Source organism: Balaenoptera physalus (assembly GCF_965194825.1).
Source record: "Balaenoptera physalus genome assembly, chromosome: 13".
NCBI lineage: Eukaryota > Metazoa > Chordata > Mammalia > Artiodactyla > Balaenopteridae > Balaenoptera > Balaenoptera physalus.
Genome location: NC_138892.1, coordinates 101,404,855 through 101,476,943, shown reverse-complemented (window position 1 = coordinate 101,476,943; position 72,089 = coordinate 101,404,855). Strand labels below are relative to the sequence as shown.

Here is a 72,089-nt window from a genome sequence, read left to right as displayed (position 1 = left end):
GCATATTAACCCCTATCAGATATATCATTTCCAAATATCTGCCTTTTTGTTTTGTTGATAGTTTCCTTCACTGTACAAAAGCTTTTTTGTTTGATGTAGTCTCATTGTTTATTTTTGTTTCCCTTGCTTGAAGAGACATATAAAAAATATAGTGTTAGCCAATATCAAAGATCATACTGCCTATGTTTTCTTCTAGGAGTTTTTATGGTTTGAGGTCTTACATTTAAGTCATTAGTCCATTTTGAGTTTATTTTTGTACATGGTGTGAGAAAGTAGTCCAGTTTGATTGGAAAAAATGCCAAATATGTGGAATACCTTTTTCCATTTGTTCACTTTCAGTCTGTGTGTGTTCTTAAAGCTGAAAAGAGTCTCTTGGGGTTTGTTTTTTATCCAACTAGCTACTCTATGCTTATTGCTTCTTGTAGGTAATCTCTGTAATTTTAATTATCATCCCATTTGTGGGTCACCTACCTGGTATGTGGGTCTTGACTATACCATGTCTCTGCCCCACCTACTGGTCACACTGTGGTTCCTTTTTTATATCTTTAGTTATAGAAGATCTTTTCTACTAGTCTGAAGGTCATTCTCATTGATAATTCCTTTATAAATAGTTGTAATCTTGGTGTGTTGTGGGAAGAGGTGAACTCGAGGTGTTTCTACTCTGCTATCTTGGCCACTCTTGGTCAAGACTAATAATTGTTTAAGAAATTAATCACACACTACAATTCAAATTTAGTAAGAACTCCTTTATGTTTAACTTTCACAAGTAATTTAAACCACTTCCTAGAGAAGTACTACTTAGGAGAGTAGAGAAACAAATTCGAATTTTGATAACCCAAAGGCAATTTTACTGAAAAACAATGATAAATAAGATGAAACACATATAAATTTGTAAAATTTAAAAAAAAGATTGGAAGCACAAAAACTGATATGTACATTTAAAAAGAATTCTGTCTCTTGGTAAAGAAAATAAATTCTGTCTGAGATGGGAATTCATAGGATACAACTTGCTTCCTCCTGTGACAGTGTTGGTGTTTGTGGCCATTTCTCTTGGCTATCATAAGACTGTTCCTTAAACCTTGCATATTCTTTTCCCCAGAGCTATAAATAACCCTTACTCTATCCAATCTGGAAATTTCAGCCTATGACTCTTTCTTTTTCTTCATGCAGGATTTCATTGTCCAGCAGCTGAATAAATCATTGTCTTATTTTCTGGGACTCTCAGATCCACAAGGGAATGGCAGTTGGCAATGGACTGATCAGACACCTTACAAGGAAGATGTCAGGTGAGTGCAGACTCAGATTAATGAACCATAGGGCCTTTTATTTTTTTTTAATAAATTTATTTTTTTAATTTATTTTATTTTTGGCTGCGTTGGGTCTTTGTTGCTGTGTGCAGGCTTTCTCTAGTTGCAGCGAGTGGGAGCTACTCTTCATTGTGGTGCACAAGCTTCCCATTGTGGTGGCTTCTCTTGTTGCGGAACACGGGCTCTAGGCACCTGAGCTTCAGTAGTTGTAGCTCACGGGCTCTAGAGCCCAGGCTCAGAAGTTGTGGCACATGGGCTTAGTTGCTCTGCGGCATGTGGGACCTTCCCAGACCAGGGCTCGAACCCATGTTCCCTGCATTGGCAGGCGGATTCTTAACCACTCATAGGGTCTTGTTTACATCAAAAAATAGGGAAATTTTGTTAACAGCAATTATCAATGCTAACAATAACAGCTATAAGAATGATAAGAGAGTTTAACAATCATTAAGCTCTTACTAAGTACATGCATTATCTCACTTAAACTTCATAAAAACTTCTTTTTCAGAATTCATTTTATTAATGAAAAATCAAATAACTTGCCCAAGGTAAGATGAGAAACTGGGTCTCAACTCCATGTCTCTATAACTCCAAAGATGGTGCTCTTAACCATTACATTTGCTGCCCCTAAACACTTCAATTAAGTATTTCTCCAATTAATAAGATTTAAAATATCTGAATCAGTACTATGTTCAATTCTAATAGGATAATTGTATAATAATACTATTTATTTGTGGCTTAAAAAAAAACCCAGAATTTAATTATACATTATTTCATTTGATTCTTATACAACCTTGTGAACTATTTGGGGACCTTATTGTGATTCTTATTTTTGTAGATGAAGAATTTAATATCTGGGGAGATTAAATTACTTCCTTAGGTCAAAATGAGTCAGCAGCAATACCAGGTCTTTTAATTTCAAAAATAATGTCCTACCCCTCCCCACCCAACCCTACCACAGATTGTATTCCAGACTCAAGCATTCTGACATTCATTTTATGTAGCTCCATAAAAACAGAGAGATTTAGGAAGATGATAAGAGCACACAAGTGAAAGAGGTCAGGATAAGTGCTCTGTATAGAAGAGGAAGCGAAGATCAGATTTTAGGGGAAAAGTTCAAACTTACTCTATTTCACAAAAAATTTTTCTAGGAGAATTTTAGATTAGCAAATGTGAAAGTATGTGTCTGCACATGAGTTTTTTGAGGAGGGCAGTATGAAAAGAGGAAAGCAATCATTAGGGTGTTCTTTCAATGATTGAGCATTGAATGTTGAACCCCATTCTTTTCAACCCTAACCCTACATATATTCTAATCAATCACTATGCATTCACTGAGGTGATTTTAACCTTTGTTTCTCCTTAGATTTTGGCACCAAAATGAGCTCAACTCTTCTGCAGAGGAATGTACTTCAATCGTTTTTGGGGAAAAGAGAAGATGGGGCTGGAATGTTTTCTGTGATTCTAAATGGAATTCAATATGTGAAATGAAGAAGATTTACTTATGAGTGGAACTTTATTCACTGACACCTTTAAAATTTAGACCCATCGTAAAATGATAATTTCCTCTTATAATTTATGTATAATCCTTATCATAGAGGTTCATGGGGATATTCAGATGCCTTTCTCTCCTCAATTATCCCTCTTCTAGTATCATCTTTTCCACTAATCTTAGGATGAGTTTTACTTCATGTTTTTTCTTTAATTTGTTATTCATTCATTTTTTCCTTTTTAATACTTCTGTTCCATGTTCCTTGTGCCAGATATTGTTCTATTTTGCCTATTAAAAGACTTACAAGGAGGTAACTTTTGAAAATTATCATTTTCCTTCCTCAAAATTCCATAGAGAAAACTCTTTGGTCAAGATGGTGACTGGGTCTGCAGTCATCTGAAGACCTGGCAAGAGCTGAAGGATCTGCTTTCTAGATGACTCACTCACATGGCTATCAGCTTGGTAGGAGACCTCAGTTTGTCACCACAGGGAACTCTCCACTGGGTTCCTTGAATGTCCTCACAATATGGTGGCTGGCTTCCCCCAGGGTGAATAATCCAAGAGAGCAAGTAAAAGCAGCAATGTCTTTTATGATCAAGCCTCAAAAGTCAAACACTATAACTTCTGCTGCATTTTATTTGTCACATAGACCAAACCTGATATGATAAAAAGGGGACTACCCAAAGTTATGAATACCAGAAGGTGGGACTCATTGAGGGCCATTTTGGAGGCTGGACATCATGGCAGGATTTCTTTGAAAAGATTCAAAATACATGACCAAGAAGGAAAATAATTAAAAATTTTTTTCACTAAAATTATGAACTTGTGTTTATCAAAACACTTTATAGAGTTTTTAAAGTTTAAATTTTTGAAAACTGAACTGGGAGAAGATATTTCAATCACTTATAACCAGCACAGTATTAATACCAAAAACATGTAAACAACTGTCGTGAAACAATTAGAAAGACAAAAATTGGGCAAAATAATTGAAAAGCACTTCATGGAAGAGGAAATACATAATCTAATAAACATATTTTTATAGAGATGCTCAGCTTCACTCATTATTTGAGACCTGCAAGTCAAGATCACATTAATATACCATTTCATACCCTTTTTAATGGCAAAAACTAATAAACAGGTAATACCAAGAATTGGCGATGTAGACAAATGAGATCTCTTATACGTTGCTGATTTGAGTTTATACTGGTACAACCACATTAGGAAGTACATAAATCTACATTTTTCGTATATAAACATCATCCAATAAATGCTGTATTAAGAGAGATCTAGGGTCTATGAAATGTGGTTATTAAAATGAAGAGTTGTTTTGTGGGGATAACTTTAACCAGTATGTTTTAATAACCAGTATGGTTATTAAAATGAAGAATTGTTCTGTGGGGATAACTTTAACCAGTATGGATAACTATACAGTATGCTTGTATTATTTAGGCACATATATGGTAAAAGTGAAAACAAATCAAGGATTTGATCATCAAAGTTCAATATAATGGTGACATTTGTATGGTAAGCAGGAGGCAGGACTGGGAGGAGCACATAGACATGTTCTAGATAAAGTTTTAGCTTTTATATTGGGCAGTGATGTTCATATAATAAACATCAAACAAAAGAAAACAAGAATGTCAAGAGGTTAGTGTATTATGAATCTCAAATTATAATTAAAAAGTTTTGTACACCCAAAGTTCAAATATGGAAAATAATTGATTGGAGACTAAGTTAATGACAGTTGGGGATTCTTGACTGATACCTTTGAGTTCAAGATCATACTGCAGTAGCAGTGATCCCAGGATCTACAGGATCCAGAGGGTGTTGCCTCCATGCCACCATCATCACAATTTTCTTTTCACCCATAAGGGGCTGGTGGCTGGACACAGGAATACCCAGTCTAGCTACAACAATTGCATCTGGAAATTCACGATTTATGACCTTGATTATCAGCAGAAAGTTAGCTCCTGTTTCATTTTTAGGTCCAAGTCTCACACTATTGAATTTAATTGGTGGTTACAAATTTGCATCAAGAGAATAGTGAGAAGATAGTTTGGAAAATGTAGTACATAGCGTTCCAGTCTCTGAAGCACCGGTAGGCACAATGAAGGAGGTGGGAATGGATGCTGAGTGCTGATTGACTAGACCTGGCACGGTTGTGATATGGCATTCTTTAAATACATCATAGGATTTGCTCTAAGCGTCTCTATCCATAAGTGAGATGACCCACAGTTTGTGTGTGTGTGCTCTACAAGATTGAAATCAGTTTATGTTAACTTTGTAGAATGAGTCAGAATGCTTTTCTTCTTTTTCTGTTTTCTGAACCATTTCATTAAGTTTACCTGTATGTCGTAGTCTGTTTGGAATACTATAACAAAATACTGGACACTTGGTAGCTTATAAAGAACAGAAATTTATTTCTCACAGTTCTGGAGCTGGGAATACCAAATCAAGGCACCAGCATGATCACATTTCGGTGAGGACCCTCTTCCTAGTTCATAGCTAGCACCTTCTTGCTGTGTTTTCACATGGTGGAAGGAAAGTCTAGGGGTTCTCTGGAGCTTCTTTTATAAGGCACTAGTCCCATTCTTGAGGGCTCTACCCTCATGATCTAAGCACCTCCCAAAGGTCCCACCACCTAATACTATCATGTTTGGGCATTAGGATTTCAACATATGAATTTTGTGGGGACACAAGTATTCAGACCACAGCATGTAGGTATATATACGCTGCTTAGAAATTTGGTTAAATTTACCTGTAAAGTTCTCAGGACTTGCTGCCTGTTTAAGACTATTTCTTTGACCACATTTCCCTTTTTCTCTATGATTTTGAGGCTTGGGATTTCTAACTCTTCTTAGTCATTTCCAATAATTTTATTTTCTAGAAAACCATCTATTTCATATTAATTTTTTAATCAATTAATTAATTAATTAATTAATTAATTTTTGGCTGCGTTCAGTCTTCGTTGCTGTACGTGGGCTTTCTCTAGTTGCGGCGAGCGAGGGCTACTCTTCATTGTGATGTACGGGCTTCTCATTTTGGTGGCTTCTCTTGTTGTGGAGCATGGGCTCTAGGCTCACGGGCTTCAGTACTTGTGGCAAGCAGCTTCAGTAGTTGTGGCTCGCGGGCATAGTTGATCCGTGGCATGTGGGCTCTTCCTGGACCAGGGCTCGAACCCATGTCCCCTGCATTGGCAGGCGGATTCTCAACCATTGTGCCACCAGGGAAGTCCCTCATATTAATTTTTAATTTGTCAGTTTGATTAATTTGCTAAAGCAGCTCACAGCTCAACTAGTAATCTAGTTACTGTAATAAACCAGTAACTAGATTACTGGTTTATTACAAAGGATATTAAAGGAGATGAAGTAACAGCCAGATGAAGAGATGCGTAGAATGAAGTGTGGAAGTTTCCTGAGCGCAGGGACTTCTGTCCTCATGAAGTTTGGGGTGCCTTACCACTCTGGCACATGGAAGTGTTCTTGTTCACCAACGTGGAAGTTCTCTGAACCCTGTCCTTTTGGGGTTTTATGGAGGCTTTATTATGTAGAATGATTGATTAAATTATCAGCCATTGGTGATTAATTCAACCTCCAATCCTTCTCCCTTTCCTGGAGGATGTGGGGTGGGGCTGAAAGTTCCAGCACTTTAATCACATGGTTAGTCTCCCTGCTAATCAGCCTCCATCCTTAGGTTATATAGGGACTTTTCACAACTTATCTCATTAACATAAACTCAGGTGTGGTTGAAAAGGTTTTTTTTTTTTTCTTTTAATAAAAAGACACCCATTTTACCTTTATTGCTCTCAAGCTATATTAGGAACCAAGGTCAAAAACCATATATTACAAAAGTTGTTCCTATTGCTCTAATCACTTAGGAAACTATAAGGGTTTTGGGTGCTGTAAGTCAGGAATGAAGTTTGAAGACCAAATATATATCTTATTACATACTTCTTATTATAACTTATTATATCACAACCCACAAAGAAGTTTTGCATTATATAACACTTTAAAACATATTATCTAATTATTTAGTACTTTATTAAATTTTTTAATGGGTACATTCATAGCAAATGTTGCAGAATTAGGAATTATGTCATTTTTCTTGGTGAAAATACTGTAATGTAAGAAAAAACAACCCATCTAAACTGAGCCTGGACTGACTTGGGCTCAGGGTCTCTGGAAGAAGGAAGCTACAGCCTACAAAGGGCTAAATAGCTAGGGAAAGGACTGGGAAATTAGTGTGGTACATTTCATCTGGATTTTTTAAAAATTTGAATAATTTTTGTTATGATACATATGCAGATTCTGGGAATTTTTTTCTCCCTTTGGATAGAAATTAGCCCTTAACAATACTCCTTCCTTTGAGATTAATTTTACATCTAAAGTTTCCTAGACTTTCAGAGTAAAATGACTAAGGTCTAACCATTCTGAATAAATCCAGATTTCCTGGGTAAAAACTTCAGGGAGGGACTTCCCTCGTGGTGCAGTGGTTGGGAGTCTGCCTGCCAATGCAGGGGACACAGGTTCGAGCCCTGGTCCGGGAAGATCCCACATGTCACGGAGCAACTAAGCCCGTGCGCCACAACTACTGGCCTGCACTCTAGAGCCCACGTGCCACAACTACTGAGCCCGCGTGCCACAACTACTGGAGCCCGTGTGCCTAGAGCCCGTGCTCCACAGCAAGAGAAGTCACCACAATGAGAAACCAGCGCACTCCCATGAAGAGCAGCCCCTGCTTGCTGCAACTAGAGGAAACCTGTGCACAGCAACAAAGACCCAATGCAGCCAAAAATAAATAAAATTAAATCTTAAAGAAAAAAACAACAACTTCAGGGAAATAGACACAAGGGGTTCCACATGCCTCACTACAAGGGTGCACAGGTAGTGTTTCTAGAAGAATAACCTCAAAGTGGAAGTGAGATCTTATTTTCTTTTTAGTTTCAGATAGGAGAGTTGAAGTAAAACCAAGAATGGAAAATGAGGAATTGATGTTAATTCCAAGAGTGATGTTCCATAAAGTAAGCAAGCAAACGAGTGAAAGAATTGTGAAGTTAGATGATTTTAGTACTAAAATAGAAATTAGAACGCAATAATAGGCTATGAAAAGGTGAAATTAGAAAAATATCTCAGATTTGTAAGCAATTAAGAAGATAAGAAAAACATAGCTTTACTCAAGATGGCATCTAAGATTTACTATTTTGAGAGACATTAAGGATTTCTCATCACCTTGCTTTGTTATTTCTCTTATGTTTTAAAATATCTGTTTTCTGATGTGATGATAAAAAAGCAGATGATAAGAGTATGGGAGAGCAACCCAACCTGTCTTCTTATGTGAATTAGGAACATGTTGATTTAGACAACCTGAACTTTTCTTGAATGTTAAAAAAAAAAAACCCTCAGATTTTAGTGTAATCCAAAGAAACAGCATCATCACTAAATTTAGCTACATTTTAGTTTTTCAAGGTCAAGTGCTAGAGAGAAATGGGTTTAAGAATAGGTATTTCGGGCTTCCCTGGTGGCGCAGTGGTTGAGAGTCTGCCTGCCAATGCAGGTAACACGGGTTCGCGCCCTGGTCTGGGAGGATCCCACATGCCGCGGAGCGGGCCCGTGAGCCACAGTTACTGAGCCTGCGCGTCTGGAGCCTGTGCTCCGCAACAAGAGAGGCCGCGATGGTGAGAGGCCCGCGCACCGCGATGAAGAATGGCCCCCACTTGCCGCAACTGGAGAAAGCCCTCGCACAGAAACGAAGACCCAACACAGCCATAAATAAATAAATAAATAAATAAATAAATAAAATATTTAAAAAAAAAAAAAGAATAGGTATTTCATTAATCAAGGGGAAGTGGATTAGAAAACCCATATTTGACTAAGAGAAATACAGAGAAACCAGACTGAGTTGAATATCCACAAATCAGAAGAAAATGAATGAAAGAAGGGAAGAAATGAAGTGAGGAACTGAGAGATCTGTGCATGTTCTTTCCAAAGAACAAAGAGATAGTTTTTATTGTAAGACATTTAAGATATCTTAAAGCATTAAAAATTTCCCTTGTCTGTTATTTTATCTCTTATGTTTCTTTGTAGTTACTAGTAGTAGGAAACTTCAGAAACTCTCAAAAGGTCCATGAGTTTTCTTTAGGAATAATAAAATACAGAGAAGTAGGCAGTCAGTGAGTCAACACATTTTTATTGAGTACTATTTTCCTGGTGTTAGGGAAAAAGTGGGGCCTCTAACAGTCCCTGTTCTAAACTGTAGCTCTTACATTTTAATGGAATGGACATTGAAAAAATGTGTAAATCTATACATAAATAAAATAAATATAAGCAAGCTCTGAGATAGCAAAGTTTTTTCTTGAAGTTGAGGGCAGACAAGTGTGAGCATATTTAGGAGGGTTGGAATGAGTTAGCATTAAATGGTTAGAATCATAATGGCAAATTTTAGTCTCAAGACACATGAGAGAGAATAAATGTGGGAGAACAGGAGTAAACTGATCTTTGAGGGGGTTGTTGTGTTCTGGTAGTTTGTAAGAACATGAAGCTCTCTAGCCTGACAAAGACATAATGTACTGTAAAAGAACGACTCCCCTTCCTCTTTCCCAGTGACTCATCAAAACTCTGCATAATGGAAAATTTTTATATGACTTGCTTGTGAAATGCAATCCTACTGAAATATATCACTTTGCCATGAATAATCAAACTACCTGTTCTAATGTTCAAATTTCTATTCAATTTAATCTCCATTCTGGGCTCCAAATGAGTAGATCCTGCTGTTTCACTTGGAGATCTTTTTTTAAAAATTTATTTTATTTTTGTAAATCAATTGTTTATTTTTCATATTATAATTTGAATAACTTGTTTCTTAAAATTATTTATTTGGCTGCACCAGGTCTTAGTTGTGGCATGCGAACTCTTAGCTGCAGCATCTGGGATCTAGTTCCCTGACCAGGGATCGAACCCGGGCACCTGGCATTGGGAGCATGGAGCTTTAGCCACTGGACCACCAGGGAAGTCCCTAATTTATTTTAAATTTAATTTTTATTTTATCAGTATATTGGAGTATAGTTGATTTACAATGTTGTGTTAGTTTCAGGTGTACAGCAATGTGATTCATTTATACATATACATATATCCACTCTTTTTTAGATTCTTTTCCCATATGTTTAGGTTATTACAGAATATTGAGTAAAGTTTCCTCACTTGGAGATCTTAAATAAGCATTTGAAACTTATGTTGAATACCCTAGATTTTACTAAAAAATTGTGTTTTCTAGTGTCCCCTTTTCAGTAAATGGCTTCAACATATAAACAGGTGCTCAAATTATAAATCAAAGAATCATTCTCAACAACTTTCCTCACCTTATTTACTGTTTTTTGCTGGTCTCTGCCAATTGATAGTAATGTTATTGGTTAGAAATGCCTGGCAGCATTCACCTGGGCCCATGGAAAGCCCCTACATACTTCTCCCCTTCCAGAACCAATGTTGTGGCTGGACTGGCCCTTGGGATCCTTATAATTGTAAGACACCCTCAGCAATAACCATCAAAAAAATTTGAAAACAAAAATGGCAATCAACGTTTATTACTCATAACTACTGGAGGGTACATGGCATGCCTGTGGCCACACAGCTAGATCACAGGTAGCAAAAGAGAGAAAGGGCAAGCCCTGGGTTCTGCTTTTATTGGGTTAAGGGTTGGGGCCTAGGGTTATTGGTGAATATAAACATAAGAGTGGGAATTGAAGCACAGGAAAGGGAAAAAAAGTGTCCAAATGGTCAGTTATCTAAGTCAACTAGAGATCTCTAAAACACAGGAAACTTTAGGGGTAGGGAGCAGCGTCGAAGGAGGTCATTGAGAGGATGTGACTGTCGGTTGATCCACCAACTAGACCTGGGCAATTGGAGGCTCCTCACCCCCTCCCCTGTCCTTGGAATGTACGTTCTGCCCACCGTTCCTGCACTGGAACCATTTCAAGGATGCAGCCAAAAAATATGATTACATAGAAAAAAAATGCCAAAAAATTAGATTACATAGAAAAAAATGGATAAATTTTTGGAAACACATAACCTACCAAGACTGAATCATGAAGAAACAGAAAATCAGGACATGACAAAAGTGAGTAAGGAAATTGAATCAGTAATCAAAAAATTCCAATGTAGAAAAGCCCAGGACCAGATGGTTTTACTGGTGAATTTTTATAAACCTTGAAAGAACTAATACCAATCCTTCTCAAACTCTTCCAAAAAATACAAGAGGAGGGAACACTCCCAAACTTATTTTATGAGGCCAGAAAAATACGCTACAAGAAAAGAACATTACAGACCAATATAAATTCTCCACAAAATACCAGCAAAGCAAATACAACAACACATTAAAAGAATCATACACCATGATTGAGTGGGATTTATCCCTGGAATGCAAGGATGATTTAACCTATGCAAATCAATAAATGTGATATACCACATTAATAGAATGAAAGACGAAAATCATGATCATCTCAATAGATGTCAAAAATCATCTGACAAATTTCAACATCCTGTCATGATAAAACCTCTCAATAAATTGGGTATATAAGAAACATACCTCAATATAATAAAGGTCATGTATGACAAGCCCACATCTAGCATCATACTCAACAGGGAAAAGTTGAAGCTTTTCCTCTAAGATCAGGAACAGGACAGGATGCCCACTCTCACCACTTGTATTCAACACAGTACTGGATGACCTAGCCAGAGCAATTAGGCAAAAAGGAAAGAAAAAAGAAAAAGAAAAAGCATCCAACTGGAAAGGAAGAAGTAAAATGGTCTCTGTTTGCAGGCATCATAATCTTACACACAGAAATTTCTAAAGATTCCACCAAAACACTGCTATAACTAATAAATGAATTCAGTAAAGTTACAGGATACAAAATCAACATACAAAAACCTATTGTTTCTATATATCAGTTGTGTTTCTAACAGCAAACTATCTGAAAAGGAAATGATAAAACAATCTCTTTACAATAGCATAATAAATAAAAATACTATAAATAATACTAACAATAAAATACTTAGGAATAAATTTACATTGTGCACCTTAAATTTATACAATATTATATGTCAATTATATCTCTTTAAAGCAGGAAAAACTGTTAGAAGTAATAAACATATTCAGCAAAGTTGTAGGGTACAAAATCAACATACAAAAATTCGTTGCACTTCTATACACTAACAATAAATGATCTAAAAAGGAAATTAAGAAATCACCCCCATTTATAATACCATCAGAAGAATAAAACACTTAGTAATAAACTTAACCAAGGAAACAAAAAACTCGTGATCTGAAAACTACAAATTTTTGAAAGAACCAAAGAAAACACAAATAAATGGAAAGACATCCCATGTTCATGGATGGGAAAACTTAATATTGTTAAATGGTCCATACTACCTGAAGCAACCTAAATTTTCAACGCCTTCTCTGTCAGAATCCCAATTTTTTTTGCAGAAATAAAATAAAAATAAAATAGAAAAAAAACCTAAAATCCATACGTAATCTCAAGGGACTCAGAATAGCCAAAGCAATTTTGAAAAAAAAAAAAAAAAGAACAAAGCTGGAGGCTTCACACATCCTGATTTCAAAACATGTTGCAAAACTATAGCTCTCCAAGCAGTATGGAACTGGCATAACAACAAACATATCCACCAATGGAACAGAATAGAGAGTCCAGAAATAAGCCCTTATATATCTCGCATATATATGATCAAATGATCTTCAAGAAGATTCCAAAACTACTCAATGGTAAGAGGATAATCTCTTCAACAAATGGTGCTGGGAACACTGCATATGCGAAAAATGAATTTGGACACACTTACCTTACACCATACACACACAAAAAAAATTTTTAACCCTCAAAATGGACGAAAAAACTAAATGTAAGACCTGTAACTATAAAAACTGTGGAAAAAAACACAAGGGAAATGTTCTCTGTCACTGGATTAGGCAATAATTTTTTGGATATGACACCAAAACCATAGGCAGCAAAGAAAAAATAGACTAACAAGTACATCAATCTTTAAAACTTCTGTGCATCAAAGGAAATAATCAACAGAGTGAAAAGGTAACCTGTGGAATGGGAGAAAATGTTTGCAAATCATATATCTGATAAGGGATTGAAATCTAGATTATATAAAAACTCCTATAACTCAATAACAACAACAAAAAAAAACACCCCAAATATCCCAATTTTTAGAATAGGGAAAGAATTAGAATAGACGTTTCTCCATAGAAGACATGCAAGTGATCAACAAATATATGAAAAGATGCTTGATATTGCTAATCATTAAAAAAAAGGAAATCAAACCACAATAAAATATAATTTCACACCCATTAGGTGGCCACTGTCAGAATAAAGACAAAGAAGATAACAAGTGTTGTCAAGAATGTGGAGAAATTGGAACACTTGTGCACTCTTTGTGGAACTGTAAAATAGTACAGCCACTGTGTAAAACATTATGGCAGTTCCTCAAAAAATTAAAATTGGAATTACTATATGATCCAGCAATCCCACTTCTGAGTATATATGTAAAATAATTGAAAGCAAAATCTCAAAGATCACCTGTGTTCATTGCAGCATTGTTCATGATAGCCAAGCAGTGAAAGCATCACAGATGTCCATAAACACATGAATGAATAAATAATACATGGTATATACATAAAGTGGAATATTATTCAGACTTAAAAAGGAGGAAAATCCTGTCACATGCTACAAAATGGATGAACTTTGAGGACATTATACTAAGTGAAATAAGGCAGTCATAAAAATACAAATACTGTATTATTCCACTTATATGAGGTACCTAAAGTAGTCAAACTCATAGAAACAGAAAGTAGAAGGGTGGTTTCCAGGGGCTGGAGGGAGGGCAAAATGGGTTGTCATTGTCCAATGGGTATAGAGTTCCAGTTTGGCAAGATGAAAAAAGTTATAGAGATCTTTTTACAATAATGTGAATATAGTTAACACTACTGAACTGTACACTTAGAAAGAGTTAAGGTGGTAAATTTTATTTTGCTTCTACAATTTTTTAATTTAATGAAAAATAAAGAAAACAAAAGTACCTGCTCTGTTTCTGTGTTGATCACCACCAAATGAGCTCCCATCAAAACACAGTTCTGCACACTTGCTGGATTGTACAGTAAGGGAATGTTCAATATTATAGCAAGTGTCAATCAGACTACCAAAGTAGCTGTATTATTTTTCATTTCCACCAATAACAAATGAGGTTTCCTATTGTTCCACATCCCCTACAGAATTTGTTCTTGTCGTTGTTCACATTTTAGCCATTCTAAGTGTTATATAGTGGTATGTAATTGTATTTTTAATTTGCTTTTTCATGGCAACATGTAATCTGGATTATTCTTCTGTATACTTATATGCAGAGTGTCTGTTTTCTTTGGTGAGGTGTCCATAAAGCACAAAAAAAAACAAAAACAAAAACAAAAAAACACAGTTCTGCTCATTCTTAGCCCAAAAATTCTCTTCAGTAGAAATGAGGTAGCAGCTAGAACCAAATGACTTCCAAGTACTTGGGCAACGTCTCCAGACTTTTTCTGTGTTGCATGAAAGGAAAGGGTGAGTCCAAGATGAGACAGATAAGATTAAAGATGTATGTTCTATACACATAAAATTCTGAGGATCTGCAGTTGTTTTATAAACATGGGTTTCTTAATTCATGTATTTTCTGTTCCCTTAGTTATACAATTTGGGGCCATAGATTGCTTTTAAATAAACATTCTTTAACATTAAGTCCTCAATATTTACTGAGGCTTGCCTGCAGAATTTTTCTGGATTTTTTTTTCCGAAAAAAGTCACTCTCAATATTTTTTTTCCTGTTCTTCATACCTTTATATATTAGAAGCACCAAATTCTTTCAGAGTTTCAAATGATTAACCTAAGTGAATCTGGAATGCCAGTTCTGCTTAATAATCTTGGGCATGACACAGAGCCTCAAATTTTTAACATGTTTAACAGTGATAATTATTCTCAGGGCGGTTGTGGGAATTAGAATCATGCCTCATTAGAATTCTGGCTCTGCCGTTTATTACACATGTCCTTGGAAAAATTACATAACCTCCTTGCAATTCATTATTTAATCCTTAAAATGGAAATAACAATATCAAACTCAAAGTGAGACAATCTTATAATACGTACAAAGCACTGTAAAGGATGCTTAACGTGGAATAATTGCTCATAAATGTTACCTACTACTAATTTTTACACAATATCGAGCACTTGAGTATAAACAAATAGTTCTCTCTCCTTTCCCCTTAGAAGCACCAGTTTGCCACTCTCCTAGGATTAAAAAATTCTGCAGCTAACTGTATACAAATCCACTGACATGTTTTGATTACATATATAATTTTAGCACATATATATGTATACCTAAATAATATAACTTTGTTGGGTTCTGAATTTTCTTAAAGGTATTATATGTGGTCTTATTGGGCTTAATTTTTCATTCCATAATGCTAAGATTCATCCCTGTTGTTATATGTAGCTCTATTTTATTCTTTTTTTTTTTTTTTAGTGTGGTCAGATTATTACATATTAAGTAATGAGAAAACATTTACAGACTTATTCTTCATTTTATAATATTATAAAATGAATAAGATAAACCATATCTATATCATTTTAATATTGGCTACTTTTAGAAATCTATCTCAATTATACATTCTGTTCACTATTAAAAATTGCTTTTCATAATACTTCTCACAGTGTGTATTAACATTTTTTTTTTTTAAGAAATTCTTCATTTTTTTTATTATTTATTTATTTATGGCTGTGTTGGGTCTTCGTTTCTGTGCGAGGGCTTTCTCTAGTTGTGGCAAGCGGGGGCCATTCTTCATCGCGGTGCGCGGGCCTCTCACTATCATGGCCTCTCTTGTTGCAGAGCACAGGCTCCAGATGCGCAGCCTCAGTAATTGTGGCTCACGGGTCCAGCTGATCCGCGGCATGTGGGATCTTCCCAGACCAGGGCTCGAACCCGTGTCCCCTGCATTGGCAGGCAGATTCTCAACCACTGCGCCACCAGGGAAGCCCAACATATTCTTTTAATTTAAAAAGTCTAATTTGACTGACTGTTTTGATGGTAGGGATTGGCTTTGCCAATTAAGTTACACACAGCAAACATTTTTCATATGTTGAATATGCTAAATCTCCAGCTCCAAGATTGACAAAAATATTGAAAGCTGTGATGAGTGGAAGAACTGTCAAAAAGGTATATTGATTTGAATAATATTTTATTTTCCCAATTGTTCTGAGAATAATGGGCTGATTAAAATGCTTTGTAAGTATTGAAAAACAGGTGTAATTAATAGTCATTTGATAAGACTTCTTAAAGCCTTTTTGGTGTACTACCCAGAAACTGAGAAAGCAAATGACTACTGACTGAGAAATAGCAAGGCTTTGCAAATTATTCCATTTATTATTCTTTACATGCAACAACATTGAAAAATAACCTAATCAAATGGTCATTTAGCAGACCATTACAAATAATTTTTTGATACTAGAACACGGTAGGATTTTTGGCAAATAACTGAAATTTTTCAAAAAATTGAGATTCTAACAAAGCACATTCTATGCCTATATACTTATCTAGATTAGTAACACTTATCAGTCTGTGTCGTTAAAGTGAAAAATAGGAATACAATTGATGTTGAATTCTATCTCATTCTAGTAATGATGTTATTAATAGTAGATACATCTGATTGCACATTTAAGTCCCATTCATCTAAGAGATGGGCTTCCAATGGGATTTTACTTTATTAGTAGTAATTTATCAAGTTTTATAGTACATTTGTGATGTTTTTGAACAGAAGAAATTCATAACACTTAAAGCCTAGTGTTCCACAGGATATAAAAATATTAATGTAACTGGGGCATGACTACTTGAAGCAGTCAAAATGTTTGGACCTATACGTGGATCACCATGAATATGACAACTATAAATACAGACTGATACCACATACTACAATTGTCATTGGTGATGTGATTTTCTAAATAATTAATAATTTTGAATAGACTTCTGAACAAAGTAAAAAATAAAAATATTAATGTACACTTATCTACATATTTTGGCAGATGGGGGAAGTGTGATTAACTATTTGTTCAAGGGGGAAAAAGAATGATGTAAAAACATCTGACTTAAATAATATATGTTACTCTTTTTTTTAATGCATGATGGGAGTGGGGGTAACACTGTGTAATGCCATTTAGACACTAGTAGATATATATTTTTTAAAGATGTAGTAGGTTTTTTAATGTTGATATTAACAATGTTCCAGAAATTAAAGCCTTTGCTTCTATAACATGATGCAAAAATATAGACATCCAATTAAATTGTATAAGGGGGTACATAACTTTTTTTTTACATTTACAAATTTATTTTTTATTTTAAATCTTTTTATGCCCAACATATTACAGACAGAAAACTGTATAAAAACCATGTATACATTAACGAATTATTGAAAGTTGAACATCCTTGTAACTCCCACTTAGGTCAAGATATAGAATTTTACCAGCTACCCCAGGTGCCTTATATGTGCCTCATCTTAATCACAAACCCCTTTCTACCCCTCTAGATGTAATAACCTCATTTCAAAATCCTTTCAGGGGCTTGGCAAGCAAAACAGTTTGAAGACAACAGGTCTAGGCAGAGCACAAGCCTACTGAAGAAACTCTGACTTCACCCCTGCATCTGAATAGCTCAACACTGGGACTGGGTGGGGAAAAAATGGAGAAGATACAGTTATTTTTTAACTTCAATCAAAATGGGAAATTTGTGTTTGAACTTTTATTTTTCATTTTCATTGTCATAATAGTTTGAGAGGATATCGTTTAAAAATTGAGCATTTTTGTGTATATATATATATATATATATATATATATATATATATATATGTGTATAAAATAGATAACTAATGAGAACCTGCTGTATAGCACAGGGAACTCCACCTCGCTGTACAGTAGAAACTAACACAACGTTGTAAAACAACTCTACCCCATAAAAAATTTTTAAAAATAAAAATAAGATTTAAAAAATAAAAATTGAGCATTTTTATTTGCTGACATGGTATTATACAACATAATTTTATCCTGTAAGCTTATCTGTAATTTAAATTAGTTGTATTGAACAACCCAAGTACCATAATATTAAGTTGGATATATTTAGGGAGTAAATTTGCAGTCTCTTATGCCAGACAGATGTGGAGTTAATTTAATTAACATCCATCTGTTTTGTTCATTTCAGAGCATTCTGAAGGCAAAGGCTTCCAGGAAGGTATCCTTTAAAACTCCAGTAGTTGCTGTTGGAATGCCTCCAAGTCAGGAGGAAGACAATCCTGATAGAATTATGTTTTCCTCCCAGAAGGGCCAGCTCCACAGCTGTTTGACAAAAAAAAAAAAACCCCAGTGTGACAAGAAAACCATAGGTCAGGGAGAGTAAATTATTCCTCACCACCCCCATGCACCATATTCCTGCCAAATACCAAAAAAGGGAAAATTCCAACATCTCATAGAAATACAAAGAAACTTCTGCTCTCTTTTTACCTCTCATAAGTTTCTTCATAAAAGCAGAGGAGGAAATATTTAGTTCTTGAAATAGCAAGAGTCTGACATCTATTTGGATTTCTTTACTTGGAAGCAGTAAAGCCATAAAGACCACTACAAACATGCACTTTGCCTTCCCTGGGCCTTTTTCACAAGACATAGTGTGAGTCAGACCATGATTCTGAATTCAACTCACCCAACTTTCCACATACTAAGTTACCAGGACTATACTTTAGAGTAGGGGCAGTCTCCTTGAAACAGGAAGACAACAGTACAGCCATTTTGGAAAAGGACCGGGTAACAGCCTTGGGCAAAACAGTCCTTGGAAGCTAAAGAACAAAAACCCTGAGGGCCTGAGTCCCAGAGAAAAAAACAAAACAAAACAAAACAAAAACAGGCTTGCACGAATAAAAGATTGACTTCACCTCTGTTACACTAACAAGTATACCTAGTTGCCACAAGACAAGAATTTCAACTATAAATTTTAACCTTATCTGTACCTGTGCCTTCTTGCAGAAAATTCTCATGCATTCCTTTCCCCTCCAGAAGCTCTCCCTATGCCTGACAGCCACCATGGAGCCACCTGCTGCTGATTAAAGAAGTTTGACAATTTCTGTAAATTATCAGTGATCATGGGACAAACCCTCCCTTTTGTTATGAAAGCAACTCACCCCCTACTACTCAGGGAGCTGGCACTTTTTTTTTTTTCCATCTCTCTTTTAATAAAAAGCTTTCTTTTTATTAAGCTCTCTCTTTTAATAAAAAGCTTTGCTTGCCTAAGAGTCTTGTGGAAGCGACATTCATTTCTATGGTATTGCTGCCCAGGAATCTGGAAAAGGCATGGTAACATCATCCTGAGCCATGTTCTGAGAGCCAAGTTGACCGGTAATAAAGCTGATACTTGGAATGGATATGGGCATTATTAATTGGGAGGTAAACTGGTATATTCTACATACAATGGATAAGATCAGACCTGTATAAAAATAACTCATCTGTAGATATAATCAGGAAATAAGTGGCAAATATAATTACTCATTTGCATCAAGATAATCAAGGCATCATCTCAGGAGGTCACACTGGGGTAGCCATGGCTAGAGTCGGCTTTATCATGATCGATTATAATTACCGTACTAACGCAATGGATAACACACTTTAGTGTAAATATGATATATTGTAGTAGAAAAAAATGATCTATAATAACTATAGTAAAGAAAGGAATATAAATATATCAGGGGCCATTTTGAGTGGAAATACATACCTAGAAACTGTAAAATTTAACCAAAGGAAAAAATTATCAAAATACCTGATGAATATGTCTATGTCAACTCACCAGTAACAACTTCCAGTTCTGATTCTCTAATTCTAAACCTCCAGTGCTCAACCTCTGATTTCCCTTTGCTTGTACCCTGGTGTTAAATGACAGCCCAAGACTAAACAGAGAATGTTAAGAAGCCCAAAGCATCTACTGGATCAAAGCTGGAATTTATCGTTCACTGACGTGTATTACATTCCACCTTTACAAAATATGCTTTTAGTTAAAGGTAATAAATCTGTCTGAGAGAAATAAAAAGTAATGGTTGGGATTATTTTGCTGTTGACCAATCCATACAGAGAAAAATCCAGACAGATGGAGGAACCACAACATATAACTATATCCGTATCTAACCCCTTAGCAATCAGACAAAAATTAGGAGATGAGGCTCATGCCCCCTCCATTTGTCTGCAAAGGGGCTGTCCAATATAGTCTCTGCACATGGAAAATGGTCAATATATGTTCATTTTGTCTGGTAGAAAGAAATTCTCCTCTACCCTTTCTAGGTTCTTCTGGCTGGCCTAAGAAGTAAAATTGACATGAGCCAGACTAACAGGAAAAAAATCAAACAAAGTTTAATAACATGTATACATGGGAGAGACCCAGGAAAACTGAGTAACTCATCCAAATGGCCAAAGTCCTCACCTTAAATACCTTATGCAGCTAAAGACAAAAGAGAATGTTGGGAGTAGTGGTTTAGGACCTCAAAGGAGAAGAAGGCAACTGACATGGAGATGGAAAAGCAAAAGCTTGATAAACAAATGTTTGCTGGACCCTGCAGAGACAATGGGACACAGAGAGGAATTTTAACAAACAGACTTTGCCAGGCTCCTCCCTGTCTATATACCTAGTTCATACTATAGTGATCTATGGTGATCACTTCCTAGAACTGATCCTATATCTCCATTCTTTAGGCAGCTAGGGGGAAGGTGAAAGTTTTTTCTTGAGTCTTTTGGGCCTTGATTGTTTTCAGCTTGAAACTATGCACTTCCCAAAAAGACATTTTGGGGTGGCAACTTTTGCTCCCCTAAAATTTCATGAATGAACAAATGAATGAATGTGTGCACTGGCTCTATCGTAAATGGAATAGGTGACAGCCTACTGAAAAATTCTATGAAGATCCCTTATAAAAGACTTACACATGAATAACAAGAACATATTAGCTATCTCTAAGAGAAAAACAAATATCGTATATTAACACATATATGTGAAACCTAGAAAAAGGGTACAGATGAACCGGTTTGCTGGGCAGAAATAGAGACACAGATGTAGAGAACAAACGTATGGACACCAAGGGGGGAAGTGCTGGGGGGGGTGGGATGAACTGGGAGATTGGGATTGACATATATACACTAACATGTATAAAATAGATAACTAATAAGAACCTGCTGTATAAAAAGTAAATAAAATTAAATTTTTAAAAAAAAGAACATATTAGCTATCTCTGTGATGGTGGATACCAATTCAACCTCACGGTCATGGAGAATGTTCCATTCATAAGTAGATCTTCATCATCTTGCAAATAGACTTGTGATGGTCATTACAAGGAACATCATTCCAGCCCCATTTTCCTGAACGATCATTTAGCACAACGCAACGCTCATTAGGATTATTGGGTTCACCCCTGTGCCAGAATCTGAGTGTCAGAAAGGGAAAAAAAGAATGAGAATGTTTCTTTAAACAGTGCTTTGAAAAGAGACAGTAAGAGAGGGGGCTGGGATTGAACTGTGTGGAAGTCAAAGTCAGATATGCCCAAATCATTCCTTCCCACTTCTCATGGAGTTTTCCCTCCATCTGTGTCTCTGGTATTTCCCTTGAAAATTGTCCTTACATCACCCAGTATTGTGTCATCTTATTGCATTAAACATTCTCCCAGCAGATGTTCCAGTCTCCCTTCTGTTTGTCCATTTTATATCCTGTTTCCAGGAAACTGTCAGTCCACAGTCTCCCTTAAATGATGTAAAAGACTTCACACTGGTCTCAAGTATCAATATAGTTTGTTTCTTTTATTATGCACTGCTTTTGGAGTCTGAAGAACTAGTTAAAATCTCCGAATCTGCTACTATGCCTGTTACCTTGGACAAGTAATTTAATTTCACAGATTCGCAGAGACTAGATTAATATCCCTATATATTTCACACAGTGATATTAGGATCAAAGGTGGTAATGTACTATAATGTACTAAAGTACTTACGAGTTTTAAAATAACTTCATAAATATGAGATATCATAAGACTATCAGAATTTAACTTATTTGCTGTATGAGAGATATTAAATCTCAATAATTGGTTATGATCTTAATTGACATCAATTGTTGTTACATTTAGAGAGATAGTGTAGTGGTTGAAAGCCCCAACTTTGATATCAAACAGACCTGGGTTTGAGGACCACTGTTACCACTGCTGGATAACCACTGAGTTATCTAAACTCTTTAAATTCAGTTTCTTCATCTCTGTAGTAGAAAAATAATAATGTGTGCCTCATAGAGTTATTATGATGATTGAGTGAGATAATAAGGAAAATTATTTAACCTAGTGCCCAAGAGTTAAAAGAAGAGTGAGCTTTTTTCTTTTATTGAAGTATAGTTGATTTACAATGTTGTGTTAGTTTCAGGTATACAGCATGAGCTATTGTATTTTAATAACTGATCATTGGAACACCCTAAAACCCCTGTATGCTGCAGGACCCAGGGTTCCTTTATCTAATTCTATACTCACGTGGCACTTTCATTGTATGGTGTCTGATCGACCCATTGCCAATGTCTTTTCCCCTCTGGGTCTGACAGCCCCACATAATAAACAGAATTTAGTTTCAGTTTCCGGGTGATGATATCCTAAGGGAAGAAAAGGAAGGAGGTATAGCCTTTAGAACAGTCAGGTTGAACTGAGTTCCTGGCTTTAGGGAGAAGAGAAGAAAAGGAGAGGATCCAGGAAGAGCCACATGGGGGCCCTGCAGAGGAGCCTAGGTTTTTTCTGGCTAAGCAGAGCAGGATCAAAGATATCACTTGTGAGCATGATGTTGGTCTTAGTCTGTTCAGGCTGCTGTAACAAAATACCACAGACTGAGTTGCTTATAAATAACAGAAATTTGTTTCTCACAGTTCTGGAGGCTAGAAATCCCAGGTCAGGGAACCAGCATGGTAGGATGAGGGCCTTCCTCCTGGTTCCTAACCAGTGCTTTCTCACTGTGTGCTCACGTGGTAGAAGGGGCGACGTTGCTCTGTAGAATCTCTTTTTTAAAAACATTAATCCCATCAATGAAGGCTTCATCCTCATGGCCTATGCAGCTCCCAAAAGCCCCACTTCCTAATATTATCATCTTTGGAGGTTAGGATTTCAACATATGAATTGGGGTGGCAGGACACAAATGTTCAGAACATACCAATGTTTGATACATATGGAGGCAAATTCTATTCATGATCATAATGAATTCTCATCTCAGACTCTCTTCCCTTCACTTCTTCCCTAAGAGAGGGTGTTCTTCAAAGTCGTAGATGAGAAATATTTTGCAGATTAAATAATTTTCCTTTTAACAACTTCAGATTGTTAACAATCATTTCTGATTGGTGATTGTGACTCTTCATGATGGAACTTCATTTCCCAATTGGACTTGATACCCCTTCTCTGTTAGTTAATAATTTATAAAACATTTACGTGTTGAAATAATAAACTGATATTTCAGGCTGAAATATTTTCAGCCTTCCACTCAACCCCTACTTATTATATTTTCAATGCCCCAATTTATTTGGGGGGAGGTTAGTTTTATAGAAGCAGGAAGAAGGCGTGGAATGTAAAACCTTAGGTAGCCTTTTCTAACTATTTTCTTAAGCCTTCTGCCACAGCACCAATATCCCAAGACAATAAAAATCTCCTTCTTAGCCAAGAAAGATGTTAAAAAGCCAGGCAACACTCCTGATTCCATTATCAATTAGAAAGTACCTGCTCATCCTTGGTGTTGATCACCAGCAGGTGAGCTTCCATTCTTGAGCATCTCTTCTCACTCTCATCCCAAATATTTTGTTCAGTAGAAATAAAATAGCAGTTAGAACTAAATGACGTCCAATTCTTTGGGCAGCAACTCCAGTCTTTCCCTGTATTGAGAAGAAGCCCATAACAGTGCAATATATGAAAAGTAATTTTTTAAGTGTGTGTATTAAGGACCAGAGGAGACTGCATGGAAAGCAGAACTCCCATCTTGACCCAGGAGTAACAAGGAGCCCCTGCCCATCAGGTGTCAAGGAGGTCAAGTCTACCTACATCAGGCAGTAACACGGTAGGGATGCTTTCCTTTGCCAGAGTGGTGTCAGGAAAAACCAGCTAAAACAGAAGTTTAAATAAGATCCAAACTCTCAGAACATAATACAAAAATGTCCAGGTCTCAATGGAAAATTACTTATCATACCAAGAACCACAAAGTTCTCAAAAGTCAATTTAAAAAAAAAAGAAAGAAAATATATATGCCAATACCAAGATAAGAGAAATACTAGAATTATGTGCCAAAGATTTAAAAGAAGCCATGGAAAGATGCTTCAACAAGAAAGTACAAACGTTTGAACCAAATGAAAAAATAGAAAGCCTCAGCAAAGAAATAGAGGATCTCAGCAAAAAAATTAAAGATAAAAAGGAGAATCAAATGGAATTTTATAGTTGAAAAATGTAATAACCAAAATTAAAAGCTCAGTGGATGGGCTCAACAGCAGAATAAAGAGGACAGAGAAATCAGTGAACTAAAAGATAGAATAACAGAAATTACTCAGCTGAACAACAGAGACAAAATAGAGTAAAACAACAATAACAAATAAATAGACTTCCAGTTTCCAGTCTGGTAAGAAGCTTGGAAGTCACCACTCCATTCTAACAAGTAAAAAGCTGAACAAACTGAAAATCAGCAGCTCTTCACAGAGCAAACCACTGCACCCAAAGTTGTAGAGACACAAAAGCAAATACAGAGAATCACAATTTTGTACTGGAGCAGAAACGTCTTTGGGAACCAGTCCCAGGGCATGGCAACCTGAACTGAAATTGTGGAACTGCTGGAAGCTCAGTGTAGACAACTCTGAGAGATAAAAAGTCCAGGGTGACCCAGTCAACGTAGAGGCCCCAACACTTCTGTGAGTTTTACATCCTGGAGTTCCACCAGGTGCTCACAGTAAATATCTGAGAAAAATTCTCCTGTGCTTCTGGCAAAAGCAGGGCAAAAGGTACCATTTTGAAATACACCAGAGGATTCTTTTCTTTTTGAGAAGATCTGCGCACAGGAGAAATTATCTGACCAGAGCCTAAGATGCTGGGGATTTGTCAGACCCTAACTGACTAGGGAAAGGAAAATACCCAAGTAAAGCCCACTATAGCCACCTGTCCCACTCTAAAGGGGTTAATAAAAACAACTGAGAAGAACTTGTAAGCTCAAAGCACAAAGGCAAAGACTCACTAAAAGAATGAACAAAATCATAGGATTATAGAATGTCTCCCCTCCCCCCACACCTCACCACCACATTTTTAAGGCCTTTTTACAGCAGTTCCTTTTACTCAGTACATCATGTCCAGCTAATGAGAAAAAAACACAAGGCATATTAAAACAAACAATACACAGTTTGAATAGACACAGCAAGCATCAGACGCAGATGCTTGATGGAGCAGAGATATTGGAATGATCAGACCAGGAATTTTTTTTTTTTAACATCTTTATTGGAGTATAATTGCTTTACAATGGTGTGTTAGTTTCTGCTTTACAACAAAGTGAATCAGTTTTACATATACATATGTTCCCATATCTCTTCCCTCTTGCATCTCCCTCCCTCCCACCCTCCCTATCCCACCCCTCTAGGTGGTCACAAAGCACCGAGATGATCTCCCTGTGCTATGCAGCTGCTTCCCACTAGCTATTTTACATTTGGTAGTGTATATATGTCCATGCCACTCTCTCACCCTGTCACATCTTACTCCTCCCCCTCCCCATATCCTCAAGTCCATTCTCTAGTAGGTCTGTGTCTTTATTCCCGTCTTACCACTAGGTTCTTCATGACCTTTTTTTTTTTTCCTTAGATTCCATATATATGTGTTAGCATACTGTATTTGTTTTTCTCTTTCTGACTTACTTCATTCTGTATGACAGACTCTAACTCCATCCACCTCACTACAAATACCTCCATTTCATTTCTTTTTATGGCTGAGTAATATTCCATTGTATATATGTGCCACATCTTCTTTATCCATTCATCCGATGATGGACACTTAGGTTGCGTCCATGTCCTGGCTATTGTAAATAGAGCTGCAATGAACATTTTGGTACATGATTCTTTTTGAATTATGGTTTTCTCAGGGTATATGCCCAGTAGTGAGATTGCTGGGTCGTATGGTAGTTCTATTTTTAGTTTTTTAAGGAACCTCCATACTGTTCTCCATAGTGGCTGTATCAATTTACATTCCCACCAACACTGCAAGAGGGTTCCCTTTTCTCCACACCCTCTCCAGCATTTATTGTTTGTAGATTTTTTGATGATGGCCATTCTGACCAGTGTGAGATGATATCTCATTGCAGTTTTGATTTGCATTTCTCTAATGATTAATGACGTTGAGCATTCTTTCATGTGTTTGTTGGCAATCTGTATATCTTCTTTGGAGATATGTCTATTTAGGTCTTCTGCCCATTTTTGGATTGGGTTGTTTGTTTTTTTGTTATTGAGCTGCATGAGCTGCTTGTAAATCTTGGAGATTAATCCTTTGTCAGTTGCTTCATTTGCAAATATTTTCTCCCATTCTGAGGGTTGTCTTTTGCAGACCAGGAATTTAAAACAACTGTGATTAACATGTTAAAGGCTCTAGGGACTTCCCTGGTGGCACAGTGGTTAAAGAATCGCCTGCCAATACAGGGGACACTGGTTTGAGCACAGATCCGGGAAGATCCCACATGCCGTGGAGCAACTAAGCCTGTGCGCCACAACTACAGAAGCCTGCACACCTAGAGCCCATGTTCCGCAACAAAAGAAGCCACCACAATGAGAAGCCCGCGCACTGCAACGAAGAGTAGCCCCCGCTCGCCGCAACTAGAGAAAGCCCGTGCACAGCAACAAAGACCCAACGCAGCCAAAAATAAAAATATATAGATAAATAAATAAATTTATTTTACAAAACCAAACATGTTAAAGGTTCTAATGGACAAAGTAGACAGCATGCAAGAACAGGTGAGCAATGTAAGCAGAGAGATGGAAATTCTAAGAAAAAAACAAAACAAAATGCTAGAGATGGAAAATACTGTAACAGAAATGAAGAATACCTTTAGTGAGCTGATTAATAGAGTGGACACAGCTGAGAGAAAAAAAAAATCTCTGTGCATGAAGATATCTCAATAGAAGACTCCAAAACTAAAAAGCAAGGAGAAAAAAGACTGAAAAAAAAAAAAAAAGAGAAGAGAATCTCCAAGAAATGTAAGGCAGGAAAAAAAACTTGTAACATATGTGTAATGAGAATATCAGGAGAGTAAAGAGAGAAAAAGAACAGAAGAAATATTGAAACAATAATGTTTGAGAATTTCTCCAAATTAATTACAGATACCAAGCAGGATAAATGCTGAAGAAAACTACACCTAGACACCATATTCAAGCTGCAGAATATCAAAGACAAAGAAAATTCCTTAAAGAAGCCAGAGGGGGAAAAAACACCTCCTATAGAAGAGCAAAGATAAGAATTACATCAGACTTTGCAGAAACCACAGAAGCAAGAAGAGAGTGGAGTGAAATATTTAAAGTGTTGAAAGAAAAAAGCTACTATCCTATTTCTGTAACATGCAAAATTAACTTTCAAAGGTGAATTAAAAATAAAAACTTCTTCAGACAAACAAAAACTGAGGGAATGTGTTGCCAGTAAACCTGCCTTGCAAGAAATGTTAAAAGACACTTTTTAGAGAAAAGAAAAGTAATATAGGTCAGAAACATGGTTCTACATGAAGAAAGGAAGAAAATCAAAGGAGGAATAAGTGAAAGTAAAATAAAAACTTGTATTTTCCATAGTCTTAATTGATCTATTAGATAATTTGTTCATAATAATAATAGCAACTATGTATTCAATTATGTGATGTGTAAGTGAAATAAATTATAGCAATGATACAAGGGATAGGAGGAAGGAATTTGGATCACCTTGTTGTTTTAAAATACTCTCACTACACATGAAGCTGTATACAGTTATTTGAAAGTGGACTTGGATTACTTGTAAATGTATATTGCAAACTTTAGGGCAACCACTAAAAAAAAAGAAGTATAACTGACATGCTAAGAATAGAACAAAAATGGGATCATGTAAAATGCTCAGTTAAAACCACAAATAGGAAAAGAAGAAAATAGTAGAAAAAGATAAAAAAAAGGGCAAGATATAAAAAAAAAATACAAATGGTAGATATCAATACAACTGTATTAATAATCACTTTCGATGTCAGTCATCTAAATGCACCAATTAAAAAGAAGAGATTGTCAGAGTGAATCAAAAAACAAGACTCAACTATATGTTGTCCTAAAGAACCCACTTTAAAACTCCAAGAGGATTTTATAAAGACATATATATTAAAAGTAAGTGCATGGTTATCAAAAATTAAAAATTTTTTATTTCAATGGGCCATTTTTCTATGTCAAAAATTGTCTAACACACATATTAATCAAACTACCAAAAATTAAATACAAAGAAAAAATATTAAAAGCAGCAAGGGAAAAACAACAAATAACATACAAGGGAATCCCTATAAGGTTAACAGCTGATCTTTCAGCAGAAACTCTGCAAGCCAGAAGGGAGTGGCAGGACATATTTAAACTGATGAAGGGGAAAAACCTACAACCAAGATTACTCTAGCCAGCAAGGATCTCACTCAGATTTGACGGAGAAATTAAAACCTTTACAGACAAGCAAAAGCTAAGAGAATTCAGCACCACCAAGCCAGCTTTACAACAAATTCTAAAGGAACTTCTCTAGGCAAGAAACACAAGAGAAGGAAAAGACCTACAATAACAAACCCACAACAATTAAGAAAATGGTAATAGAAACATACATGTCGATAATCACCTTAAATGTAAATGGATTAAATGCTCCCACCAAAAGACATAGACTGGTTGAATGGATACAAAAATAAGACCCATATATATGCTGCCTACAAGAGACCCACTTCAGACCTAGGGACACATACAGACTGAAAGTGAGGGGATGGAAAAAGACATTCCATGCAAATGGAAATCAAAAGAAAGCTGGAGTAGCAATTCTCGTATCAGACAAAATAGACTTTAAAACAAAGACTATTATAAGAGACAAAGAAGGACACTACATAATGATCAAGAGATCAATCCAAGAAGAAGATATAACAATTGTAAATATTTATGCACCCAACATAGGAGCACCTCAGTACATAAGGCAAATACTAACGGCCATAAAAGGGGAAATCGACAGTAACACAATCACAGTAGGTGACTTTAACACCCCACTTTCACCAATGGACAGATCATCCAAAATGAAAATAAATAAGGAAACAAAAGCTTTAAATGATACATTAAACAAGATGGACTTAACTGATATTTATAGGACATTCCATCCAAAGACAACAGAATATACTTTCTTCTCAAGAGCTCATGGAACATTCTCCAGGATAGATCATACCTTGGGTCACAAATCAAGCCTTGGTAAATTTAAGAAAATTGAAATTGTATCAAGTATCTCTTCCGACCACAACACTATGAGACTAGATATCAATTACAGGAAAAAATCTGTAAAAAATACAAATACATGGAGGCTAAACAATACATACTAAATAACCAAGAGATCACTGAAGAAATCAAAGAGGAAAGCAAAAAAATACCTAGAAACAAATGACAATGGAAACACAATGATCAAAACCTATAGGATGCAGCAAAAGCACTTCTAAGAGGGAAGTTTATAGCAATACAGTCCTACCTCAAGAAACAAGAAACATCTCAAGTAAACAACCTAAACTTACACCTAAAGCAATTAGAGAAAGAAGAAGAAAAAACCCAAAAGTTAGCAGAAGGAAAGAAATCATAAAGATCAGATCAGAAATAAATGAAAAAGAAATGAAGGAAACAATAGCAAAGATCAATAAAACTAAAAGCTGGTTCTTGAGAAGATAAACAAAATTTATAAACCATTAACCAGACTCATCAAGAAAAAAAGGGAGAAGAGTCAAATCAACAGAATTGCAGATGAAAAAGGACAAGTAACAACTGACACTGCAGAAATACAAAGGATCATGAGAGATAACTACAAGCAACTATATGCCAATAAAATGGACAACCTGGAAGAAATGGACAAATTCTTAGAAATGCACAACCTTCTGAGACTGAACCAGGAAGAAATAGAAAATATAAACAGACCAATCACAAGCACTGAAATTGAAACTGTGATTAAAAATCTTCCAACAAACAAAAGCCCAGGACCAGATGGCTTCACAGGCGAATTCTATCAAACATTCAGTGAAGAGCTAACACCTATCCTTCTCAAACTCTTCCAAAATATAGAAGAGGGAGAAACACTCCCAAACTCATTCTACGAGGCCACCATCACCCTGATACCAAAATCAGACAAAGATGTCACAAAGAAAGAAAACTACAGGCCAATATCCTTGATGAACATAGATGCAAAAATCCTCAACAAAATACTAGCAAACAGAATCCAACAGCACATTAAAAGGATCATACACCATGATCAAATGGGGTTTATCCCAGGAATGCAAGGATTCTTCAATATACACAAATCAATCAATGTGACACACCATATTACCAAATTGAAGAAGAAAAACCAAATGATCACCTCAATAGATGCAGAGAAAGCTTTTGACAAAATTCAACACTGATTTATGATAAAAACCCTCCAGAAAGTAGGCATAGAGGGAACTTACCTCAACATAATAAAGGCCATATATGACAAACCCACAGCCAACATCATCCTCAATGGTGAAAAACTGAAACCATTTCCACTAAGATCAGGAACAAGACAAGGTTGCCCACTCTCACCACTATTATTCAACATAGTTTTGGAAGTTTTAGCCACAGCAATCAGAGAAGAAAAAGAAATAAAAGGAATCCAAAACGGAAAAGAAGAAGTAAAACTGCCACTGTTCGCAGATGACATGATACTATACATAGAGAATCCTAAAGATGCTACCAGAATACTACTAGAGCTAATCAATGAATTTGGTAAAGTTGCAGGATACAAAATTAACGCACAGAAATCTCTTGCATTCCTATACACTAAAGATGAAAAATCTGAAAGTGAAATTAAGAAAACACTCCCATTTACCATTGCAACAAAAAGAATAAAATACCTAGGAATAAACCTACCTAAGGAGACAAAAGACCTGTATGCAGAAAATTATAAGACACTGATGAAAGAAATTAAAGATGATACAAATAGATGGAGAGATATACCATGTTCTTGGATTGGAAGAATCAACATTGTGAAAATAACTATACTACCCAAAGCAACCTACAGATTCAATGCAATCCCTATCAAACTACCAATGGCATTTTTCACAGAACTAGAACAAAAAATTTCACAATTTGTATGGAAACAAAAAAGACCCCGAATAGCCAAAGGAATCTTGAGAAAGAAAATCGGAGCTGGAGGAATCAGGCTCCCAGACTTCAGACTATACTACAAAGCTACAGTAATCAAGACAGTATGGTACTGGCACAAAAACAGAAATATAGATCAATGGAACAGAATAGAAAGCCCAGAGATAAACCCACACACATATGGTCACCTTATCTTTGAGAAAGAAGGCAAGAATATACAGTGGAGAAAAAACAGCCTCTTCAATAAGTGGTGCTGGGAAAACTGGACAGCTACATGTAAAAGAATGAAATTAGAATACTCCCTCACTCACACCATACACAAAAATAAACTCAAAATGCATTAAAGTCCTAAATGTAAGGCCAGACACTATCAAACTCTTAGAGGAAAACATAGGCAGAACACTCTATGACATACATCACAGCAAGATCCTTTTTGACACACCTCCTAGAGAAATGGAAATAAAAACAAAAATAAACAAATGGGACCTAATGAAACTTAAAAGCTTTTACACTGTAAAGGAAACAAGACGAAAAGACAACCCTCAGAATGGGAGAAAATATTTGCAAATGAAGCAACTGACAAAGGATTAATCTCTAAAATTTACAAGCAGCTCATGCAGCTCAATATGAAAAAAACAAACAACCCAATCCAAAAATGGGCAGAAGACCTAAACAGACATTTCTCCAAAGAAGATATACAGATTGCCAACAAACACATGAAAGAATGCTCCACATCATTAATCATTAGAGAAATGCAAATCAAAACTACAATGAGATATCATCTCACACTGGTCAGAATGGCCATCATCAAAAAATCTACAAACAATAAATGCTGGAGAGGGTGTGGAGAAAAGGGGACCCTCTGCACTGTTGGTGGGAATGTAAACTGATACAGCCACTATGGAGAACAGTATGGAGGTTCCTTAAAAAACTAAAAATAGAACTACCATATGACCCAGCAATCCCACTACTGGGCATATACCCTGAGAAAACCATAATTCAAAAAGAGTCATGTACCAAAATGTTCATTGCAGCTCTATTTACAATAGCTAGGACATGGAAGCAACCTAAGTGTCCATTGATAGATGAATGGATAAAGAAGATGTGGCACATATATACAGTGGAATATTACTCAGCCATAAAAAGAAACGAAATTGAGTTATTTGTAGTGAGGTGGATGGACCTAGAGTCTGTCATACAGAGTGAAGTAAGTCAGAAAGAGAAAAACAAATACCGTATGCTAACACATATATATGGAATCTAAAAATCAACAAAAAAATTGTCATGAAGAACCTAGGGGGAAGACAGGAATAAAGATGCAGACCTACTAGAGAATGGACTTGAGGTTACGGGGAGGAGGAAGGGTAAGGTGGGAGAAAGTGAGAGAGTGGCATGGACATATATACACTACCAAACGTAAAACAGATAGCTAGTGGGAAGCAGCCGCATAACACAGGGAGATCAGCTCAGTGGTTTGTGACCACCTAGAGGGGTGGGATAGGGAGGATGGGAGGGAGGGAGACACAAGAGGGAAGAGATATGGGGATATATGTATATGTAAAACTGATTCACTTTGTTATAAAGGAGAAACTAACACACCATTGTAAAGCAATTATATGCCAATAAAGATGTTAAAAAAAAAAAAAAGGTCTATCCACCATTACTAATTCCACATGGTTCAACCAAATAGTAATATGTACTTACTATACAGTAAATAACAAGATACAGCAGTAGGCCTAATAAATGAGGTAATTTCAAAGAAATGATCAACATAAACAGTATTTCATGATGTCTGCAACGACTGCAATGTAATCTGTAAACGGCTGTGATTTCTGTTGGTGAGACACACACTGTCATGATTTGTTGCTTCCATTCATAATTTCCAGAGAGCAGCAGCATCTGCCAGGAGCTTGTTATGAACGCAAACCCCAGATGCACTGTATCTCTGTGGTCCATCAGGACATCAGCCAGCTCCATCCCCTCCCCATCGCCAGGTAGAATTTGTTTTTCAATCAGAAATAACTTGATAAGTGGAAAGGTATCTCAAATGAAAAAATAATCAATAAACATACTAGTTTTTCATCTTTATAAGAAAGTAGATAGAGAAAGGTATACCATGCTAACACTAAACAAAAGAAAGCAGGAGTAGCTATATATATTTCAGCAGACTTCAGAGCAAGGAAAGCTGTCAGAGATAATGATGGACATTACATAATGATAAAGGGAATTTTTTCTTGTTCAATTCTCCAAGAAGCCATAACGATCCTTAGTGTATGTACCTAACAACAGAGCATCAAAAAGTGAAGCAAAAACTGATAGAACTGCCAGGAGAAATAGACATATCCATTATTATAGAGATTTAAACATTCTGACAAGAAATGGACAGGGCCAGAAGGCAGAAAACCTGTAAGGACATAGTTGAACTCAAAAACATCATCAATCAACCATATATAACAGACATCTATTGAATATTTCATCTGAAAACAGCAGAATACACATTTTTTTAAAGCTTATGTTGGGGAGGGGGAAATTTCCCCCCCAACCCTCTTTTTTTTTTTTTAACATCTTTATTGGAGTGTAATTGCTTTACAATGGTGTGTTAGTTTCTGCTTTATAACAAAGTGAATCAGCTATACATATACATATATCCCCATATCTCTTCCCTCTTGCGTCTCCCTCCCACCCTCCGTATCCCACCCCTCTAGGTCTCTTGAGTTCTTATGGCTGGACTAACCATAAAATTGACACAAGACAAAAAAGAAACAGGGGGAAAAGAAACCAACTCTAATTTGTGTGCACTGAGGTCTCCTAGAAATGAGACCTAAGAAGTAGTCAAAGCAGGCAGCGTTCATAATTTTTAGACAAAGAAACAATAAAATTTTGAGGAAATGTATGCTTAATTAGTGAAGAATAGAAACAGAGTTTAGGTTTGGGGTAATAACTTAAGGAAGCAACAAGATTTGTTTACACAGGCTTCTTGTCCCTGATTTCCTGATCTCTGGTGATGTGTGTTCTTCTCCCTCCAGATACAGGGAGTGGTAACTTTCATTTATTTCCTGCTTTCAGTGAGACAGAGAGGAGGGTCAAAGTGTCCCTCTTATATCAGCTCTTTCTTAAGTAACTTTAACACAAAATAATCAATCTGCCATTGAGGTTCATTTTGGGGAGAACTGCCCTGGACCCCAATACTCACATAGAACATTTACCAAGATAGACTACAACTGGGCAATAAAACACACCTTAAAAAATTAAAAAGAATAGAAATCATACAATGTCTGCTCTCAGATCACGTGGTATTAAACAAGAAATCAGTAACAGAAAGATAGCTGAAAAAATCCCCAAATACTTGGAGACTGAATAAAATACTTCTAAATAACACGAGTCAAGGAAGAAATCTCAAGAAAAAATTTTTTAATATTTTTAACAAAATGAAAATAAAAACAGACATCAAAATTTCTGTGATACAGCCAAAGTAGGGCTTAGAAGGAAATTTACAGCATTGAGTGCATATAATAGATATAAGAGATATCTAAAATCAATAATCTATGTCTCCATTATAGAAAACTAGAAAACAAAGAGCAAATTAAATCCAAAGTAAGCAGAAGAAAATAAATAATAAAAGTCAGAGCCGAAATCAGTGAAACTGAAAACAATAAATCAATAGAGAAAATTGATAAAAGCCAAAAGCTAGTTCTTTGAAAAGATCAATTACATTGACAAGCCTCTAGTCAGGCTAAGAAAAAAACAGAAAGGACTCAAATTATTAATATTAGAAATGAAAATAAGTCATCACAATAGATCTAGTGGACATTAAAGATAGTAAAGAATTATTATGAACACCTCTATGCCCATAAATTTGATAACCTAGATGAAATGAACCAATTCCTTGAAGCTCACTATCTGCAAAAACTCACACTAGAAGAAATATACAATCCCAATAGGCCAATATTTATTAAAGAAACTAAATCCATAATTAATAATCATCCAAAAAAAAAGAAAGCACTAGGCCCAGATGTGTTCACTGATAAATTTTACTAAACATTTAAGAAAGAAATTATACCAGTTACCTCAATGTCCTTCAAAGACAGAAGCAGGGACTTCCCTGGTGGTCCAGTGGGTAAGACTCCATGCTCCCATTGCAGGGGTCCTGGGTTCGATCCCTGGTTGGGGAACTAGATCCCACATGTATGCCACAACTAAGAGTTCACATGCTGCAACTAAGACCCGGCACAGCCAAAATAAATAAATAAATAAATAAATACTAAAAAAAAAAATACATATATATAGAAGCAGAAGGAATACCAAACTCATTTCCTGAGGCCAGCATTACCCTCATACCAAAACCAAACAAAGACATTGTAAGGGAAAAAAAGCCTACAGACCAATTTCCCTCATGAACATAGATTCAAAAATCCTCAAAAATATTGGAAAATTGAATCCAACAATGTATAAAAAAAATTATAGAGTGTGGCCAAGATGGCAGAGTAGGAAGACCCTGAGCTCACCTCTCACAGGCACAAAATTACAGCTATTTACAGAGTAACTATCAATGAGAATGACAAGAAGACAAGCAGAAAAGATCTTCTACAAGTAAAGATATAAAGAAGGAACCACAACGAGATGGGGAGGAAGGGCAGAGACGCAGTACAGTCAAGACCCACACCCAGCTAGGTGATCCACAAACTCGAGGATAATCACAACTTCAAAGGTTCTCCGCAAGAAGCGAGGGGTCGAGCCCCACATGGGGCTCCCCAGTCCAGGGGCCCCGCACTGGGAAGATGATCCCCCAGAATGCCTGGCACTGAAGGCCAGTGGGGCTTGTGTTTGGGAGAGACAGAAGGAAACAGAGACTCTGCACTTAAATGGCTCACACAAAACCTCACGCCCTCAGACACAGGGAATAAGCAGTAACTTGAAAGGAGCCTGGGTCAGAGCCGCTTGCTAATCTGGGAGAGCCTCCCAGAGACCCACCCTGGGGACACAGACAATGGCACCAGCCAGTCTGGGGAGCTCGTTCTACCACAAGGACACTGGTGCTGACGAGTGCCATTTTTTGAGTTCTTCCTCTAGCTTATTAGCAGCTGGGACCCAGTCCCAACCACCAGCTGGTTGGCACCAGTCCTGGGACCCCACGCCCCAGACCAAGTAGCCAGTTGTGTGGGGCAACAGTGACACCCACCAGCAGGTTGTCAGCAGCCATAGTCCCAGTGGAGCCCCCCAGTTGCCCCGGACGCTGGTCCTGCCCACCAGAGGGCCGAGGATTTATCCCCACTCACTCACCAGCAGGCCAGCACTAACCCCTAGAGCCAGACTCAACCACCAGCGGGTGGGCAACAGCCCCAAGACCCCAGCCCTGGCTCCACCCACCAGTAGTCTGACACCAGCTCCACCCCAGAACCTGGCTCCACCCACCAGCAGGCCAGAACTAGCCCTGGGACCCCTGGGGCCTCAGCCAGCAATGTCAAAATCCAGCCCCTCCCACCAGCAAGCCAACATCTGCCCTGGGAATGCCAGGTCTGGCCTTGCCCACATGTGAGCCAATACCAGCTCCAAAACCATCAGGCCCCACAGACAGCCACCCCAGGAACCAGCTCCACTCACCAGTGGGCCACCACCAGCCACAGGACCCCCAGGGACCCCACCCAGTCATGATAGGAAATGGTCCTGCCCACCAGCAGCCAGTATCAGCTGTAGAACACCCCAGCCCCCAAGGCCCAGACATCTGGGACCTGGCTCTGCCCAGTGATGGGTCAGCACTAGCCTCAGGACCTTTGGGACCTTCAGCCAGCCACATCAGGACATGGCCCTCCCAACCACCAGGCCAGCAGTCTCTGCACTAGGCAGGGCCTGGAAGCCACCAGCCTGGGAGCCAGGCCAACCTATTAGTGCACCCACAGTAGTTGGCCCTGCCACAATAGAAAGGCCCACACAGCCCACACAAGGGACACCCCTAGAGCATATAGCTCTAGTGAACAAAAGGGAGTGTGCTCCTGGACCACATAGGACATCTCCTACATAAGGCCACTTCTCCAAGATCAGGGAATGTAACTGACCTACCTAATACATAGAAATAAGAACAGAGAATCAGGCAAAATAAGGCAACAGAGGAATATTTTCAAAACAAACAAACACAAAAAAACAAACAAATAAACAAAATAAATAAATAAAACCCCAGAAAAGGAGCTAAGCAAAGATAAGCAATCTTCCCACTAAACAGTTCAAGGTAATGATCATAAAGATGCCCAACAAGCTCAGGAGAAGAAAAGATGAACACAGTGGGACATCTAAGAAAGAGTTGGAAAATATAAAGAATAACAAAACACAGCTGAAGAATACAATAACTGAAATTAAAAATACACTACAAGGAGTCAACATTAGATAAGATGACACAGAGGAATGGATCAGCCAACAGGAAGAGTAGTGAAAATCACCCAAGCTGAGCAGAAAAAAAGAATTTTTTTAATGAGGACAGTTTAAGAGACTCCTGGGACAACATCAAACATACTAACACTCACATTATTGGGATCCCAGAAGAAGAGAGAGAGAAAGGGACAGAGAATATACTTGAAGACATGATGGCTGAAAATTTCCTTAACCTGGAAAAGGAAACAGACAAGCACAGAGTCCCAAACAAGATAAACCCAAAGTAGTCCACACTGAGACACACTGTAATTAAAATGGCAAGAGTTAAAGAGAGATTGTAAAATCAGCAAGGGAAAAGCAATTAGTAATGTACAGGGAACTCCCATAAGACTACCAGCTGACTTTTCAGAGGAAACTCTGCAGGTCAGAAAGGAGCAGCACAATTATTTAAAGTGATGAAAGGGGAAAAAACTACAAGAATACTCTACCTGGCAAGGCACTCATTCAGATTTGAAAGAGAGATAAAGAGTTTCACAGACAAGCAAGAGCTAAAAGAGTTTAGTGCCACTAAATCAGCTTTACAAAAAATATTAAAGAGACTCCTCTAAGTGAACAGAAAAGACCACAGACGGAAATATAAAAATTATAAAAGGAAAAATCTCATCGGTAAAGGCAAATATACAGTATGAGTAGTAGATCAACCACTTTAAAGCTGGTAGGAAGGTTAGAACACAAAAGTAATAAAATCATCTATGTCCACAATAAGTAGTTAGGGCATATATCAATACAAAACAAAAAGATCCAGCAATTCCACTCTGGTTATTTATCCGAAGAAAATAAAAACACCAAGTAGAAAAGATATATGCACCCCTATGTTCATTGAAGCATTATTTACAAAAGCCAAGATATGGAAGCAACCCAAGTGTCCATCAACAGATGAACAGGTGAAGAAGATGTGGTATATGTACTGGAATACTATTCAGCCATGAGAAAAAAGGAAATTCTGCCATTTGAAACAACATGGATGGACCTTGAGGACATTATGCTAAGTGAGATAAGTCAGACAGAGAAAGACAAATACTCCATGATATCTCCTATATTTTAAAAAATGAAATTTTAAAAACAGAGGATAAATTGGTGGTTACCAGGGGCTGGGAGGTGTAGGAATGGAAGAGATGTTGTTCAAGCGTATATACTTACAACTAGTATGTAAATAAGTCCTGAAGATCTAATACACAGTACAGTGATTATAGACAACAAAACTATATTGTGAACCTTAAAGTTGCTAAGAGAGTAGATTTTAAGTGTTCCCAACACTAGAAGAAATGGTAAGTATGTGACATGTTAGAGATATTAGCTAATGCTAATATAGCAATTATATTACAACATAAAATCAATTATCTGCACACCTTGAACTTACACAATGTTGTATGTCAAATACAACTTAAAATTTTTAATTACATAAATAAATAAACTGATTTTTTTCTGAGTTACTTATCAGTTGAGATAAAAATAATTTCCAGAAATTGCTCTTATAAAACAAGTTTGGGTCTTCCCTGGTGGTGCAGTGGTTGAGAATCAGCCTGACAATGCAGGGGACATGGGTTCGAGCCCTGGTCTGGGAAGATCCTACATGCCATGGAGCAACTAAGCCCATGCACCACAGCTACTGAGCCTGTGCTCTAGAGCCCGTGAGCCACAACTACTGAGCCCATGTGCCACGACTACTGAAGCCCACGCGCCTAGAACCCATGCTCCACAATAAGAGAAGCCACCACAATAAGCCCATGCACCGCAACGAAGAGTAGCCCCCGCTCGCCGCAACTAGAGAAAGCCCACATGCAGCAATGAAGACCCAATGCAGCCAAAAATAAATAAATTAATTAATTTTTTAAAAAGAATCAAAATTTTAAAAAGAAAGAAAAAACTAAGAAAAAGTTTCTCATTAAGAAAAAAATGTTCATTAAGGAAAAAAACTAAGGAAATCTGAACAAACTATGAACTTTAATTAATGATAATATATCAATATTGTTTCAATAGTTGTAATAAATGTACCATACTAATAATGTAAGATGTTGGAAAAATTGTGTACACGGGGGAGGGGAGTGATATGGGAAGTCTATTATTTGCTCAGTTTTGCTGTAAAAATAAAACTGTTCTCTAAAAATAGTCTATTTTTAATTTAAATAACCACATCTATATTAAAATTTACATCCTCTTCATCAAACAAAACTAAAACATTCTTCCTCTTCCAAAACCTTCAACTCTAGTCTGAAGAGGTAAAACCCTGTTTAAGTGTATTTTATGCATTCTCCCAGAAATGTTTTATGCACATGTTTTCTTAAAACACAAATGAATTAAATTTTTCTTGAACGAGTGAGTTTTACCTGATATGTAACAAAAAGGGCAAGTATACACAGAAAGCTCAGAAAGAAGCAAAGGCTGAAGAAACCCAAAAGCAATGTAATCTTTTTCACAATTAAAACTATTTCCTTACACAGATATACTAAAGATATGTATAAAAGAATTTTAGGTCCTAAATATTTGTATACTTAAAGTTTAAAATGATCATAAGGCTCAACTTCTTAGTATGACCTGCCTGTGAACCTTATTGGAAATATAGATCTGGCACACAGTAGAGACAACAACTGAATTATAGGCACATTTAATTTTTACCTTCTGTGGTCAAATTTTCTTTCATACATTCCAATACTGTATGAGGGACTTCTTTTGTAGTCTTTTTTTCTTTAGGAATATAAGAACATTTTTGGAAAAAAACTGAAAAAGAGAATAAGACCATTCATTTTCCTGGTAGCGTTATAACGTCACTCCTTAATGTTACTTACATTCTTTATAGGAACAAAATCTACAATTGCCCAATTATTTTAATAGAATCCTGACTGTGGAAAAGATTTCCCATCACCCCACATTCAATGTAATCCTAATCCCACTGATTTTGAAACTACAGATTTCTGCAGGAATAGCTGAAAAAATCAGTAGTTGAAAGAGGATATGACGCTTCCATTATAACGGGTCTAAAGGGATTTGTCCATACTCTCCTTCAAATATCCACACTAAATGCATGCAAAGGCTAATCCTTGAAGGACAAAGAATGGAGAGAAAATGATTAAACACTTCTACCTGAGGATGTACACAGCATGAGTCTTCGGGGGGAAAATTAGCTAATTCTGACGAGTTCTGGGTTACTTGTAGAATTGGGAATCAAAACAACTCCAACAATGATCTGGAGAGGAAGACATTATCCTCTTCATCTTCTTTCCTTTACTTTATCCATCCCAACTGGCTCTTATTCCTCAGCAGGCCAACACACTCAAGTCTCTCACAGCTCAAGACTAACCTACCTCTCCCTCTAAAAAGTAAATTTTCTCTCTTTCTCACCTCCTTACCTCTATTTAGTTCTTTAACCACTGCATGGTGGATTCTGCTTCCACCACTCCATGAAAATCACCCTTGCAATGGGTTATCAGTAATTTCCTAGGGCCACTTCTCAATTATCTTCCCCTTTGACTTCCTGCCATACTTGACCCTAGTTCTCTTCCCCCTTAACTGTTGGGACACTACTCTTTCCTGTGTTTGCCTCAGCTTTCTTGCTGTTGCTTCTTATACTCCTTTGTAAGATCTTCTTTCTCAATCCATCTTTCTTATTTATTTATTTGTTTATTTATTTATGGCTGCTCAGCTTGAGGGATCTTAGTTCTCTCACCAGGGATTGAACCTGCACCCTCGGCAGTGAAAGCACAGAGTCCTAACCACTGGACCACCAGGGAATTCCCTATCCATCTCTTTTAAAATGTGACATTCCCTAGAGTTCCATCCTTACCCTTCTTTCCTATACTAAATCTTCTCCTTGACTGATATCATGTGTCCTCATGGTTTCAGCTGGTACCTAAATGTAAATGACTTCCAAAGCTCAGACCTGTCTCCTAAAATCCGGACAAATATGTTTCCCACTAGACATGTCCATTTGAGGTTCCAAGAGTCATACAACATTTAACATGCCCAAAACTTAAATCACCATCTTCCATCTCAAACCTTCTACTCATCATTTATTGTCTACCTCTTTGAATAACTTCGTGATTTCTGAGTTCACCAAGTAGGAATATTGGAGCCACACTTTACTTCTCTTGGTCCTTTATTTCCCAGATCTAAATATTCATCAAGCCTCAACCTCCTTGATTATACCTCCTCATTATCATTCAAAGCTACCCCCTTTCTCCTTCACTACCCCTAGCCTTAGATCAGGTTCTCACTATTTCTCAATTGCATAATGAATTGGCTTTCCAACTATTCTCTTTACTTCCAGTTCTGTCCTCATATATCCATTTTACACACCTACACCAAAAGCATATTTCTATAAATCAAATTTAGTTATGATCACTTCCCTGGTTAAAATTTTTCAATGGCTCTCCCTGACTGTGACACATTCCAAAAATGGCCACAATTTTCAACTCTCCCTGTATCCACACCCCTTTGCAATATAACTTATTAACTTTTCCAATCAACAAGTGGGGTCTATTTCTCCACCACTTGAATCTGGGCTGGCTTTAAGACTTCCTTTGGCCAACAGAATGTGCAGAAGCAACTCTGGTTACTTCCAAGCTAAGGCTTCAGGAGGCTTTGCTCACTATCGCTCTCACTCTACAAGCCTACACGTTCCCATCTGAACAAGCTCGGGCTAGCCCGATGAATTACGAAAGAAGTGGGACCAATTTGTCCATGTCGTTCCAGCTTACATCCTCTTCCTCAGAAACCGGGTTGCCTGTAACTGGTACTTGACTGCATATGCACAACTGGCTTTAGCCAGGACCAACAGAACCTCCCAGCTGAGCCCAGTCCAAATTGCCAAACCACAGAATCATGAGCTAAAAAAAGTTGTTGTTTTAATCCACTAAGCTTTAGATTGGTTTATTAAGCAGCAGAAGACAATGGATACAATAACCTTCAGGGGGAAAAATCCACACTCTTTAGCATTATATACAACACTCTTCATGATGTGAGCTCTGCTTGTTTCTCCCACCTGCAACTTCGTTTCTCACAGTTCACTTAGCACTATATGTCACAGTCATTTATACACATTTCCCCAAATGTTTCCAAGCTCTCTCACATCTCTGTCATTCTTGGTCCACACAGGTGTAGCTGTCACCTCCTCCAGGAAGCCTGTCTCAGCTTCCTGTGCTTCTAACCTGCAGAACATTTACCATACGCTGTTATAACCACTGGTTCATTCAACCAGTTACCATTATTCTCCGAACTTCTTGAGACCAAGGGCTATGACTCTGTTGATGCTGTCTGGCACAGTGCCTGACATAGAGTAGATGGCCATCGTAGCTTATTGAATGACCAAATGAATGAATAAAATATCTACCCAAATATATACTAGTTTTATGATTTTTAAAAATTTGATAAATTCTTAAAGCCAAAGATAGGCAGAAATCCACCTATCTGCCAAATTGACTTTAAGATCTCATGCAGTCTTGAGAAGGACAGAAATAATAAAGGTGAAATTTTAATTAAAATTTTTTCCTGGGAGATTTCTTCCCATTTCCTTCTTGTCCACCTGCTCATCCCAAACTATGTGTCTGTGCACTCAAAAAGTAATAGCCTTATAAACACTACTAAGGAACTATAGATTTGACCTCACTTACACAGCTGTCTAGTGTACAAATGGTGCCCTATAGATTTCACTCTACAACACAGAAACATGTATACATATATACTCTTCAATTTCTCTAAAGGGAGTGAATGCCATTATTTCTATAGAAGAGTAACTAAATTCAAATAAAGAACAAAATTCCCAGTGGAGTCCCACTAATTATGTCTTCCCCCAGAGATGACTTCTTTTCCAGATTTCCGAAAAAACCCATTGTTTTGGTTTATTGGATGCCATCTCTTCACGTAAGGCAGATATTCCTTATAGATTCAGCTGGATACTTACAGATAAAAGCGATCAAAAATGAGATTGCCAATAGTAGCAGAAGTATCAGCAATGAGGCAAGAAGTAGCTTGGGAAAACTAGGGTGACTTTCGTGAGGGTTGGTCTTCTCTTTGGGAGCTGAAGGAGAAATCATATTAACTTCATCAATAATAAATTCTGACCCTGATTTCCTCTTTCACCTTCTCTTCCTCATCTCCCTTTTCTTGGATGATACACTATTACTAACAACATGACATTTGAAATAATATGAAACTATGAAGGAAATAATAATGTTCATTGTAGAAACTTTAGAAAATACATAAGAGCACAAATTCCTACCACTGAGGATAACTGTTGTAAATATTTTGGCATACATCCTTCCAGCAATTTTTTAACTGTATATATCTATACATGCACCTTTTGCCACATGATTGACACACCATGTATACTGGTTTCTGACCTACTATTTTCTTATATGCTGTATCATCAACATTTTTCATGCCACCTTATTTTCTTCTTTAGCACACTGTATTGTGGTTACATAGTACTTCATTATATATTTAAATAATCTTTCAGATTATTTCCAACTTTAACTATTTTAAATAATGCCAGAGAAGCAAGAACAACTACAATCCTGCAGCCTCTGGAACAAAAACCACATTCACAGAAAGACAGACAAGATGAAAAGGCAGAGGGCTATGTACCAGATGAAGGAACAAGATAAAATCCCAGAAAAACAACTAAATGAAGTGGAGATAGGCAACCTTCCAGAAAAAGAATTCAGAATAATGATAGTGAAGATGATCCAGAACCTCAGAAAAACAATGGAGGCAAAGATCAAGAATATGCAAGAAATGTTTAACAAAGACCTAGAAAAATTAAAGAACAAACAGAGATGAACAATACAATAACTGAAATGAAAACTACACTAGAAGGAATCAATAGCAGAATAACTGAGGCAGAAGAACGGATAAGTGACCTGGAAGACAGAATGGTGGAATTCACTGCTGCAGAACAGAATAAAGAAAAAAGAATGAAAAGAAATGAAGACAGCCTAAGAGACCTCTGGGAAAACATTAAACGCAACAACATTCACATTACAGGGGTCCCAGAAGGAGAAGAGAAAGAGAAAGCACCAGAGAAAATATTTGAAGCGATTATAGTCGAAAACTTCCCTAACATGGGAAAGGAAATAGCCACCCAAGTCCAGGAAGCACAGCAAGTCCCATACAGGATAAACCCAAGGAGAAACATGCCGAGATATATAGTAATCAAATTGGCAAAATTACAGACAAAGAAAAATTATTGAAAGCAACAAGGGAAAAACGGCAAATAACATACAAGGAAACTCCCATAAGGTTAACAGCTGATTTCTCAGGAGAAACTCTACAAGCCAGAAGGGAGTGGCATGACATACTTAAAGTGATGAAAGGGAAGAACCTACAACCAAGATTACTCTACCCAGCAAGGATCTCATTCAGATTCGATGGAGAGAAATCAAAAGCTTTACAGACAAGCAAAAGCTAAGAGAATTCAGCACCACCAAACCAGCTCTACAACAAATGAACTTCTCTAAGTGGAAAACACAAGAGAAGAAAAGGACTTACAAAAACAAACCCAAAACAATAAGAAATTGGTCATAGGAACATACATATCGATAATTACCTTAAACGTGAATGGATTACATGCTCCAACCAAAAGACACAGGGTTGCTGAATGGATACAAAAACAAGACCCATATATATGCTGTCTACAAGAAACCCACTTCAGACCTAGGGACACATACAGACTGAAAGTGAGGGGATGGAAAAAGATATTCCATGCAAATGGAAATCAAAAGAAAGCTGGAGTAGCAATACTCATATCAGATAAAATAGACTTTAAAATAAAGAATGTTACAAGAGACAAGGAAGGACACTACATAATGATCAAGGGATCAACCCAAGAAGAATATATAACAATTATAAATATATACGCACCCAACATAGGAGCACCTAAATACATAAGGCAACTGCTAACAGCTATAAAAGAGGAAATCGACAGTAACACAATAATAGTGGGGGACTTTAACACCTCACTTACACCAATGGACAGATCATCCAAAATGAAAATAAATAAGGAAAGAGAAGCTATAAATGACACAATAGACCAGATAGATTTAATTGATATTTATAGGACGTTCCATCCAAAAACAGCAGATTACACTTTCTTCTCAAGTGCGCACGGAACATTCTCCAGGATAGATCACATCTTGGGTCACAAATCAAGCCTCAGTAAATTTAAGAAAATTGAAATCGTATCAAACATCTTTTCTGACCACAACGCTATGAGATTAGAAATGAATTACAGGGAAGAAAACGTAAAAAACACAAACACGTGGAGGCTAAACAATACGTTACTAAATAACCAAGAGCTCACTGAAGAAATCAAAGAGGAAATCAAAAAATACCTAGAGACAAATGACAATGAAAACACGACGATCCAAAACCAATGGGATGCAGCAAAAGCAGTTCTAAGAGGGAACTTTATAGCTATACAAGCCTACCTCAAGAAGCAAGAAACATCTCAAGTAAACAATCTAACCTTACACCTAAAGGAACTAGAGAAAGAAGAACAAACAAAACCCAAAGTTAGCAGAAGGAAAGAAATCATAAAGACCAGAGCCAAAATAAATGAAATAGAAACAAAGAAAACAATATCAAAGATCAATAAAACTAAAAGCTGGTTCTTTGAAAAGATAAACAAAATTCATAAACCATTAGCCAGACTCATCAAGAAAAAGAGGGAGAGGACTCAAATCAATAAAATTAGAAATGAAAAAGGAGAAGTTACAACAGACACCGCAGAAATACAAAGCATCCTAAGAGACTACTACAAGCAACTCTATGCCAATAAAATGGACAACCTGGAAGAAATGGACAAATTCTTAGAAAGGTATAACCTTCCAAGACTGAACCAGGAAGAAACAGAAAATATGAACAGACCAATCACAAGTAATGAAATTGAAACTGTGGTTAAAAATCTTCCAACAAACAAAAGTCCAGGACCAGATGGCTTCACAGGTGAATTCTATCAAACATTTAGAGAAGAGCTAACACCCATCCTTCTCAAACTCTTCCAAAAATTTGCAGAGGAAGGAACACTCCTAAACTCATTCTATGAGGCCACCATCACCCTGAAACCAAAACCAGACAAAGATACTACAAAAAAAGAAAATTACAGACCAATATCACTGATGAATATAGATGCAAAAATCTTCAACAAAATACTAGCAAAAGGAATCCAACAACACATTAAAAGGATCATACACCATGATCAAGTGAGATTTATCCCAGGGATGCAAGGATTCTTCAATATACGCAAATCAATCAATGTGATACACCATATTAACGAACTGAAGAATAAAAACCATATGATCATCTCAGTAGATGCAGAAAAAGCTTTTGACAAAATTCAACACCCATTTATGATAAAAACTCCCCAGAAAGTGGGCATAGAGGGAACCTACCTCAACATAATAAAGGCCATATATGACAAACCCACAGCAAACATCATTCTCAATGGTGAAAAACTGAAAGCATTTCCTCTAAGATCAAGAACAAGACAAGGATGCCCACTCTCTCCGCTATTATTCAACATAGTTTTGGAAGTCCTAGCCACGGCAATCAGAGAAGAAAAAGAAATAAAAGGAATACAAATTGGAAAAGAAGAAGTAAAACTGTCACTGTTTTCAGATGACGTGATACTATACATAGAGAATCCTAAAAATGTCACCAGAAAACTATTAGAGCTAATCAATGAATTTGGTAAAGTTGCAGGATACAAAATTAATGCACAGAAATCTCTTGCATTCCTATACACTAATGATGAAAAATCTGAAAGAGAAATTATGGAAGCACTCCCATTTACCATTGTAACAAAAAGAATAAAACACCTAGGAATAAACCTACATAGGGAGACAAAAGACCTGTCTGCAGAAAACTATAAGACACTGATGAAAGAAATTAAAGATGATACCAACAGATGGAGAGATATACCATGTTCTTGGATTGGAAGAATCAATATTGTGAAAATGACTATACTACCCAAAGCAATCTACAGATTCAATGCAATCCCTATCTAATTACCAATGGCATTTTTTATGGAACTAGAACAAATCATCTTAAAATTTGTATGGAGACACAAAATACCCCAAATAGCCAAAGCAGTCTTGAAGGAAAAAAACGGAGCTGGAGGAATCAGACTCCCTGACTTCAGACTATACTACAAAGCTACAGTGATCAAGACAATATGGTACTGGCACAAAAACAGAAACATAGATCAATGGAACAAGATAGAAAGCCCAGAGATAAACCCACGCACCTATGGTCAACTAATCTATGACAAAGGAGGTAAAGATATACAATGGAGAAAAGACAGTCTCTTCAATAAGTGGTGCTGGGAAAACTGGACAACTACATGTAAAAGAATGAAATTAGAACACTCCCTAACACCATACACAAAAATAAACTCAAAATGGATTCAAGACCTAAATGTAAGACCAGACACTATCAAACTCTTAGAGGAAACCATAGGAAGAACACTCTTTGACATAAATCACAGCAAGATCTTTTTTGATCCACCTCCTAGAGTAATGGAAATAAAAACAAAAATAAACAAATGGGACCTAATGAAACTTCAAAGCTTTTGCACAGCAAAGGAAACCATAAACAAGACGAAAAGACAACCCTCAGAATGGGAGAAAATATTTGCAAACGAATCAACGGACAAAGGATTAATCTCCAAAATATATAAACAGCTCATGCAGCTCAATATTAAAGAAACAAACAACCCAATCCAAAAATGGGCAGAAGCCCTAAACAGACATTTCTCCAAAGAAGACATACAGATGGCCAAGAAGCACATGAAAAGCTGCTCAACATCACTAATTATTAGAGAAATGCAAATCAAAACTACAATGAGATATCATCTCACACCAGTTAGAATAGGCATCATCAGAAAATCTACAAACAACAAATGCTGGAGAGCGTGTGGAGAAAAGGGAACACTCTTGCACTGCTGGTGGGAATTTAAATTGATACAGCCACTATGGAGAACAGTATGGAGGTTCCTTAACAAACTAAAAATAGAATTACCACATGATCCAGCAATCCCACTACTGGGCATATACCCTGAGAAAACCATAATTCAAAAAGAGTCATGTACCAAAATGTTCATTGCAGCTCTATTTACAATAGCCAGGATATGGAAGCAACCTAAGTGTCCATTATCGGATGAATGGATAAAGATGTGGCACATATATACAATGGAATATTACTCAGCCATAAAAAGAAACGAAATTGAGTTATTTGTAGTGAGGTGGATGGACCTAGAGTCTGTCATACAGAGTGAAGTAAGTCAGAAAGAGAAAAACAAATACCATATGCTAACACATATATATGGAATCTAAGGGAAAAAAAAAAAGGTCGTGAAGAACCTAGTGGCAAGATGGGAATAAAGACACAGACCTACTAGAGAATGGACTTGAGGATATGGGGAGGGGGAAGGGTAAGCTGTGACAAAGTGAGAGAGTGGCATGGACATATATACACTACCAAACGTAAAATAGATAGCTAGTGGTAGCAACCGCATAGCACAGGGAGATCAGCTCGGTGCTTTGTGACCACCTAGAGGGGTGGGATAGGGAGGGTGGGAGGGAGGGAGATGCAAGAGGGAAGAGATATGGGAACATATGTATATGTATAACTGATTCACTTTGTTATAAAGCAGAAACTAACACACCATTGTAGAGCAATTATACTCCAATAAAGATGTTATAAAAAAAAAAGACTACAACCAAAAAAAAAAAAAAAAGAAATATTTTTAGATTTTGTGGTTTGGAATTGAATTTGAGGAGAATGTAGATATTGAAAGTAAATATTAATAGAAATGTTGAACTAATAAAAATAAAAAGAACCTGCCATATAAAAAAATAAATAAAATAAAATAAAATAAAATAAAAAATTAAAAAAAAATTTTTAATGTAAATAATGCCATAGCAGATAAATCTTTATAATCATCCCTTGTCACATCCTTAAAATAATAGCAGACCTTTTTTAAAAAATTTATTTTTTATTGAAGTATAGTTGAATTACAACGTTGTGTTAAAAAATCAGACCTTTTTAGTCACCATTTCATGGTTAAGAATTATCTTCTCAAGTGTCCATTGGTGAATGGATAAAGAAAATGTGATAATTATATGCAATGGATATTATTCAGCCATAAAAAATAATGAAATCTTGCCTTGAGGATGGACTTTAAGGGCATTATGGTAAGAAAAATAAGTGAGGAAAAGAAAGACAAATACCATATGATCTCACTTATCTGTGGAATCTTTAAAAGATAATAATAATAACTCATAGATACAGAGAACAGAATGGTGGTTGCCAGAGGTGGGGAGTGATGGGGTGAGTGCAATGGGTGAAGGGGGTCAAAGGTACAAACTTCCAGTTACAAAATAAATAAGTCATAGGATATAATGTACAGCATGGCAACTGTAGTTAATAATATTATAGGTTATAATATATATATAGATATATTTATATAAAATACTGCATATTTGAAAGTTGTTAAGAGTAAATCTTAAAAGTCCTCATCACAGGAAAAAAATTGTGAAACTATGTACGGTGACAGATGTTAACTAGACATTGTGGTGATCATTTCACAATATACATAAGAATCAAATCATTATGTTGTACACCTGAAACTAATATAATTTTGTCTGTCAATCATACCTCAATTTAAAAAAAAGAATTATTTTCTCAAAGTTATAATATATTGCCAAGTGGTGGTAAAACCTTCAATAATGTATAATATGATCTCATGTTTAGAAAAAATACATATACACATTTATGTATATTTATATCTGGAAGGATATACACTAAAATGGAAATTATAGTTATCTCTAGATGGTAAGAATAAATACAGTAATTTAAATTTGTGTATACCTCTAGTTTTTTATTTTTTTCTATAATGAACATTGCAACATACAATAAAGAAATTAGATAAATTTTTAAATTTTTATTTATTTTTAAAGGTTACCATGTGTTTACTTCCTTCCTTCCTTACTTACTTACTTATTTATTTTTGGCCATGCCTGGCGGTAGTGGGATCTTAGTTCCCTGACCAGTGATCGAACTTGTGCCCCCTGCAGTGGGAGCACAGAGTCTTAACCACTGGACCACCAGGAAAGTCCCTATAAATGTTTTAAGGGGAAAAGAAACAGTTTCCTGAGCATTCTCCATATTTCCACAGAAGAATTCTGGAAAACATGAGCAATCATGACTACCCTCTCACAGCTTCTCATAGTCTCCATGTTTTTTTTTTCTCTCTTTTGTTCTATATCTGAGATATCATACATGTTACCCAAATTACCCTTTATCTACTTCCAAACTTCGTTGAATCCATCTCAGAGATGCAGTATGCATTGGATTTTCTGACTGCAGAGCAATTTCCCTCGAAACATAAGGGACTTTCTTTATACGACTTTCTAGTCTTTCATCTGCAATGGTCTTTCATTCCACTTTAGTCTGGTACTAACCAATACACGCAAACACTCTCCACCCAAACTCTTCCCCTATCAAGATCAAGAAACAAAACCCACTAATTCATCATTAGTCCTTGCATCTGGGCTGATGGCTTCCAGACCTGTACCCATTCTCTAGACTGCACAGAAGGCACAGAAGGACAACTTCCCAGCTTCATTAGCACTCTCTTTAGCTCAGGCCTGTAGTGGATTTCTCACACCTCAGTTGTGTTATGGCACCACTGTACAATCCCTTAATGCTTATCTTCAGGAGACTCAATCTTCTGAGAATGCTGTGTTTCCCAACTGTGGCCAGAGAACCATTAACCAACATTACCTAGGCTCCGTTTATAGTATTCTCTCTTCATCCTTCATTCCATCATTAACTCTAACCACCAGAAAACGTGTCTTACCTGCAGGCGGCTCTGATTTGGTGCCTAAGGACTGGGGTTTATTTTTAAACCTCACTTCAGCATAAGTGACCTCTGAAGTCATATTGAGATCTTCTGTTCTCTTCAAAGAATCCTGTTCATCTCTTCCTTAAAACAGCTTGAAATGAAACCCAAGCATGGTTGTAACTTGTCATACATCCTATCACGCAACCTGATGAGAACAGAGGCCCCAGAAAGACAAATGACCTTGAGAGGAGTCTCATGAAAACTAAAAACCTCAGGGGCCCAATCCCCAGGACCGGCACAGTGTCTATCACAGCCTTTAAACGTTATGCCAGCAAATAGCAATAAAAGCAGGAAGTTCAAAATGTAGGGAAACAGGAAGGAAAAGAAAAGAGGAACAAACCAATTAGGGAAATTCTCCCTGAGAACTGTGAACTTCCCAGAAGGGAAGAAATTAAAGTACTTATGAGCATTTACATGCAAACATAATCATTTGTAGACCAACCAACCTCAGTATATACTCATTCACATTTGCATTCTCCTCATCATTTGTGGCTCATCAGGCAACTTTGGGGACCACATTCCAACTGACAAAATAACTCATGTGTCAGACTCCCCACCTTCAAGAGTCAGCGTCCCCTAATGCAGTGAGGAGTCAAAGTTTAGATTATGTGCCTTCAGAAGCTGCTCGCCGTGTTCTCTGCTTTTCCCTGTTCTTGACTAAATCCATTGTGCCCCCCATGCATCCTGCTCTAGCCCCTCCAGCCGCTCCTGAGAGAAGCTCTCTCTACTGGAAGAGGAGGCTGCCCTCCTCTAGCCCTTTCATCTCCATGACACCACAACAAAAGGCTGTACAGGTATATATGACCCTTTAACAAATTAGGATAACTTAATGGAATCACAGTTTAAGAGAGAAATTGAGCACTACATATGAATTTATCCAAAAGCCAAGAGGAAAGCACCCCCAAAATTAAATCCTTCATGTGGAATCTTTCTACAGACATGCTCCCAGCTCACACCCCAGATTCAGCTCTCCCCAAATGATCCTCTTTCTTTGTTTTTGTTTTTTTTTTTTCATTTTTTGGCCACACTGCAGGCTTGTGGGATCTTAGTTCCCTGATGAGGGATTGAACCCGGACTCCGACCGTTGAAGCATGGGGTCCTAACCGCTGGACCACCAGGGAATTCCCCCATCCTCCTTTTAATCTCCTCACTCTCCTGCATAACACACACACACACGCACGTGTGCACTCATTTACCTCTATATTTATTTCTATGTCTAAATATATTGCAAACCATGAGTTCACACTAACACCTCTAATCTCAATCCTACACCAATGAGTTCATTCCAGTTTTTTCCCCTTCCACATCTCTAACTCCCTTCTGTGACAGTAAGAAGCCTGCTTCCATTCTCTTTAATTTATTTACTTATTTGATCAAGCCCCTGGATTTAACTGATCTTCTACCTTTGCTGCTCCTCCCTCCTTAACTAAGATGCCCTTCTCACCCCTACTGGGCTTGCTTCTCAATCCAGGCCCCACGCCTGTTGACGTCCTCTCCATTCTGCGCGGGTGTTCCTGCACTGAGGCAGCCGATCCCCAAGGATATTCTCCTCACCCTGCCCAGGTCTGCCGCCCTACGCCAGGCCACCTTCCATAGCAAAGCCCTCCTCACTCTGCCTGAACTCTGATTCCTGAAGCCGGTCCCCTGACCCCCATGTGGGATCCATCCTTACCCCACTCAGGCTCTAACACCCTATACAAGGTCACCCTCTTGTGTGGAAGCCCTCCTCACCGCTCCTGGACTCCCCCACCATGTGGACAGCCTCTGAAACCCACACGTGGTCTCCCCTCTGCGTGGATGCTTTCCTCCCCCTGCTGGGGCCCTGACACCTCCCAGCAAGGATGCCCTCGGTCACTGCACGAGCTCCCTGCACTCAACCACCCCACCACATAGGTGCTCTCTTCACCTCTCAGGCACTGACACCCCACGCCAGGCCACTGCCACGTGTGGACACTCTACTCAGCGTGCACAGGCTCTGAGGCCAGAACGCTTTCCCACCCCTGCAGAGATGTTCGTCTCGGGCTCCAACACCACTGTCAAGCCAGCCCCCTGACTAGTCACCCAGCTCGTCCTGCCTAAGTTCTGACTGCCTGCACCAGACCACTGTTCCTCTCCCACCCCACCCTTCAACAGACACCTACCTTGCTCTGCCCCGCCTAATGCTTTATTTAAGACTGAATTGTTTAGTAAGGAAAGGGAAAGGGGTATGAAAAACAGTAAGAGAAGAAAAAGAGCTAATTCTTACAAATTTTTCCAGCAAATAACTACTGGACCTAACAAGTGCTACTGGACCTTAACAATGTAAGCTTGTAAGGAGAAAGCAAAATACACTCCTAAAGGTACCTCTCTTTCCCTGGGGTAAGTCACATTATACCTGGATTGCACTGTACCACAAACATCCCCCAAATCTGTGTGGCTTACAACATTTATTTCTCACTCACATGACATGAGGGCTTAGGGTCTGCATGAGATACACTGTATAGACTGTAACTCTGCTTGGCTATTCTCTAAGTATTTTCTCATTCTGGAACCTAGGATCACAGAGCAGCTTCTTGCAAGCTGAAACATGTAGTAACATTCAAATCCTCTGTTCAGAGAAGGTGTACATTATATCCTCTCCGATTCCACCCGGACTTGCTGTGAAAGGGGCAGTGAAATTCACTCTACCAGCAGGGAGACATGTCAAGGGCAGCAAAATAGCTTAGACTTGGTGGCTTATACAACAATTTATTTCTCACAGTTCTGGAGGCTGGGAAGTTCAAGATCAAGGTGGCAGCAGATTTGATGTCTGGTGAGATTCCTGTTTTCTAGTTCACAGATGGCAGTCTTCTCACTGCATCCTCACATGGCAGAAGGGGTGAAGGAGCTTTCTGGGGTCTCTTTTCTAAGAAGACTAACCACATTCATGACCTAATCAATTCCCAAAGGCCCCACCTCCTAATACCATCACACTGGGGGTTAGGATTTCAACATATGAATTTTCAGGGGGTGCAAATATTCAGTCCATAGCACTCTTCAAATCATTTAGCCAAGGAATCTCTAGGGCAGTGATCTCCAAATTGGGGCACAAGTACCCCAAGTGGTATAAAAGAGGGTTCTCCGGGGCACAGAAATAAAATACTAGAACTTCTGTTTGTATGTATTTCAAATGCTTTGAAAACAAACTTCACTAATATGACAAGGATTCAGTGTTGGTTGCATGTCATGAGTGGTATGGGATCTATCCTGAGGAAAGAGCGGAGGTTCCTCAACTCTGAGAAGCTGATGGTTCATTCTTTCTCTTCGTGTTGCATCATATTGTCATTTAAATATCTGTGTAATCAAGAATTTGACTGGGATTTGCACCCAGTTCCTGGGACGTAGCCTCTAAATCCTTGGAATTTCCTGAGTTATAGGAGTGTCTGTTATTTGCGGTGCGCCCAGATACTTTCTGCTAATGAAGTGCTCATAGTGGGCCTATGAATTACTGTGCTAACAAGACAATTCAAGATGGGGACTGGCCACACCAGAGACACCAACCATGGGATTAAAGGTTTGGGGCTTTGAGTCATGAGATATCAGCCTAGACAGAGGAGGGATGCTGGAGATTGCGTTTGACCATATGGCAAATGACTCAATCAAGCCTGCTTATGTAATGAACCCCAATAAAAATTCTGGGCACCAAAGCTCAGGTGAGCTCCCTGGTTGGCAATACTCTGTGTATTGTTATACATTGATGTGCCAGGAAAGTGACTTTTGGGACCCTCCCAGACCTTACCCCATGCGTCTCTCTCATTGGCTGTCTCTGATTTGTATCCCTTTGCTATAACAAAACTGCAATCAAAAATATGGCTGGCATTTTTCTAAGTTTAGTGAGTTGTTCTAGTGAATTATGAAACCTGACAGAGTCATTGGAACCCCCAATTTGTCATCAGTTGATCAGAAATGAGAGTAAACTTAAAGACCCTCAAACTTGTGACTGGTGTCTGAAATGAGGGCAGTCTTGTAGATGACCATGGCTTTAACCTGCAAAATTTGGCCTAACTCCAGGCAATTGGTGTCATAAATCATTATAATATCTCAATATGGTTAATTTCATAAAAACAAGATGTTTGTTAGAATATTTATGATATTTTTGAACAAGATGGGATGTGACCTTCTTGTTCACTTTGGCAAATTACTTAAAAGAACTGGGAAACTTACTAAATGTTGCTATGCTTAAAAAAAAAAGACAGGTGTTCCAATTTTGCTCACCTTTTCAGTGTTGTGAAATAGCTTCCAATGGTATGCCAATTAGCAGATATTAATGCACATGAGCGCAGGACTTCCCTGGTGGTGCAGTGGTTAAGAATCCTCCTGCCAATGCTGCGGACACGGGTTAGATCCCTGGTCCGGGAAGATCCCACATGCCGCGAACTACTGAGCCCACGCGCCGCAACTACTGAAGCCCATGCACCTAGAGCCCGTGCTCCACAACAAGAGAAGCCACCACATTGAGAAGCCCGCGCACCGCAACGAAGAGTAGCCCTTGCTCACCGCAACTAGAGAAAGCCTGCGTGCAGCAACGAAGACCCAACGCAGCCAAAAATAAATAAATAAATAAATAAATAAAATAAAGCACATGAGTACACACATACATACACACACAATTAACCTATTAGTTCAAGATAGACAATAAGTGAGAAGACAAACAAACATATGGAAAGAGCATTTGGAAAACTGATGCTTAGAAAAGAAATAGTTCCACCATGTTGTGATTTTTTTTCTTTCGCCAGAAATTATGTAAAGATGTGGCTTATATATCTTCCTTTTAGAAATCTTCAAAATGGAGGGTTTCAGTGAGTTTTGGACTCATTTATTAATGAGTTTAAAATGTAACACCCTCTCACTAATTTGTAAGAACAACTTGATTAATACCATGAAAGAAGATATTTACTAGCTAGTCTCAACAAAAAGATTTATAGAGAGAATTAAAAAATGAGAATCATATCTTGTTAAGTACAGCTAATGATATACTTCCCATTTTGAGCCATATAACATTGTGAGGTTTGTTTTACAACTGACAGCTATTAAAAGCAAGGATTGAAATAAACCAAACTCATAACTAGACAGCTATTTTGTTCTATTAATAAGTAACATTAGGGACTTCCCTGGTGATCCAGTGGTTAAGACTCCATGCTCCCAACACAGGGGGCACAGGTTCCATCCCTGGTTGGGGAATTAAGATCCTGCACGCTGCACGGCGCGGCCACACACACAAAGCAACATTATTTTTTTTTTTGAGTATTATTTACTTTGCCTTTACCACATCATTTTTATTTCCATTTCTTTTTATTATAATATATATAATAGAAATACTTGTGAGAATATACATAATAGAATTAATATACATTATAGAATCAACTACCTTTTGCTAACCAACCATCTTAAATCTTGGTAGCTCCATCTGTAGAATTTATTTAGCTCAAACTGTGATTATGGCAATTTGGGCTGTGCTCAGCTGGATAGTTCTGGTTTGAGTCAAGTGTGGCTGATTTCAGCTCAGCCTGTTCATGTATCTCTGGTCAGAAACCAGACTGATAGAGACTTACCTAAGATGACCCCAAGTGGGACAGCTTGTGTCTGCCTCATGTGGTCTCTCATTCTCCAGAAGACTAAACCAGCAGGATTCCAAGAGCAGCAAGAGGGCAAGTCCAATGCACACGTACGTTTCAAATCTCTTCTTGCATCACACTACGTAGTCTTTCATTGGCCAAAGCATTCCACATGGTCAAGCCCAGAGTCAGTGCAGAAGCTACAAGGCAGATTTTACAAGAAGGTGTGGATAAATTAGGGTTATTACTACAATCAATCACTCTTTGAGAGTTGAGTAAATCTGGAATGCAAGGTGTAGTACCCATTCTCAGTGGGATTTCTCCTGGCTTTGATGCTTGTAGAAGTGCACTGTGCTTAGATGGGAATAGTGGTAGATCCCGAGACCTAGAACATCCCCTGTTCCAGGAGAGCAAAAAAAGAGACTTAGAAATACTCCTTGATACATGGTACTAAGGACGCTGACATGGTCCAAAACAGATGTCAGTGGCCTAGCCTATGAGAGACACCTCAGTTAAACATGAAGAAACATACCCCAAAAGAGTGAGATAGAATCACTGAATGCGGACGAGGAGGCCCTGTCTGCAGGGCCATCATAACTTGGAGCAGGGTCAGGGGCAGTACACGCAGAGAGCACATAATACCTACACCAAGCTCCCCTAAGAAGCGGAGCCATGAAGTATGGCAGACAAACAAATGACACAGCATCAACAGCTCCATATATGCTGAGCAACTGGTAGGCCCTCTGATCAACATTCTAATTGCTAGATTGGATAATCAATTATTGGAAAGGACTGGTGTTTATTGAAAAGAACTAAGAAAACATGGACTGCCGTGTTTTTCTTCTTCTGACCCAGCTTTAAAAAGAGGGATAAGTTGCCATCAATATTGGAAAAATAAAACTCTTCCATGTTTTTCCATTGCTGGTTTATGATCAAACCCACACAAAGAATAATAATCAAGACTCCTATAATTTTCCATTATAAACCTTCCAGGGTTATTTGATATTTTTGGCCACACCGCGTGGCATGCGGGGATCTTAGTTCCCCCACCAAGGATCGAACCCATCCCCCCTGCAGTGGAAGCGAGGAGTCTTAGCCACTGGACCGCCAAGGAAGTCCCAGGATTATTTGATTTTTAAATTACTTTGATAAGCTTTAGAAAGTAATGGTTAAAAATATAATGAAGAGCTTTACAGACTCTCTATAGGCAAAAAAAAAAAAAAAAGTGGCGGTTAAAGGCAGGGAGGTGGGGACCAGATGCCAACAACTTCATGGGCAAATTCTATTACACCCTCAAAAAAACTGATTAATTCTATTTCTATATGAACTCTTTAGCACACAGAAAAATGATTGAAACCTTCTCATTCTTTAAGTTTAAGATCACTCCAATAAACAAATCAGATAACTACAAAGCACAACTCTAGGCCAATAACACATATGAACATAGTTTTTTTTAAATCCTTAATAATATCAAATAAAATACAATAGCATATAAAGAGAAACGTGTATCACAGTAAGGCAAGTGTAGCAAGCACTGTCGTTCAGATGGGCTGTCCAGCATCTAACTTCCTATGTTTGAAGAACATGCCCACTTCATGAAACAGAGCTCTTCACATACCACAGAAGCTGAAAATACAAACATTGCTTTCAGAATCAGTACCACAAATACTTGAAGGCAATAGACTCCCAGTAAAATGGGGGAAATTGGAGATTTATTACCTAATCTGGTTGAAGTTGAGAGAAGAGAAAACCTAACTAGTAATAACAAATGGGACCTGGCAGTCCTTGTCATATAATGGCAAAATAACTTAGCAAATTGTGATGGACTGAATGTTTGTGTCCTCTCAAAACTCTTATGCTGAAATTCTAACCTCCCAGGTGATAGTATTAGGAGGTGGGACCTTTGAGAGGTGATTAGGTCATAACGGCAGAGCCCTCGTGAATGGACTTCCTGTCCTTATAAAAGAAGCCTAAGAAAGCTCCTTTACCCTTTCCACCAGGTGAGGTTATAGCGAAAAGAGAGTCGTCCATGAGGAAATGGGCCCTCACCAGACACAGAACTTGCCGATGCCAGGAACTTGGACTTTCCAGCCTCCAGAATTATAAGAAATAAATGTTTGTTGCTATAGGCCACCTAATTCCTGGTATTTGTTTTCATAGCAGACTGAATAGACTAAAACACAAATTAAAACATGTTGTCACCTAGCACAGGGAACTATATTCAATATCCTGTGATAAACCATTATGGAAAAGAATATGAAAAAGAATATAAATATATATGTATAACTGAATCACTTTGCTGTACAGCAGAAATTAACACAACACTGTAAATCAACTACACTTTTATAAAATAAATTTTTTTTAAAGTGTTGTCAGGGAAGTCTACTCAATATTCTGTGATAACCTATATGAGAAAAGAATCTAAAAAGAATGAATATATTTATACGAATAACTGAATCACTTTGCTGTACACCTGAAACTAACACAACATTGTAAATCAACCATACGCCAATAAAAATTTTTTTTAAGTTCAAAAAAAAAAAAAAGAGTACCCAAGGAAGACAAGACTTTAGGAGACCAAATGACTGCAAGGGAAAGAGAATGTAAGAACTATAGAGCTTCTTATGGCCCTGGACAACCTAAAGGAAGAGAGTAACAAGCTCAAAGCCCTAAATTCTTGGCTTACTGTAAAACCTGAAAACCAGAATTTCTAAGACTATGTTAAAAGAATCCTTTACTGTTTATAGCTGCAGGCTGAAGAAGCCAAAAACCAAAGGCTAAGTTTGATTCTACAGGCAAACCCTAATAGGACAATTCAGAGGAGGCCTCTAGAATTCATTAGAGCAAGTCATGCCCTTTCAGCAAGTAACCATTCTATTCTTGAGAAATGCTCTTAGTTTATTACTGGGTCCTCACAGATTCAGAACACACAAACACGGGACAAGAGGTGAAAATGTAACCAGAGTTAACCTTCATGAACTGAGAGTCATCAAGTCTGCGTGGAGATCATCAGGTCCAGTAATGGCTAAAGGTGTGGATTTAAAAGCACACGAAGGGGATGAAACAAGAATTTAGAACTAAGACCTCTGCCTAATTCAGAATCAATGCAAAATTTTAAATTAAGTGAAAGGGAAACTAGAAAAAGACAACCCATCAGTAATACCTCTCCCTGGGCTTTAGATTTAAAAACAAAAACCAGTACAAAAGTACAAGGTGAATCTGGAATATCTTGTTCTATCATATATCAAGGAATTGGATCAATTATTTTTCAACATCACCAAAATGGAAACATAGGAGACCCCAGCCTCTGTCCCCCCCAAAAAAGATCAACAATTAGACAGCTATCCATTAACAAAAACAGCTCTGGGGGAGCTCTGGAGTCTGCTTTAGAAATTTCAGCAACACAGTGGAACAGAAAACCTGAGAATAATCAGGTTATGGAGATGGAAGACAGTTTCATTCTGCCTACATCAGCCCACCCCCCAAACCAACATCGTTTAGTACTAAGAAGGAACTTCCCAGATAGAAAGAGTTCCCCTTATCAAAAAAGGAAGAGTGGAGTGAGAGATCCACTTCCCTAGCCTTTCAGGACAATTCAAGAAGGTCCCACTTCAGTTTCACCCTACCCAGACCAGCAAAGCTGAGATGCATAGAGACCGTTAGAAACAAGGAAGAAAAGTAGGATCTACCAATAGCAGCCACACAACTGGAGAGCTCACAGTTCAGTGACTTGCTCTATAGACAAACCCAGCAGATTTCACCACTGCAGAAACTAACAGAGCTGCAGTGAACCCCCTGCAGATTTCATTAGCTTTTATATCCACATTTCATACTCACATTTGCAAAATCACATTTGCCAGCCACTTGAGTCTCTCCCCATTCCCTCCAACGCCCTCACCCCACCCTCACTGGAGTCCTTGAATCACACTGGCAGCCAGCCCAGGCCTCTGAAGCTGCAAAATACAAGATGCCAGCACAGACCTCAGCAGCTGACCCCAAACACCTTGTGCATACTTGAACCTAGCCTCCCTCTCCAGCTGTGCGCTTGCACACTGCCAGCCTGACGCCCATCACCAGCTTCCACAGCAGTGCACACACCCCACGGGAAAGACTATGCAACCAGAGGAGAGCATGCTGACAGCCGGGGCCCCCAGAGCTGCCAGTGAGCCCAGAGTTGGCTTTGACCTTTGCTGCCTGCCCTGGCCCCCACCACTATGTGTGTGTCTGCAACTGACCCCAGCCACTTCACAGGCACCTGCAGCTGGTCCCCACAGCCAATTGTGTGCACACCATCAGCTCCACCCTCCACCACAGCCTTTCCTGGTCCCCAGCCACTGGACCTAGGGGTACCACTGAGGACCCCAAAATCCTTTACAGCCTCTATGAACCCCCTGCAGTGCTCACTAAGGACCACACAGTTGTTGATGCTGTGGACTACAACAGCCTGAACAGAAAACACATCATGCTCCCACCCTGACCCTGACCCAGTACAACTACACACCCCAGCACCTGGCACCTTGCATCACTAGACCTGGGGTTACAGCGTGCTTCAGCATGCCCCCACCCACAGGTGAAAGTCTTCCCTTACCAAAGTTGGTCCATAAGTCTGGAAGAAGTGACTGCTTCCTCAGATACTCAGACAACTATGCTAGGCTACAAGGATAACGAAGAACCAGGGAAACATGTAAAGGAACACAGTAAACCTCTGGTAACTTGCCCCAGAGAAATGGAGTTCCAGGAACTACCTGACAGAGAGTTCAAAATAATTGTTCTAGAGAGGCTCAGGGACTTCCCTGGTGGTCCAGTGGTTAAAACTCCATGCTTCCACTTCAGGGGGCATGGGTTTGATCCCTGGTCAGGGAACTAAGATTCCACATGCCATATGGTGCAAGCAATAAAATAAAATAAAATAAAATAAAATAAAATAAAATGGCTCAGAAAGCTATAAGAGAACACAGATGAACAGTTTGATGATATCAGAAAAACAACAAGAAAAACATGAGAAGTTCAACAAAGAGCAAGAACACAAAAAAGAACCAAACAGATATTTTGGAGATGAAGAATATAATGACTGAACTGGAGAATTCAATGGAGAGCTTCAGCTTCAGACTTAACCAAGCAGAATAAAGAATCAGTGATGTAGACAACAGATCAATTGAAAGTATCCAATCAGAGGAGCAAAAAGAAAAAAAAAAAAAGAATGAAAAGGAAGAAAAGAAGCCTGCAGTACTTATGGGAAACCATTAAGACAAACATTCTACCTATTATTAGAGTACCAGAAGGAGAAGAAAGAGAGAAAGGGACAGGAAGTTATTTAAAGAAATAATGGCTAAAGATATCCCAAACCTGGGAAGAGATTAGACATCCAAATTCATGAGGCAAAACGTCACCCCAAAAATCTCAATCTAAAACAATCTTCTCCAAGACACATTATAGTAAAACTGCCAAAAATCAAAGACAAAGAGAGAATTTCAAAAGCAACAAGAGAAAAAATATTTCTTTCATACAGAGAAACCCCCATAAGGCTATAAGCAAATTTGTCAGCAGAGACCTTGCAGGCCAGGAGATAATAGAATGATATATTCAAAGTGCTGAAAGAAAGAAACAGCCAATCAAGAATGCTTTACCTATCAAAGTTGTCATTCAGAAATGAGACAAAGACTTTCCCTAACAAACAAAAGTTGAGAGAGTTCATCGCCACTAGAACTCCCTTATAATTAATGCTGAAAGGAGTTCTTCAAGCGCCAATGAAGGGATGCTAATTAGTAACACAAAAACATTCAACACACTGATACAGGTAAGCATATAGTTAGATTCAGATATTCTAATACTGTGATATGGTGGTATGCTAACCACTTAACTCTAGTATAAAGGTTAAACACAGAAGTGTTAAAAATAGTTATAGCTACAATAATTTGCTAATGAACACACAATATAAAAAGAGATAAATAGTGACATGAAAAACATAAAAAGGGGGAATAAAAGGGTGAAATTTTTGCATGCAATCAAAGTTAAATTGTTATCAGCTCACAACACTGTGACAGATAGATAGATGATTGATAGATAGAAAGAAAGAAAGAAGGAAGGAAGGAAGGAAAGAATGTTTTATGCAAGCTTCAGGGTAACCTGAAGCAAAAACCTACAGTAGAGTCACAAAAAATTAAGAGAAGAGGATCAAAGAATACCACTAAAGAAAATCATCAATTCACAAAGGAAGACAGCAAGAGAGGAAGAAAGGAACAAGGGAACTACAAAACAGACAAAAACCAATTAGAAAGACAGCATTAATAAGTCCTTATCTATCAATAATTACTCTAAATGTAAATGGATTGAATTCTCCAATGAAAAGACACAGAGTGGCTGAGAAAACAAGACTCAGCTATATGTAGCCTATAAGAAACTCACTTCAACTTTAAGAACACACATAGGCTAAATGAAGGGATGGAAAAGATATTCCATACAAGTGGAAACCAAAAGAAAGTAGAGGTGGCTATACATATATCAGACAAAATAAGACATTAAGCCAAATATGGTAAAAAAAAAAAAAGGAAGGTCATTATATAATGATCAAAAAGATATAACAATCATAAACATATATGCATTCAACATCAGAGCACCTAAATATATTAAGCAAATACTAACAGATCTGAAGAGAGAAACAGACAATACAATAATAGTAGGAGACTTCAATACCCCAATTTCAACAATGGATAGGTTATCCAGATAGAAAATCAAAAGGATACATTGGACTTCAACCCTACTTTAGACCAAGTGGACCTATAACAGACATATACAGAACACTCCTTCCAACAAAAGCAGACTACACATTCTTCTCAAGTGCAGAACATTCTCCAGAATAGATCATTTGTTAGACCAAAAAACAAGTCTTAGCGAATTTAAGAACGCTGAAATCATACCAAGTATCTTCTCCAAACACAATAGTATGAAACTAGAAATCAATAACAAAAGGAAAGCTGGAAAATGCACAAATGTATGGAAATTAACACACTCCTGAACAACCAATGGGTCAAAGAAATCGAGCAGAAAATCAAAAAATATCTTGAAACAAACAAAAATGGAAACACAACATACCAAAACCTATGCAAGGCTGCAAAAACAGCTCTAAAAGGGAAGTTTTTAGCAATAAATGCCTACATTAAGAAAAAAGGAAGATCTCAAATAAACAACCTCACTTTACACCTCAAGCAACTGGAAAAAGAAAAACAAACTAAGCCCAAAGTTAGTAGAAGGAATGAAATAACTAAAGTCAGAGTGAAAATAAATGAAACACAGACCAGAAAAACAATAGAAAAGATCAACAAAACTAAGGGCTGGTGTTTTGAAAAGATAAACAAAATTGACAAACCTTTAGCGAGACTAAGAAAAAGAGAGAAAAGACTCAAATAAATAAAATCAGAAATGAAATGAGGGACATTACAACTGATACTATAGAAATACAAAGAATCATGAGAGACTACTATGAAAAATTACATAGCAACAAACTGGATAACCTAGAAAAACAGAAAAATTCCTAGAAACATATAGCCTACCAAGACTGAAGCAGGAAGTAATAGAAAATCTGAACAGACCAATAACAAGTGAGTATACTGAATCAGTAATCACATACTTCCCAACAAAGAAAAGGCCAGGACGAGATGGTTTCACTAAATAATTCTACCAAACATTTTTAAAAATTAACAGCAATCCTTCCCAAACTCTTCCCAAAAATTCAAGAGGAGGGAACACTACCAAACCCATTTTACAAGGCCAGCATTACCTTGATACCAAAGCCAGATAAGGGTACAAGAAAAGGCCAATGTTCCTGATATATAGATACAAAAATTCTCAACAAAATTAACAAGCCAAATTCAACAGCACATTTAAAGGATCATACACCATGATCAAGTGGCATTCATCCCTGGGTTACAAGGATGGTTCAACATACAAAAATTATCAACTGTGACACACCACATTAATAAAATGAAAGGCAAAAATCACAGGATCATCTCAATAGATACAGAAAAAGCATTCGACTAATTATAACATTCTTTCACGATAAAAACTCTCAACAGATTGTGTAGAGAAGGAACATACCTGAACACGATAAAGGTCGTATATGACAGGACCACAACTAACATCATACTCAATGATAAAAGGTTGAAAGCTTTTCCTCCAAGTTCAGAACAAGGCAAGGGGGCCCACTCTCACCATTCCTACTCAACAGAGTACTGCAAGTCCTAGTTAGACGAATCAAGTAAGAAAAAGAAATAAGTCATCCAAATCAGAAAGAAGTAAAATTGTCTCTGCAGATATGATCCTCTATATAGAAAATCCTAAGAACTCCACCAGAAAACTGGTAGGACTAATAAATCAATTTAGTAAAGTTACAGGTTACAAACTAAACACATAAAAATCAGTCTCCTTTCTATATACTAACAGTGAAACAACCAAAAAAGAAAGAAAATGATCCCATTCACAATAACATCAAAAACAATAAAATACTTAGGAATAAATTCAACTAAGGAAGTGAAATTTCTATATACCAAAAACTATAACTTAGATTAAAGAAACTGAAGGCACAAAAAAATGGAAATATATCCTGTGTTCATGGATTGGAAGAATTAATATTGCTAAAATGTCCATACTACTCAAGCCAAGTAAAAATTCAACACAACCTCTATCAAAATTCCAATGGCATTTTTCACAGACATAGAAAAAATAATCCTAAGATTTGTGTGGAACTACAAAAGACCACAAAAAAGTAATAACCAAAGCAATCATGAGAAAAAAGAACAAAGCCAGAGGCATCACACTTCCTAATTTCAAATTATACTACAAAGCTATCATAATTAAAACATAAAAAAACTAGCATAAAAAGAGACACATAGACCAATGCAACTAAATAGAGAGTGCTGAAATAAACTCCTGCATTTACAGTCAACTAATATTTGACAAGGGAGCCAAGAACACTCAATGAGAAAGGACAGTCTTTTCAACAAAACTATGTGTTGCAAGAACTGGATAACCACATGCAGAAAAATGAAATTGGACCACTATCTTACACCACTCCCCAAAATTAACTCAAAATAGATTAAAGACTTAAACTAACACATGATACCATGAAATTCCTAGAAGAAAACATATGGAGGAAGCTCCTTGACATCGGTCTTAGCCACAATTTTTTAGATATCACACCAAAAGCACAAGCAACAAAAGCAAAAATCAGGAAGTGGGACTACATCAAACTAAAAAACTTCTGCACAGCAAAAGACACAATCAAAAAAAAAGAAAGAAAGAAAGAAAAGACAACCTACGGAATAAGAGAAAATATTTGCAAACCATATATCTGATAAGAAGATAAGAAGTTAATATCCAAAATAGATAAAGAACTCATACAACTCAGTAACAAAACAAAACAAAAACTAAAAACAATCCAATTTTTAAAATGTGCAGAGGAACTAAACAGACATTTTTCTTAAGAAGACATACAAATAGTCCAAAGATCATTTTTTTAGAGTCACAAGCAGTTGACTGACTCAGTGTGACTCAAGACCACAAAGAAACCATTTCTAATTCACACTGTTCTGAGTCCTAGGGTTGGGGCCCAGGCTGGCAAGAATGATGCTTGGGACCCATTCCCATGAAAAGGTACTCAAGGGCTTCCCTGGTGGCGCAGTGGTTGAGAATCTGCCTGCCAATGCAGGGGACACGGGTTCGAGCCCTGGTCTCGGAAGATCCCACATGCCGCGGAGCAACTAAGCCCGTGAGCCACAATTACTGAGCCTGTGCGTCTGGAGCCTGTGCTCCGCAACCAGAGAGGCCGCGATAATGAGAGGCCCGCGCACCGCGATGAAGAGTGGACCCCACTTGCCGCAACTAGAGAAAGCCCTCGCACAGAAACGAAGACCCAACACAGCCTTAAAAATAAATAAATAAGTAAATAAAAATTAAAAAAAAAAAAAAAAGAAAAGGTACTCAACATCACTAATCATCAGGGAAATGCAAATCAAAACCACAATGAAATATCACCTCACATCTATTAGAATGGTTATCATCAAGAAGACGAGAAGCGATTAACAAGTGTTGGTGAGGATGTGGATCACGGGGAACCCTAGCACACTCTTGGAGGGGATGAAAACTAGTACAGCCACTATGGAAAACAGTACGGACTTTCCTCAAAAGATTAAAAATAGAACTACTATTATGATCCAGCCATTCCACTTCTGGGTATATATCCAAAGGAAATGAAAATAGGATATTGAAGAGATATATGCACTCCCATGTTTATTGCAGCATTATTCACAATAGCAAGGTATGGAAACAACCATAGGGTCCATTTGCAATGAATGGATAAAGAAGATGTGGTATACATATGTAAGAAAATATTATTCGGCCATAAGAAAGAAGGAAATCTTGCCATTTGCAATAACGTGGAGAGACCTTGAGGTTATTATGCTAGGTGAGAAAAGTCAGAGAAAGACAAATACTATATTTTATGATACCACTTATACGTGGAATCTAAAAAAGTCAAACTCATAGAAACAGAGAGTAGACTGGTGGTTACCAGAGGCTAGGAGGTGGAGGAATTGGGGCGATGCAGTTTAAAGATGCAAACTTTCAAACAGTAGATAAGTTCTGGATCTAATCTAATGCATAGTACAGTCATTATAGGCATACCTTGGAGAAATCACAGGTCCAGTTCTAGACTACCAGAATGAAGCGAATATTGCAATAAAGCAAGTCACACGAATTTTTGGTTTCCCAGGGCATACAGAAGTTATGTCTACACTACATTGTAGTCTATTAAGTGTGCAGTAGTATTATGCCTTGAAAAACAATATACATACCTTAATTTTTAAATACTTTATTGCTAAAAAATGCTTCCATCATCTGAGCCTGCAGCAAGTCATAATAGTAATGTCAAAGATCACTGATCACAGATCACCATAACAAATATAATTATGATGAAAAAGTTTGAAATATTGTGAGAATTACCAGAACATGACACAGAGACACAATGCTCTGTGAGCAAATGCTATTGAAAAATGGCACTGATAGATTTCCTGGATGAAGTGTTGCTACAAACTTTCAATTTGTGAAAAACATAGTATCTGCAAAGTGCAATAAAGCAAAGTTCAATAAAATGAGGTATGCCTGTATAGACATTATATTACAAACTTCCAAGTTGCTAAGAGATTAGATCTTAGTTGCTCTCACCACAAAAAAGAAATGACAATTACATGACATGACAGAAGTGTTAGCTAACACTTCGATTATTGCAATAAATGTATCACATTTTGTACACCTAAACATTTACAATGTTATATGTCAATTATATCCCCATAAAAATTAATTTTTTTAAAAAAGGAAAGGATCTCATCATTTTGCCCTTATACTTACCATGTTATTGCAATCTTAATAGCCAGAATTAAGATAGCCAGCCAAGCAGCAGTAGTAGAAGCAGTACTAACAGAGAATTTACCATATGCCAGGCTTTGTTCTAAACACTTTAAATTTTTAACTTATTTTATCCTGACAATAACTCTATAAAGTAGGAACTATTATCTTCATTTTGCATATGAGGAAACCAAGGCAAACAAGGGTTAATTTGCCCAAGGTCAAAAAGCCGGTAAGTGGCAGAGTAAAATTTTGTGCCAAGGCAGTCTGTCTCTTCCCAAATTCATGCTCATAACCACTCCTCTTTACTTCCCATTAATCACCTATTTTGGTGGGACTGGGGAAGGTGGGGGGGGGTCATTAAAATCAATAAGTATATGCCCCATTCATTCAAAGATTTATTTAAGTATTAAAGTCTGAAGAAAGTATTATTCTGTTCTTCATTTTCCACCTACCCAAACAGCTGTTTTTCTACATTCCCAACAAACTTTGGATCGGGTACATGCTTACTCCATAGATGAAATGTCCCTTGACAGTCTTCATTTATGTCTTCAGGTGTCTCCCCTGCCACCAGGAAATCTGAGCAGTAATTCCTACCGCTGTGCTAGAGTTGCTAGGGGGAGCCTGTCCTCTAGTGGTCCCATGCTGATATGCAGCCAGTTAAAGCATTGACAGAAATTGCCTCAAAGACATTTTTTTACTATTATTAGGTGCAGTGGCAGAACACAAATAAGACAAAAGAAAATATTAAAAAGCAAACAGAAACATTCATCGTTGGTCTTAATGCATTATTGTGTTTGAGGGGATGACACTAGTCTTAGATTGATAGGGCAGAACATGAGGTCTCAAAGGACAATTATTTCACTCCTGACTGAGATGTAGACTTTAGTATACTAGAGCTTTTTAAAAAACATACCACCCAAAAAAAAAAAAAAAAAAAAAAACATACCACCCCCATATCTTAATAACTTTCAAAAAGGGACTGAAAATGACAATTCTTATTCTGAAATAAATGCCATACAACATGGTTTCAACCATGGTTGCTGTGAAAACCACACCAAGCCTATACATTCCCCAGGCTTAAGGGACTTGAAAGTAAATGTAATCCTCTTCCTTTTTCCTTTCTTTCTCAAGAGACTATGTGATTGATGGGGAGCTCCTGAGTATAAGTTCTAGTCAAAAACCATATGTATTTTCCTCATGTACAGTTAAGAGGCAATAACAGAAATGACTTTTTTTAAAAAGCTAGAAAAAAAGCTAAATATAACCAAGTGCAATCTTAGCCAGTTGTAATAACTGAGATCAGAAAGTAAGCTACCAGATTTATCAGCAGCTGCGCTACATGATATCCAGTTTTCCTTTTCCCAGGCCATAGCGTCTATGTATCAAAGTAAAATTTGTCTTCAATGCTACTTTCTTGGGCCCTAATATTAACTGACTCTGGAGCATATAAATGAGACCTTCTGCAACTATAACAAAGCATATAAGGAATACTTATGTCCTGTAGCTAGGAACAACCAAAATGAGAATGAGTGAAAAAGGAAAAACCCAACTTTCTGATGTCTAGTCCCTCTTCACTGAAATCACTGTTAATTCAACAAGTATATATTTATGGCATATGGAAAGTATTGAGTAGATAAAAATGAAGACATGGTCCTTATATCAAATAGCTTACAAACTAGTAAGAAGAGAATTTCAACAGCAACCCCAAAAAACAAGGGAGATCACCTTTCAGACTGAGGGGATAAGTAATGCTTCATGAAGCAGCACTTGAGCTTTCCAGGATGGGAAGGATTTCACCAGGCAGGTAGAGAGGGAAGGAATTCTAGGCAGAGGGAATTGCAAGCACTCAATGCCCATGTTGCTGATGGCATCTGCAGAATGACAAGCGTGCAGGAGCAGACTGAAAGGGAAAATTGCGAGCTGAGGATGAAATGGTACTTTGGACTTTAACCTGTAAGCAAAGGAAAATTATTAAAGGTAACCAATGAGTAGGGGAGGAAAGGGCATGAGCAGGGTTTGGTTTCAGGAAGATTATTCTGGTGGCAACGTGTAAGCTGAACTAGGGCTGAGAAAGCTAGAGGCAAGCCAACTACCTAGAAGGTTATCGGAATGGAAGAAGTAAGGAGTAATAAAAGCTCACATGACAACCGTGAAGGCAGATGTCAATGTCTAACCAAGGAGGTTGAGCTGGAAAAATTATTATCTGCATCTTCTGCCCAAAAAACCCCCCTGCAGTTTAGGATACATGTTTATCCATGATAGTGCCTCACAACCTCAGTAATGATAAGAAAGGCCATGGTTGGGGAAGCCATCCAAGCCCTTCCCTGGGAGGGCAAATGGGGGAGGTGTATCAGAATCTCTGGAGAGAGCAGTATGTTATTTTAAATTGGAAACAAAAAAAGAAAAAATAAAAAGCAGCAGCACCCATATCATTCTGATTCATCTCCTGCGACAATCACTGAATAAGAACTCCAAGATCCTTCTGGCTTCCAAAGTCTATGACTCTCACTTTAGTTCTATCTCATGCATTGATTCCCTTCATTTATGCTGACCATAGTTCTGCGATATGAAAGGTGGCCTAGATCACAAAGATAATTCCAAGCAAATGAAATTAACTGTACCAGCAAATAAATAATAAATACAAATGATCTCGACAAGGAGCCTCTGTAGGTTTAGAAACATGAGGACAGAGGTCTAGCCTTAACCTCTTAAAACCTCCATTTCTTGAAAATGAGTAATAGATATAAAATGTCCTTTTATTACCTACTGGCCACCTATATTGGGTCAATTAAATAAAAAAGATAATGAAACAGGCAAATAGAAAGATAAAAGAGACACTACCTCTTTCCATATTTTTAATTACCATTATTGCACCAATACAGCATACATATGCTCTATATACATATATCTGAAAGTTCATTTTCAATTTTTCAGCAATTCAAATACATAATATATTATCATCTTGAGAATACAAAGAACACAACATAGAGGAAGATTGAGAAAACAGGCTCCCAGTAGTTAGTCAACAGTGATTCTACAGGCTTTCCTTTTAGTGTTTTCTATTGGAATTTTTAAATGTCCTGCCATGGCTCTGCAAGAATAGAGCTGCCTGGAACGGGAAGTAATGAAAAAAAAAAATGGACCCAAAGTTAAAAAGAGTCAAGAAGGAAATCCAAGACAGAGAATCTATTTTGAAACTAAATATAAGGACTCCCTTCAGCCAGAGGGTACACATCCAAATAGGTGCTAAGGGAAGAAGTGAGATCCTCCCATTTCACTCTCAAAATTGCCCCTTAGCAGACAAAGTAGCTGGTGCCAGCTCACCTAAGAGCGGGACCGCTTCACAGCATTGTAAAAGGAATGGTGGGCAGAGGGAGGGAAAGTGGTGGGGGGCAACTTGCTTCTGAGATACTCCTGGTGATGGGTATTGCAGCCGTCATTTGGGCAAAACCTAGCACAGCTAAAGCCATGGCTCTCCAGCTTGCTTCATAAATGATGGTACATGTAACAGCAGCTTTCTGTTGAAGAGCTGGTGGACTGAAAAAATAAATG

General features: G+C 37.5%; 3 protein-coding genes and 1 long non-coding RNA gene across 7 annotated transcripts in view; 1 reads left to right on the top strand and 3 right to left on the bottom strand.

Moving 5' to 3' along the window:
• LOC309640522 (C-type lectin domain family 6 member A-like) overlaps nt 1-7,364 on the top strand; it is a gene marked incomplete at its 5' end in the record, with an annotated part of 8,807 nt that extends 1,443 nt beyond the window's left edge. Inside the window, 2 exons of the mRNA XM_082419275.1 lie at nt 1,142-1,286; nt 2,668-7,364. Of these exons, the coding sequence (XP_082275401.1) occupies nt 1,142-1,286; nt 2,668-2,809 (287 nt within the window). The 3' untranslated portion in view covers nt 2,810-7,364. The remainder of the gene's footprint in view (nt 1-1,141; nt 1,287-2,667) is intronic.
• An 8,944-nt stretch (nt 7,365-16,308) lies between these two features.
• Nucleotides 16,309-19,072, bottom strand: LOC309641277. Its single transcript, XR_014252590.1, has 2 exons — nt 18,871-19,072; nt 16,309-18,205 (listed from the first exon to the last, which is right to left on the bottom strand). It is a non-coding gene; the product is annotated as an uncharacterized lncRNA (long non-coding RNA).
• Nucleotides 19,073-19,119: 47 nt separating this feature from the next.
• On the bottom strand, nt 19,120-57,232 carry LOC309640895 (C-type lectin domain family 4 member A-like). 3 transcript variants are annotated; one of them, XM_082420374.1, is made up of 6 exons: nt 57,135-57,232; nt 43,564-43,680; nt 40,284-40,385; nt 23,620-23,771; nt 22,399-22,514; nt 19,120-21,318 (listed from the first exon to the last, which is right to left on the bottom strand). In XM_082420374.1, exons 1-6 carry the CDS (start codon nt 57,184-57,186, stop codon nt 21,177-21,179), a joined length of 681 nt encoding a protein of 226 aa, XP_082276500.1. In that variant the 5' UTR covers nt 57,187-57,232; the 3' UTR covers nt 19,120-21,176. The 3 variants fall into 3 exon arrangements, with proteins under 3 accessions (XP_082276500.1, XP_082276499.1, XP_082276501.1); XM_082420373.1 differs by lacking the exon at nt 57,135-57,232 and adding an exon at nt 51,520-51,613; XM_082420375.1 differs by lacking the exons at nt 40,284-40,385; nt 57,135-57,232 and adding an exon at nt 51,520-51,613.
• Nucleotides 57,233-71,378: 14,146 nt separating this feature from the next.
• NECAP1 (NECAP endocytosis associated 1) overlaps nt 71,379-72,089 on the bottom strand; it is an 11,844-nt gene continuing 11,133 nt past the window's right edge. For both annotated transcript variants that reach the window (XM_082420348.1, XM_082420347.1), the window contains one exon: nt 71,379-72,089. This exon is cut by the window's right edge and continues 1,015 nt beyond it. The gene's annotated coding sequence lies outside the window, so the exon portion shown is untranslated.

Bases quoted from the DNA above. Each gene is read 5' to 3' on its own strand.
- LOC309640895 (XM_082420373.1), bottom strand. From the start codon at position 51,601: ATGACTTCAGAGGTCACTTATGCTGAAGTGAGGTTTAAAAATAAACCC. The intron at 40,386-43,563 runs GTAAGTATCCAG...TCTCTTTTTCAG, and splicing joins ATTTTTGATCGCTTTTATCT to TTTTTTTCCAAAAATGTTCT. The intron at 23,772-40,283 runs GTAAAAATTAAA...TTCTCAATACAG, and splicing joins AGAAAATTTGACCACAGAAG to GGAAAGACTGGAGTTGCTGC.